The sequence below is a fragment of the Vitis vinifera genome, chromosome 16, assembly GCF_030704535.1.
Source record: "Vitis vinifera cultivar Pinot Noir 40024 chromosome 16, ASM3070453v1".
NCBI lineage: Eukaryota > Viridiplantae > Streptophyta > Magnoliopsida > Vitales > Vitaceae > Vitis > Vitis vinifera.
In genome coordinates this window covers 3,567,358-3,639,446 of record NC_081820.1, presented here as the reverse complement: position 1 = coordinate 3,639,446, position 72,089 = coordinate 3,567,358, and the positions used below count along the sequence as shown (strand labels likewise).

General features: G+C 35.0%; 6 protein-coding genes and 2 pseudogenes across 6 annotated transcripts in view; 5 read left to right on the top strand and 3 right to left on the bottom strand.

Moving 5' to 3' along the window:
* Window positions 1-944: 944 nt before the first annotated feature.
* Window positions 945-1,936, top strand: LOC100249403 (putative germin-like protein 2-1). The gene is made up of 2 exons (XM_019226031.2): window positions 945-1,152; window positions 1,244-1,936. Exons 1-2 carry the CDS (start codon window positions 1,023-1,025, stop codon window positions 1,777-1,779), a joined length of 666 nt encoding a protein of 221 aa, XP_019081576.1. The 5' UTR covers window positions 945-1,022; the 3' UTR covers window positions 1,780-1,936.
* Window positions 1,937-5,637: 3,701 nt separating this feature from the next.
* On the bottom strand, window positions 5,638-6,433 carry LOC100247597 (putative germin-like protein 2-1). The gene is made up of 2 exons (XM_002277019.3): window positions 6,304-6,433; window positions 5,638-6,194 (listed from the first exon to the last, which is right to left on the bottom strand). Exons 1-2 carry the CDS (start codon window positions 6,431-6,433, stop codon window positions 5,638-5,640), a joined length of 687 nt encoding a protein of 228 aa, XP_002277055.1.
* Window positions 6,434-25,413: 18,980 nt separating this feature from the next.
* LOC109124152 (putative germin-like protein 2-1) lies at window positions 25,414-26,304 on the top strand (annotated as a pseudogene).
* A 2,607-nt stretch (window positions 26,305-28,911) lies between these two features.
* Window positions 28,912-30,858, bottom strand: LOC100258072 (asparagine--tRNA ligase, cytoplasmic 1). Its single transcript, XM_019225923.2, has 3 exons — window positions 30,802-30,858; window positions 30,549-30,647; window positions 28,912-30,480 (listed from the first exon to the last, which is right to left on the bottom strand). Exons 1-3 carry the CDS (start codon window positions 30,856-30,858, stop codon window positions 28,975-28,977), a joined length of 1,662 nt encoding a protein of 553 aa, XP_019081468.2. The 3' UTR covers window positions 28,912-28,974.
* On the bottom strand, window positions 30,466-41,040 carry LOC109124151 (glyceraldehyde-3-phosphate dehydrogenase-like; annotated as a pseudogene).
* A 9,027-nt stretch (window positions 41,041-50,067) lies between these two features.
* Window positions 50,068-50,850, top strand: LOC100251187 (putative germin-like protein 2-1). Its single transcript, XM_019225922.1, has 2 exons — window positions 50,068-50,197; window positions 50,294-50,850. Exons 1-2 carry the CDS (start codon window positions 50,068-50,070, stop codon window positions 50,848-50,850), a joined length of 687 nt encoding a protein of 228 aa, XP_019081467.1.
* A 6,272-nt stretch (window positions 50,851-57,122) lies between these two features.
* Window positions 57,123-58,440, top strand: LOC104882055 (putative germin-like protein 2-1). The gene is made up of 3 exons (XM_059733786.1): window positions 57,123-57,217; window positions 57,306-57,472; window positions 57,884-58,440. Exons 1-3 carry the CDS (start codon window positions 57,123-57,125, stop codon window positions 58,438-58,440), a joined length of 819 nt encoding a protein of 272 aa, XP_059589769.1.
* A 13,077-nt stretch (window positions 58,441-71,517) lies between these two features.
* Window positions 71,518-72,089, top strand: part of LOC100261880 (putative germin-like protein 2-1) — a 796-nt gene continuing 224 nt past the window's right edge. The window contains exons 1-2 of the mRNA XM_002270368.3: window positions 71,518-71,647; window positions 71,739-72,089. The exon at window positions 71,739-72,089 is cut by the window's right edge and continues 224 nt beyond it. Coding sequence (XP_002270404.2) covers window positions 71,518-71,647; window positions 71,739-72,089 — 481 coding nt within the window. The remainder of the gene's footprint in view (window positions 71,648-71,738) is intronic.

Genomic DNA, 72,089 nt, shown 5'->3' with positions numbered 1-72,089 from the left:
TTTGCTATTTACATATAAATTAACCACCGTCTAGCTATATGATGAACTTATACATGAATTCATTCATATTTTGTACAACTTCTAATAAGAGAGCTGGATGAGGAAGATTTCTTTGACTACAACTGAGTAAAAGAAATAGAAGAGTTCAACATCTTATATCCCAGTGAGACATCTACCTGGTCTCCGCATATAAAAAACCCAACAAAGTTTTCTAAAAAGACAGGATCAGCTGAGGTATTTCTTTAGCTCCTCTTGGGAATATTTAAGTTTGGGCGTATACATCGTGGGTCCTTGGTTCTTGGTCTCTGTCCGGCATCCCATCATTGATATAAATTAGCTTAATTTATTCCATAGCCGCCGCAGTGAATTACTTATGAATTTGCTCATCCTCGTCCAACTTTATACATAATTCAAAACATTAAGTTGGCATGTGTGGGGCTTCCTTGGCTCGACACCAACAGCATGCATTTTATTGAAGTGCTTTAAATTGAAATGTTTTTTTTTTTTTTTTTCTTTTTTTGGAGAAATGTCTATTGACTGCTTCCCAAATATCGAAAATTTTCTCTTAGAAATGTTTTTTAAAAGCTCTGTCAAAGGGAAATCCGTTGAGCGACATGAGTTGCAAAGTTTCTTAAATAAGTAGAACGAGTCTTATATCCTTCCTTAGATCTCTTTTAATTATATATCTAAGTTCTGGCAAAATATTAACATATTCTTCACCTGAAGCAGCCTGGTAGCTGGGATGGGACGTGGTCAAAACTATTATATTAATTAATAACTGGGACGTGGTCACCTGAAGCAGACCTGTTAGCCGGCTAGAGATAACTCAAAGGTTATCCAAAATATTAATTAATTTTGGAATTTTGTGAATTTTGACTTTTGCTTAATTAATTTTATGAGACTGCTTCAGAGTTGGAACACGTCAGAGACTCTTCATCTATAAATAGACAATCGGGTAATCCACAAAATTGCAAATCAAAGAAATCCATCAGAGATTACTCGAAGAGAATTCTTTGTATAACATGAAGAAGATGGGAGCTAACACCCTTGCATACGTTGTACTCTTGGCTATGGCATTTTCTGTTGCCTCTGCCTCTGATCCCAGTCCTCTTCAGGACTTCTGTGTAGCTGTTAATGATACAAACGACACTGGTAAAATACTCATGCTCTCTCTAGTATTCTCATCTACGTATATTGATCTTTCCAAGGCTACATTAGTGCTAATATATTTGCTGCTTTGCAGTGTTTGTGAATGGAAAATTCTGCAGGGATCCAAAGCTTGCAACGCCAAATGATTTCTTCTTTTCAGGGCTTCGTCTTCCAGGGAATACATCAAACAAACTTGGCTCGATGGTCACACCAGCAAACGTGGCACAGATACCTGGACTCAATACCCTTGGCATTTCCCTGGGTCGGGTTGACTATGTGCCATACGGCCTTAACCCTCCCCACATCCACCCTCGAGCTACAGAGATCCTCACTGTCTTGGAGGGGACACTTTATGTGGGCTTTGTCACCTCTAATCCTGACAACCGCCTCATCTCCAAGGTCCTTTACAAAGGAGACGTTTTCGTCTTCCCACAAGGTCTCATTCACTTCCAGCTAAATGTGGGAACGACAAACGCAGTGGCCATTGCTTCATTGAGTAGCCAGAACCCAGGCGTGATCACCATTGCAAAGGCAGTGTTTGGATCAAAGCCAGCAATATCAGCTGATGTTCTCACAAAGGCCTTCCAAGTGGACAAGAATGTGGTTGAGTATCTTCAATCTCAGTTCTAGACTGACAACCACAACTACTAGGAGGACGCACCATGCGGATCCAGCTACTCATTATAATACCATAATAGATTGTTTAAATATGCAACCATCAAGTTTTGCATATCCCTTTGAAATAATTATTTGTAATTGTCATCATTCATATCCAATATTCAAGGTGCATTTCCTGTTTTTTATTTTTAAATATAAAAGAAAAAGTTTAAAAATCTGAGGCTAGTAAAAGAAAAAAAAAAATCAGGCTTGTAGTTCTGTGGAACCATAACTTCAAACAAAATATATATCAATTTCACAAACTGTAATTTTTTTATAGTTCTCAGAACCATAACTTCAGGGAATATATAAATAACTTTAATTGTGCATCATTGTAACTTTGAAACTGATTTACTTCTTGGTGGGGTGTAGAAGAATGAATTGAAGAAGGCCTAAGGCTTTTAGTATGCAACGATAGTACTATTAGTCCATATTGGTTTGCATGTCCAATTTTAAATATTTTGAGTTTTATCCCAAATTGACAAAACATAATTGGTATGTTTAATAGAAAGAAATCAAATTAAACTACTTTGTTAGTTATTTTTTATAAACCTATTTAAAGAGCAAGCGACTCTTGAAACACTGAATCATGTCATGCAAGAACCTGAACAAGGAAACATTACACAAAATTGAAGGGATCAAGAGGCTTACGTGGTCTGGAAGAGAAAAAAATTCTCTAACTTCTTTTACATTGCTGAGTTGTATGTAAGATGATCTCTTGATTGAGTATGAAGTATACCAAATTGCCGAAGAAATATTGTGGGAAGCTCTGAATTAAAAGTATGGTGAAATTTCTACTACAAAGTTAAGAAAACTTGTAATGAAATTTGAAAATGATAAGATGCAACCAAATCATATTATGAAACAACATCTCAAGGAGATGAAAAAAATGATAAGAGAGCTTAAGACATCTAGATATGTCATCACTAATGAGTAACAAGTTAGGTTGCGATTAGATCTTTACCAACAAGCTCAGAATACATATTGGTGAACATGACACATAATGAGAGTCGAGATTTTTTATGATATAGTTCATCACATTGAATTAGAAGTTGAACAACTTGTGGTTGCTTAGATTAATGAATAAGCTTATGTAGTTGAATCTAGTTCACAAAAAGCTTACAACTTTAAGCATAAATTTCTTTTTAAAAAAAAAGTTATTTAAAAAGAATAAGAAATTTGAATTTGATGATGCTTCAAAGAAATGAAAGGTTCGGTCATGCAAAAAGTGTGCTAAAAACAAGTTGAAATGTTATACCTGTGACAACAAGGGTCACTTCGCTCATGAGTGAACTAAGCGGAATTAGTTATGGTCTTATTTAAATAACTAATGTGCTTATGTTTCTAGTTGTGTAATGTTAATTGAATCGATTCCTTTGTGGACTATAGACTCAACCACCCTTGACATATAGCTAGAGATCGAGAAGCATATGTAAAATTTCAGTTAGCTTCGATATAAGATAGATCTATGTTGGAAACAACTCTAGAGTTGAGGTCAAGGTACTAGAACATGCAAATTGGAATTGCATAGAGGATGTACTCTATTCCTACATGATGTTCTTTATGCATTGGATATTCGACAAAACATGGTCTTAGTCCTTCTTAGTTCAGGTTACAATTAATTTTCATAATTTAATGACAATTTGAAATCAAAGGAAAGTTCATATTGTAACTCAATGTGATGACGTTAAATCTAAGTCAGATCATGAGGCTGTTACTTGTTTAGATAAGGATAAATAGAGAAAAGCAATAGAAGAGGAATTTAAATCAATACAAAATAATCAAGCCTAGAACTTGGTTGATTTGCCTTCATATTGAAAAGCTATTGGGAAGAAAGTGTTCTTATAATGAAGGAATGGTAGATGGATCCATTCAAAAATGTAAAACTACTTTAGTGACTAAAGGTTATACCCAACAAGAGGGTATAGACTATGAGAAAACCTTCTCCCAATAGTTAGATTTGCTCTAATTTGCCTTATTCTTGCTAAAGTGGTTCATATGGATTTAGAACTACACTAAATGGATGTAAAGACAACTTTCCTTCATGGAGAGTTGAATAATTAAAGAAATCTATATGGAACGACCAATAGGTTTCATTTTCCAAAGCCAAGAGCATAAAGCGTGCTACTTACATCAATTTATTGATGACCTTAAATAATCATCTAGGTAGTGGTATTTGAGATTTCATTGTGTAATCACTTTGTATGATTTCACAACAATTGATGAAGGTCATTATCTTTGTATTAGGTGACACAAAGATAAATATGTGTTATTATCTTTATATGTAGATGATATACTTATAGCTAAGCATTATTTTGAGTTTGTTCAAATCATTAATACGGGAGAAAAATCTTACATTATTAGAGTAAAGATCCATAAATATGAGTTTAAGAAACTAGTGGCTCTTTCACAAGTACATTATATTAAGAAAATACTAACAATTTAATATGGAAGATTGCAAATCCATTGACACTCCATTTACAAGAGGTGAGTATGCAAGAAAAATAATGGGCCTAAAAACTTTAAAAGAAAAGAAGAAAATGACTAATTTCATACTCAAATGTTGTTGAGAATCTAATATATGCTACAATGTGTACAAGACCATATGCTTGCTATACTATTAGGATGGTTAGTCACTACCAAGAGAATCTTGGAAGGATGCATTGGAAATTCGTAAAGAAAATTCATAGGTAGCTAAAGGGTACTATGGACTATTCCATTTGTTATAAAAGTAAAGAGTTGGGCTTAGTGGGTTATTTAGGTGCTAATTGAACAGGTGATCTTAATGAGTGCAAATCAGCATCCACATATCATTTTTGATCAATAATTATGTCATCCCATGAAGAAGCAAGAAACAAACTTATACATCTTTGTCAATCATGGAAGCCAAATTTATCACATGTTGTAGTACAAAAAGCAATAGTTAAGAAGATCTTTGCAAAGGTTAGGAATGCCCATAACTGTTTTTTTATCCAACGAAAATCTATAGTGACAATCAAGCTACAATCGCTTATGTAAAGTATTCAAAATATCATGCAAGAACAAAACTAGTATATACCAAGAATAATTTTATAAGATATATTATTGCATAAAAAGAAGTAATCTTGAATATTTATTTACACGTAACAACTAATTTACCATACTCGAAAAGGTATTCAAGTGAGCAGTTATTGAAATTCCTTCCTTTAACTCCATGTTCACTAACTTCTTCAACAAGAAAATTTTATTCCCAACAGTTTTTTGTTCAAACATTGACTCCAACTTCTTTCAGAATTCATAGACATTTATTTCATTTTCCACCTCATGGCATGAGGATGTATCATCAATACATTGCCTAATATAGACAATTTTGTTCATCTTCTTCTATTCCAAGTCAAAAACATCCTCAGGTTGGGCTTTTTCACCCTGAAGAGTATCTGATAAACCTTTGATAGTGAGAAAATCTTCTTTTATCATGGACTTCCACATAGCCTAATTCAATCGAATTGTTAAATTTGAACTCAATATTTCTATAAACTAAGTTTGCAGTACCAAATTCAATTACCAATTACTCCAAGAGCTTACACGGATGAGTAATGAGCCAATGATATACATTAAGCTGACTGAGACTTAAGAAAAAAAAAATTTTATTATAACATATGATCAATGGGCACAAGTTTGCCTATTCTGCAGTGACAGCTGTGAAGCAATCATACTTCAGGGAATTGAGACACTGCATGTGCATAACAAACGCCTTTATTCTAAGAGGATATGCAAAGTGACATCTAAGTAATCGGTACATTGAAGTGGTATCTATTCATATGAATAGGTAGATGTGCAAGGTGAATCATTCTAATAGGTGTGGTTGTCAGTCCAGAATTTGGATTGAAGATTGGCAACCACATCCTTGTCCAGTTGGAAGGCCTTTGTCAGAACATCAACTGATATTGCTGGCTTTGATCCAAACACTGCACGTGCAATAGTGATCACGCCTGGGTTCTGGCTACTCAATGAAGCAATGGCCACTGCGTTTGTTGTTCCCACATTGAGCTGGAAGTGAATGAGACCTTGTGGGAAGACGAACACGTCTCCTTTGTAAAGGACCTTGGAGATGAGGCGGTTGTCAGGATTAGAGGTGACAAAGCCCACATAAAGTGTCCCCTCCAAGACAGTGAGGATCTCTGTGGCACGAGGGTGGGTGTGGGGAGGGTTGAGACCATATGGCGCATAGTCAACCCGAGCCAGGGAAACGCCAAGGGTGTTGAGTCCAGGTATCTGTGCCACGCTTGCTGGTGTGACCATGGACCCAAGTTGGTTTGATGTATTTCCAGGAAGACGAAGCCCTGAAAAGGAGAAATCATTTGGGGTCGCAAGCTTTGGATCTTGGCAGAATTTCCCATTCACAAACACTGCAAAGCAACAAATAAATTAGGACTAACGCAGCCTTGGAAAGATCAGTGTATAGGTTAGAGAATGAATCTCAAATGGAGAAGAAGAGTAGAGAGGACATGATTATACCAGCAGCATTTGTATCGTTAACAGCTACACAGAAGTCCTGAAGAGGACTGGGATCGGAGGCATAGGCAAGAGAAAATGCCATAGCGAAGAGTGCAATGTATGCAAGGGTATTAGCTACCATCTTCTTCATATCTATGCAAAAAGTGTTATGTTGGTAGAGCTATTTCTGATATGAATTAGCATCGAGTATTGATTGTCTATTTATAGTGGAGTCTCTTAACTTTGAAGCAGTCTTATATTAACTATTCTAATCTAAATGAAAAAACAATTATCTAAATTACGAAGTCCTCGAAGTTTGTCTTAGCCTGTTAATTTCTATAACCATTTAAATATTGACTATAGCAAGTAACAACATTATTAATTCAGTCTTTCTGCATAATTAATAATTACGCAGTGCATGATGTTATGCTGGTTGATGATCATCACAAGACCATTTCCTATAACCCAGTGTATATATCATGAAGTTATATCTGGATTAGTTCATATATGGTGTAAGTTCAATAAGAAAGCTGGATGAGAGGATGATTTCTTTGACCATACCCAATAAAACATTTTATACCCAATAAAAAAAAGAAGAGTGCAGCATGTTATATCCATTGATATGATATCTCAGTGATCTGTTTGGTCTCCGCATATAAAAAAAAGAAGAGTGCAGCATGTTTTGAATTTCGTTAAAAATAAAATAAAATTAAAAGACAGGATCATCTGAGGTATTTCTTTGGAACAAGAAAACACTTTTTCTAGAGGCCCACTTGTGGAAATGGTCTCATTCCTATATGTGTAGAAGGTTAAACAGCTATACCCAGAAAATCTCTTCATCATAACTTCAAAGGTGCTTTGGAACACATCTCATACCCAGAAAGTTAGTTCCTCTCGGGACTTTTTAATCTTAAATTTGGGCGTTTACATCGTGGGTCCTTGGTGATTGGTCTCCGTCCGATACCGCATTAACACATTTCTTGGAATGCTATTTTAATGTCATTCTTCACAGACCTGGTAGATTGCGTGGGACATCGTTAAACTATTACACCAGAATAAATGAATGAAAAACATGCTTCTTATATATCAGACCTGTTAGCTGGCTAGGTAACTCGAAATATTATCCAAAATATATATTAATAAACATACAAATCCAAACATAAATTCCTTTCCACCACTTACGTTAACAACGTTGGTTCTGATCATTGGCTCAGATCATGAGCATATTGTCCTACGCCTAAATAAAAAAGATAGCAAGGTAGAAGCTAAATCTTTTAGATGTGATGAGTATTGGTTCCAAATTCTAGGTTTATTTGATGTGTTAAGGAGGCATGACAGACAAGATTTTTAGGTGTCTAATGCTTTCTAACTAGGAACAAAAATCAAGTGTTTGGACAAAAAGTAAAAGCTTCGAATAAACATAAAGTTGGGAATGTAGAAGCCAATACAAAACAAATTGATAAAAAAAAAAAAGAAAAAGAAAATTGATGTTGTATAAGGAATAATGTTGGTCTACCCCAAAAACTTAACCAAGTTTTGAAATTTGAAGAGATCAAGTGGGCCACAAAATCAAGGCAAAGTTGGACCCATTTGGGGTCCAAGTTTTGGATCTTTGCAGAATTTCCCATTCACAAACACTCCAAAGCAACAAATATATTAGGACTAATGAAGCCTTGGAAAGATCAATGTATAGGTTAGATAATGAATCTCAAATGGACAAGAAGAGTAGAGAGAGGACATGATTATCATACCACCGATGTTTGTATCGTTAACAGCTACACAAAAGTCCTGAAGAGGACTGGGATCAGGGGCAGAGGCAAGAGAAAATGCCATAGCTAAGAGTGCAATGTATGCAACAGTGTTAACTACCATCTTCTTCATGTCTATGCAATGGATTCTCAAAAAATCTGAGGAAAGAGCAACAAATTTACTACTGCAATGAAGTGCTATGTTGGCTACAACTATTTTTGCTATGGACTAGCATCAAAAGCACCTTTATACATTGCTTGATAGATAATAATGGTGTTGAGATATTAGGAATGTTTAGATATTAGGAAAGTTACGATATTAGAAATGTTGAGATATTAGGATATTAGTTGTTATTTTCTCCTTGTATCATTCTTTCCCATTCTTAGAATGGTGATTACCCTCTATATATACTCTGTACATGAACGAATGAAAAAATTAATGAAAAACTACCATTCATCAATTTGAAGATGGTATTAGAGCCATGGAACTGAAATCTTGGATATTTTGTCAATAAGGCTAGCCATCGGCCCTCCTTCGCGATAAAAAAAAAAAAAAGTGAAAAAAATACTATTGTTTTTCAATTTGAAGGTACGTTTAATCCATGAATTATTTTGACTGAATCAAACTATGACGTTTGGTCACAACTCGTGGAGATGCATATTGCCGAACTGGAAAAGCTTTCCTACATTTGAGGTAAGACAAATCTACCAAAAGAGTCAGAAGATGGATATGAAAAATGGTATGCTGAGAATTAGAAGGTGAAGAGATGGTTGTTAATGTCTATGAGTCCAAAAATTATGAAAGGTTACTTACGCTTACCCATCGCTTAAGAAATGTGGAGTGCATTACCAAAGACCTTCTATGATGGAAGTGATGAATTATAAGTTTTCACTTTGAATAAAAAAACCTTCACTGCCAAACAAAGTGGCAGGTCTCTTTCTGAATATTATGGAGAGTTAACTAAAATTTTTTGCAAATTGGATCATCGGGATAAGGTAGTCATGAAAGACCTTGAGGACATTGCAGCATACCGAAAATCCATTGAACGACAATGGGTGCACATCTTTCTTGTTGGATTGGATGGTGACTTTGAGCAAGTTCGAGGAGAGATTCTATGCAAAGATCCTCTTCTCGATTTGGAAGAATGCTATGCACTGATTTGACGAAAGGCAGTGCATCATGCTAGTATGAAAGCAGAATCTGACAACCCTGACACTTTTGTTATGGTAGTCTGATAGCGATCAACCCAGAATTGGCAGGACCAATCCAAGACCAACCATTCTCAGACAGACCCTAATATTGATAAGTCAACATTCAAATGCACTCACTACAATAAGACTAGTCATACCAAGAGTTGTTGCTTTGAAATTGTGGGATATCCAAACTGGTGGGATCATAATCGTGATCAACAAAAGAAGGATTCCAAGAAAACCTCGACTGCAGCTGTTACTGAAATAAAAATAGAGGCTAATGTTGTTGAGAAAGCCTCTGCATTGGTAGCCGCTACAGATTATGGTGGTAATTTTTTAAATACTTCTACATCAGTTATTAATAGTGCATGGATAATTGATTTTAGTGTTACAGATCATATGATTTTTGATTTTAGACAGGTCTCACCCCTTAGACCTTCCTCACAAAAAATTGTTTCCACAGCCAATGGTAACACAACCCCAGTCATTGGGGAATGATCCTTAACTCTTACTGATACTTTGAATTTGGATTCTGTTTTAGTTGTTCCATCTTTAGATTACAATCTTTTGTCAGTTTCTCAAACTGCAGCCTTATCTTGTATTGTCATTTTTTTGGCTTGAATTTTGTGTTTTTAAGGACATCCAAACAAGACAGACGATTGGTTGTGGTATTAAGCAAGGAAAACTCTATTACTTGGACTTGCAGTCAAAGGATTCAAATAAGTTGCGACAAGCCTTGATGGCAGATGGATCTGAGGGGGAGAAGAAAAAGTATGAAATTTGGTTGTGGCATCGAGTTTGGGACATGCTTCCTTTGGTTATTTAAAAAAATTGTTTCATAGTTTATTTGCAAAGAGTGATATTTCTGGTTTCTATTGTGATATTTATGAATTGGCTAAAAGTCATCGTGCTTCGTTTCCGTTAATTTTGAATAAAAGTCTATTTCCTTTTATGGTTATACATTCTGATGTTTGGGGCCCATCCAAAGTCCTAACTTTGAGTGGTTTCCCGTTGGTTTGTTACTTTTATTGATGATTGTACCAGAATGACATGGTTATGCTTGATGAAGACCAAAGATGAAGTGAACTTGTTTCAAAAATTTCATAAAATGATTGAAACTCAGTACAATGCAAAGGTTCGGGTTCTGCGTAGCCATAATAGTGGAGAATATCAGAGTTCTAATCTTCAAAAGTATTTGGAAGGACATGGCATCATTCATCAGACTACTTGTTCCAATACACCTCAGCAAAATGGAGTCGCTGAACGGAAAAATCGGCACTTGTTAGAGGTTGTTCGTGCTTCCTTGATAGCAGCAAAAATACCGATATCTTATTAGGGAGAAGCAATCACATCTGCTGCATACTTGATCAATCGGGTATCTTCCAGCTCAATTAACTTCCAAACACCTCTCCAAGTTCTTACTAATGCTGTAGTTGCCCCAACCGTCCCAAATCTACCTCTTCGTGTTTTTGGTTGCGTGGCATTTGTGCATCTACACAAACACCAATGCACCAAGTTAACTTCCCGTGTATTGCAATGTGTGTTTGTTGGATATGCATTGCACAAAAAAGGATATTGATGTTACCATCCTCCAACTCGATGAACGTTTATTATAATGGATGCAGTGTTTCATAAAGATTCAATGTATTTTTCATTTGAGTTTGAACTTCGGGAGGAGGGGAAATTTAGACTCTCGATTATGATTATCATATCTCTAAGGAGGATGAATTTGGACAATCTGAACTAGTGAACCAGGAAGCGGGTGAGTTGGATATGAGTGGTACAACTTTGGAACCAAGTAGTAATGAACCATCACCACCATCTAAACAATTTGGGTCTGAAGATGTCTTCACTGAAATACCAAACCAATCGTCGTCTGTTGAGGGTGTTCTTAATTTGGAACCTGATCCATTCATGAAACGGTTACCACACCGTCATAATATAGGTATTTGATAGCTTGTAATTAACTCTTTTAAACACTTTTGAGTAGTAGTTATCACCTTTTAACCCAATTAACATGTTAAGGACCCTTGCAATCAATTCTAATCAAATTGTGTTAAGTTTTGGTGTTTTGATAGCTTTTTGATCACCAAAGCAATTAGAGATTGAGGAGAGTTCTTTGGAATCCATGGCAAAGCAATGGAAAGCTTAGAAACATGAAGAACCGAAGCTTTGAAGTCCTTTGCCATAAGCAAATCCGGAATGCAAGGAGCAAAAGATGTCCGGACAGGGCGTCCGGACACACCATCGGATGGCAGCGGAACAATGATTCGAACAATACATCCGGATAGGATATGCTATCGTCCGGGGTATCATGAGTGTGGTGTGCTTCTCCCTGAGGGAGTCCGGATAGGGGAGTGCGCCACATGTCCTCTTGGGGAATCCGGATGGAGTTGATCCGGATAGCCTTGCGCGCTCCGTGTCATCAGGGGGAGGGGTCCCTACACCTTGCACAAGTAGACGGTCCCCCTTGCGACATAGCTCATTCCACCTGGGGGAAGAATTATGTCCGGACGACGTTTCACCTTCTCCGAACAACACATCCGAAATTCTGTCCGATTAGACATATCTGGATCCTCTGATAGCGCTTACCCGGAGAGTTTTCTCTCAGTATACAGTTCCGCGGTGTTTTCCTGAAGCTTCCTGATATTTCCGATCGACATCTTGAGATATTTTGCTTTAGATATTTGTTGTCTAAATTCCCAAAGTCTCCTTGTAACCCACCTATCATAGGATTCCTTAGTCTTTAAGTAAGAACAAAGGGTGAATAACCTCATATATATAGTTTGTAATTTTCTTTACAAAATGATGTAATCAGCGGAAGGAAGAAATATATTTTACAGAGCACTTGCTCTGTTTTTCCTTCATATTTTTATTTTCTCATTAGCTTTCTTACTAGCCAAACAAGCTCTAAGGAAGTTTCCTCAGAGAATGAGTGGCTAAACTTTTAGTTCCTTGGAGCTAAGGTTGCCGGGAAAGGTTCCAAGTGCAAGAATTTATAGCTTTGTGGTTTCAGCCATTAAAGAAGAGAAAGTGTGATCCTTTAATGATTTCTATGTTTTTAGTTAACTTAAAACACTTTCAATTCACTTGAGCCAACACTTGGTAAAGCAAGTGATCTCCGTCCATAGAGATGCACTAGTTTACCTCTTGCGAGCTTTTGGGAAGTGACTTGAAGGTAGGATTTTCTAGAATTGCCAACACTTAGTAAGCTTTTGGACTCCAAGGAGACATCCATTAGTTATCTCTTGCGAGCTTGAGAAGGGAAGTCCAAGGTTAAAGATCACCTTGAATGGCAAATGCTAGGTGAGAGGCACGAGCCATTGCAAGTTGCAGCAGTGAGAGGGAATTAGAGCTGAAATCCATTTAAAGGATACATCTGTACAACACCGGTTAGAGAATCAACTATATGTTAATTCTCTAATGCGAGGAAATGAACCAAATGATCGAAGCTCTGTTTTTGCATAAGGAACCTCCCCTGTGAACCTAAACCTCCAAGGAATGTTTTTCTTCATAAGTAATTTCCATTACTTTCTTTTTAGTTAGCTTGAAACAAAACCTCGTTTAACCAAAGTTTGTGTTTTATTTCTTAAGCTAACCTTGAAATGAAAAAGCACCAATTTAACTTTGAATTGGTATCAGTTGTGAGTTGAAAACCCTTCCCAGTGAACAATCCTAGAGCCACTATGCTATATTAGCTAAAGCTATCCTGATGCATGGTGATATAGGTTATAAATTTTGTTGATCACTTCCTCAATCAGAGAGCACCAGCTGGACAGGAATCAACTAAGACGCCAATTGGGAACGAATCAAATGGCGCCGTTGCCGGGGAAGGTGCCAACTTCATAGTGATATTATTTCAGCGTACTTGTGGTTTTCATCACAAGTTTGGTGAGTTTTCTCTCATTTTACTAACTCTTTTAGTTTTTTTTTCTTTTACTCGTATATATTCTAGCATAGCTTTTAAATTAGTTTTAGTTAATCGAACTCTTTTTGGTAGCTTTGTTTTTGTTTTCCTCTGTTTTTTATTTTTTTTTAGTTACAGTTGATACTAGTTGTGTATGCCAAAGTGGATACGAGATAGTGGAGGAAGGCTTGTTAAACTTGAAACAACTCATAACAAGGAGTTGGAATTGAGCTTGAACACCATGGAAACTACACCTGAGGATCAGCATAGTCACCATGGTCATCAGGACAATCCCAATGAATTCAGATCAATGAGGGATCGCATGCATCCACCTCGTATGAGTGCACCATCATGTATAGTGCCCTCTACAGAGCAGCTAGTGATCAAACCCCATATTGTGCCACTTCTACCAACTTTCCATGGAATGGAAAGAATCCCTATGCCCATATTAAGGAATTTGAAGATGTTTGTAATACATTCCGAGAGGGAGGAGCTTCTATCGACTTGATGAGGCTTAAATTATTTCCTTTTACTTTAAAGGATAAGGCCAAGATTTGGCTTAATTCTTTAAGGCCAAGGAGTATCCGTTCTTGGACTGATTTACAAGCTGAATTCCTCAAGAAGTTCTTTCCTATTCACAGAACAAATGGCTTGAAAAGACAAATTTCAAACTTCTTAGCTAAAGAGAATGAGAAATTCTATGAGTGTTGGGAAAGATACATGGAAGCCATTAATGCTTGTCCTCACCATGGCTTTGATACATGGCTGTTGGTGAGTTATTTCTATGATGGGATGTCTTCCTTAATGAAGCAACTCCTCGAAACAATGTGTGGAGGGGATTTCATGAGTAAGAATCCTGAGGAAGCTATGGATTTCTTGAGTTATGTAGCTGAAGTCTCAAGGGGATGGGATGAACCGCACAGAGGAGAAGTGGGAAAGATGAAGTCTCAACCAAATGCTCTTCATGCTAAGGTTGGGATGTACACCTTGAATGAAGATGTTGATATGAAAGCAAAATTTGCAGCTATGACAAGAAGAGTGGAGGAGCTAGAATTGAAAAAGATGCATGAAGTGCAAGCTGTTGCTGAAACACCAGTGCAAGTAAAGCCATGTTCTATTTGTCAATCTTATGAACACTTGGTGGAGGAGTGCCCTACAATTCCAGTAGCTAGAGAAATGTTTGGAGAACAAGTAAATGTCATTGGACAATTCAAGCCCAATAGCAATGCTTCGTATGGCAATACTTACAACTCAAGCTGGAGGAATCATCCAAAATTTTCATGGAAGCCAAGAGCCCCTCAGTACCAACAACCGGCTCAACCATCTCAACCATCTCAACCATCCTAACAAGCTTCAAGTCTTGAACAAGCAATAGTGAATCTCAGCAAAGTTGTGGAAGATTTTGTTGGAGACTAAAAATCCATCAACTCTCAACTCAGTCAAAGAATTGACAGTGTAGAGAATACTTTGAATAAAAGGATGGATGGGATGCAAAATGAATTATCTCAGAAGATAGATAATCTCCAATACTCAATCTCAAGGCTCACTAATTTGAACACAGTGCAAGAGAAGGGTAGATTTCCTTCTCAACCTTACCAAAACCCCAAGGGTACCCACGAAGTGGAAACTCATGAGGGAGAATCTTCACAGGTGAGAGATGTTAAAGCCTTGATCACTCTAAGGAGTGGTAAAAAGGTTGAGTCACCAACACCCAAGCTATATGTTGAAGAGAAGGAAGAAGAAGAGACAAAGAAGAGGGAGGAAATAAAAGGAAAGAAGAAAGATATCAGTGAAGGGAATGAGGACCGTGCTTCAACAGTGAATGCAAATCAGGAGAAAGATCTTATTAAAGAAGAATTGATGAAGAAACGCACATCTCCACCTTTTCCTCAAGCTTTGCATGGGAAAAAGGGGATAAAAAATGCATCAGAAATCCTTGAAGTATTGAGGCAAGTGAAGGTCAACATTCCATTGTTGGACATGATTAAGCAAGTTCCATCATATGCAAAGTTCTTAAAGGACCTGTGTACTATCAAAAGAGGGTTGAATGTGAATAAGAAAGCCTTCTTGACTGAGCAAGTAAGTGCCATCATACAATGCAAATCTCCTTTGAAGTACAAAGATCCGGGATGTCCTACCATTTCAGTCATGATTGGAGGAAAGGTAGTGGAAAAAGCTTTGTTAGATTTGGGAGCAAGTGTGAATTTGTTACCATACTTTGTTTATAAGCAATTGGGACTTGGTGAATTAAAGCCAACATCAATCACTCTATCTTTAGCCGATAGGTCAGTGAAAATTTCAAGGGGAATAATTGAGGATGTTTTAGTTCAAGTTGATAATTTCTACTGTCTAGTAGATTTTGTTGTTCTTGATACTGATCCTTTAGTTAATGAAGCTAATTATGTTCCTATCATCCTTGGAAGGCCATTTTTTGCTACTTCAAATGCAATCATAAATTGTAAGAATGGACTTATGCAACTCACTTTTGGCAACATGACACTTGAGCTTAATATCTTTCATATGTCAAAGAAGCTAATTACTCCGGAAGAAGAAGAAGGTCCAGAAGAGGTATGCATTATTGACACTCTAGTGGAGGAGCATTGTGATCAGAATATGCAAGACGAGTTGAATGAAAGTCTTGAGGATCTTGAAGAAGGGTTGTCTTAACCCGCTGATGTCCTTGCTACTCTACAAGGTTGGAGGAGGAAAGAAGAGATCCTACTTTTATTCAATAAAGAGGAAGGACAATATGATGTAATAGAAGAATTCCCGAAGCTCAATTTGAAACCTCTGCCCATGGAGTTAAAATATACATACCTGGAAGAAAATAACCAATGTCCTATTGTTATATCTTCATCTCTTACCGGTCATCAGGAGATTTCTCTACTTGAAGTTCTTAAGAGGTGCAAGAAAGCAATAGGATGGAAAATATCTGACTTGAAAGGAATCGGTCCTTTGGTTTGTACACATCACATATATATGGAGGAAGAAGCTAAACCAATTCGTCAACCTCAAAGAAGATTGAATCCTCATTTACAAGAAGTGGTGCGAACTGAGGTACTAAAGCTACTCCAAGTGGGTATTATTTATCCCATATCTGACTGCCCTTGGGTGAGTCCTACTCAAGTGGTACCAAAGAAGTCAGGGATTACTATGGTTCAGAATGAAAAAGGAGAAGAAATTGCAACACGCCTCACTTCAGGTTGGAGGGTGTGTATTGACTACAGGAAATTGAATGTTGTGACAAGGAAAGATCATTTTCCATTCCCGTTTATTGATCAGGTGCTGGAGAGAGTCTCTGGCCATCCTTTCTATTGTTTCTTGGACGGGTACTTAGGGTATTTCCAAATTGAAATTGATGTTGAAGATCAGGAGAAGACCACTTTCACATGTCTGTTTGGAACATACGCCTACAGAAGAATGCCTTTTGGTTTATGCAATGCACCTACAACATTCCAAAGATGTATGCTTAGTATCTTCAGTGATATGGTGGAGCGAATTATGGAGGTCTTCATGGATGATATCACCATATATGGAGGTACATTTGAAGAATGCTTAGTAAATTTAGAAGCGGTTCTTAAAAGATGCATTAAAAAAGACTTGGTGCTCAATTAGGAGAAATGCCATTTTATAGTACGTCAAGGAATTGTCCTTGGCCATATCATCTCCGAGAAAGGCATTGAAGTTGATAAAGAAAAGGTGGAACTTATTGCCAAATTGCCATCCTCAACCACTGTAGAAGGAGTAAGGCAATTTCTTGGCCATGCAGGGTTCTACAGGAGATTTATACAAGACTTCTCTGAGCTTTCAAGGCCTCTTTATGAACTTTTAGCAAAGGATGCTAAGTTTTTCTGGGATGAAAGATGTCAAAAGAGTTTTGATCAATTGAAGCAATTTTTGACAACTGCTCCAATAGTAAGGGCTCCTAACTGGCAATTACCCTTTGAAGTAATGTGTGATGCTAGTGACTTTGCTATAGGAGCTGTACTTGGCCAAAGAGAAGATGGGAAGCCCTATGTGATCTACTATGCAAGCAAAACATTGAACGAGGCTCAAAGAAACTACACAACTATAGAGAAAGAATTGTTAGCTGTGGTGTTTGCTTTAGACAAGTTTTGTGCTTATTTGGTAGGGTCTTTCATCATTGTTTTCACTGACCATTCAGCCTTGAAGTATTTATTGACGAAACAAGATGCAAAAGCAAGGTTGATTAGATGGATTCTTTTGTTACAAGAATTTGATCTCCAAATCAGAGACAAGAAAGGGGTGGAGAATGTGGTAGGTGACCACCTTTCAAGGTTGGCTATAGCACATAATTCCCATGTATTACCTATTAATGATGACTTTCCTGAGGAATCACTAATGTTGCTATAGAAAGCTCCTTGGTATGCTCATATTGCTAACTATTTGGTTACTGGTGAAGTTCCAAGTGAGTGGAAAGTGCAAGACAAGAAGCACTTCTTTGCAAAGATTCATGCTTATTATTGGGAAGAGCCCTTCCTTTTCAAGTATTGTGCAGATCAGATCATAAGGAAGTGTGTCCCTGAAGAAGAACAACAAGCGATCCTCAGCCATTGCCATGAGAATGCCTGTGAAGGCTACTTTGCCTCTCAGAAAACAGCCATGAAGGTCTTGCAATCAGGGTTTACTTGGTCATCGCTTTTCAAAGATTCCCACATCATGTGTAGGAGTTGTGATAGATGCCAAAGACTCGGGAAGCTTACAAAAAGAAACCAAATGCCCATGAACCCCATCCTTATAGTTGATCTTTTTGATGTTTAGGGTATTGACTTCATGGGACCTTTCCCAATGTCTTTTGGTAACTCTTATATATTGGTGGGGGTGGACTATGTTTCCAAATGGGTGGAGGCAATCCCCTGTAAACATAATGATCATAGGGTGGTTCTCAAATTTCTTAAGGAGAACATCTTCTCAAGATTTGGGGTGCCCAAGGCCATAATCAGTGATGGAGGTACTCATTTTTGCAACAAACCTTTTGAAACCCTATTAACCAAGTATGGAGTGAAGCATAAGGTAGCTACACCTTATCATCCTCAAACTTCCGGGAAAGTGGAGCTAGCAAACAAGGAAATAAAAAACATACTGATGAAAGTGGTGATTACAAGCAGAACAGATTGGTCTATTAAGCTACATGATTCATTATGGGCATATAGAACAACTTATAAGACTATTCTTGGCATGTCCCCCTATTGTCTCGTCTATGGCAAAGCATGCCACCTCCCTGTGGAAGTTGAATATAAGGCTTGGTGGGCAATCAAGAGGTTGAACATAGACTTGATCAGAGCTGGGGCAAAGAGGTGCTTAGACCTTAATGAGATGGAGGAATTAAGAAATGATCCTTACATCAATTCCAAAGTTGCAAAACAGAGGATGAAGAAGTGGCATGATCAACTAATCTCCAACAAAGAATTGAGGAAAGGACAAAGAGTCCTACTCTATGACTCAAGGCTCCACATCTTTCCAGGGAAGCTCAAGTCAAGGTGGATAGGTCCTTTCATTATTCACCAAGTACATCTCAATGGAGTAGTGGAATTACTAAATTCCAATGGCATAGACACCTTTAGAGTCAATGGTCATCGCCTCAAGCCATTCATTGAGCCGTTCAAGCCAGAAAAGGAGGAAATCAACCTCCTTGAGCCACAAAAAGCCTGATCAGAGAAGGGTTAGATGGACTTGGTTTCACCAAAGTCCATAATTTTGTTAAATATGTTAATTTTTAAGTTTTGTAAATTATTTGATTGTAATTTTGGTCTTAAATTATCTTAATTGTAACTTAATTTTTTGAATGATTAAAATCAGGAGGAATTGTAGGAAAATCGAAAGAAGCTGCTCCGAGTTGATGCTATTCCCAGCTCATCAGAGCCATCACAGGCCCCTCCTTTTGTTGATCAGCCTATGCCTCATCAGGAGCCTCCTACAAGAGAGGTAGTTGAGCCATTACTCCACGTCACTTAGGAGGTACCACTTCCTCCCTATTTTTCAATCGCTTTTATAACATTGAAGACAATGTTCAGCTTGGTTGGGGGGAGAGTTGAGGAAGGAAGTTTTTGTTAATAATGCTAAGTTATTTTGGTAATTTAGTTGCTTTTTGCTTAATTTTAATTTTTTTTTAAAGTTTTTTTTATTCTACTTCCATGGTTATTAAGGAAAAATTTTCAAATTGAAATGGGAGAAATTGAATTTTTGTATTTTTACTTGACTTAGAGTTTGTATTATGCTTACTAAAGTTGATGAATTATTGAAACTTCTATTGAATTTAACCTTAGTTCTTCCACTTTAAGCTATTCACACACTGTGCACAATAGGTTCCAATTATAAGATGAAAAACTATTTCCCTCTTGACTTAGGAAAATTTTAGACTTGGTACATTTGACCTCATTTAATAGTGTTGGGACACCTTGTAAAAGGCCAATGAGCCTTTGGAAAAAAAGAATAAAGAAAGAAAGAAAAAAAATGTTTGCTTGCCTTGAAACCCGAGCAAGGTCTGAGGGGTATATGGTGAAAATCTTTAAAACCTGGTGCCCTAAGCCTTCATTGGTTGGGAGTCACCGACCTCAATGCTCGTTACAAGGGTGAATAGGTGGAGTTTAACATACTGTAGGTGCTTGGGTATTAAAATTCATTCTCAAAAGTCCGGGGTAAAATCCAAGGAGTTAGTGGTTGAAAAATCCTTAAAACTTGATGCCCTAAACCTTAATTGGTTGGGAGTCATCGATGGACCCCCATTACATGGACAATTTAGAAAATAATACCTTTAAGCCTTATACTCCTATAATGAAAAAAATTTTGAAACAAGAGGTGCGATCTTAGCCTATTGGAGGTTGATCAGTTTGCTAAGCTTTGAAAAAGAACTAGGTTTGGGGGAGAGATTAGTTCAACATACTATATTCGGAAACTAATAAATAACACTTAGATTTTTGTGGAAGAGTAAGGTTTGACCCTTTGGGAGTGGAAACTCTTTTAAAGCTTAAATTTGCATAATGCCTTCTCTTTAAGAATTGTGGTTAGACAAGCTATTTGATAACTCTTATTGAAGTTTGAGTTTTATTTCTTTAATGTTCCATGTGAGAGTTAGATCATTATGCCACTTGAAAATTGTTTTTTGATCAGCATGATGTTGTAAATTATAGTACTGTTATTTTTTATTTTTCTCTCCTTCATTGCTAAGGGACTAGCAATATGTCAGTTAGGGGGAGTGATTACTACTCAAAAAGTGCTAATTGATAGCCTGTAATTAACTCTTTTAAACACTTTTGAGTAGTAGTTATCACCTTTTAACTCAATTAACATGTTAAGGACTCTTGCAATCAATTCTAATCAAATTGTGTTAAGTTTTGGTGTTTTGATAGCTTTTTGATCACCAAAGCAATCAGAGATTGAGGAGAGTTCTTTGGGATCCATGACAAAGCAATGGAAAGCTTAGAAACATGAAGAACCAAAGCTTTGAAGTCCTTTGCCATAAGCAAATCCAGAATGCAAGGAGCAAAAGATGTCCGGACAGGGCGTCCGGACACACCATCAGACGGCGGCGGAACAATGATCCGGACAACACATCCGGATAGGATATGCTATCGTCCGGGGTATCACGAGTGCCGTGTGCTTTTCCCTAAGGGAGTTCGGATAGGGGAGCGCGCCACATGTCCTCTTGGGGAATCCGGATGGAGTTGATCCGGATAGCCTTGCGCACTCCGTGTCATCAGGGGGAGGGGTCCCTACACCTTGCACATGCAGACGGTCCCCCTTGCGACATAACTCATTCCACCTGGGGGAAGAATTTTGTCCGGACGACGTTTCACCTTCTCCGGACAACACATCCAGAATTCTGTCTGATCAGACATATCCGGATCCTCTGATAGTGCTTGCCCGGAGAGTTTTCTCTCAGTATACAGTGCCGCGGTGTTCTCCTGAAGCTTCCTGATATTTCCGACCGACATTTTGAGATATTTTGCTTTAGATATTTGTTGTCTAAATTCCCAAAGTCTCCTTGTAACCCACCTATCATAGGATTCCTTAGTCTTTAAGTAAGAACAAAGGGTGAATAACCTCATATATATAGTTTGTAATTTTCTTTACAAAATGATGTAATTAACGGAAGGAAGAAATATATTTTACAGAGCACTTGCTCTGTTTTTCCTTCATATTTTTGTTTTCTCGTTAGTTTTCTTACTAGCCAAACAAGCTCTGAGGAAGTTTCCTCAGAGAATGAGTGGCTAAACTTTTAGTTCCTTGGAGCTAAGGTTGCCGGGAAAGGTTCCAAGTGCAAGAATTTATAGCTTTGTGGTTTCAGCCATTAAAGAAGAGAAAGTGTGATCCTTTAATGATTTCTATGTTTTTAGTTAACTTAAAACACTTTCAATTCACTTGAGCCAACACTTGGTAAAGCAAGTGATCTCCGTCCATAGAGATGCACTAGTTTACCTCTTGCGAGCTTTTGGGAAGTGACTTGAAGGTAGGATTTTCTAGAATTGCCAACACTTGGTAAGCTTTTGGACTCCAAGGAGACATCCATTGGTTATCTCTTGCGAGCTTGAGAAGGGAAGTCCAAGGTTAAAGATCACCTTGAATGGCAAATGCTAGGTGAGAGGCACGAGTCATTGCAAGTTGCAGCAGTGAGAGGAAATTAGAGCTGAAATCCATTTAAAGGATACATCTGTACAACACCGGTTAGAGAATCAACTATATGTTAATTCTCTAATGCGAGGAAATGAACCAAATGACCGGAGCTCTGTTTTTGCATAAGGAACCTCCCCTGTGAACCTAAACCTCCAAGGAATGTTTTTCTTCATAAGTAATTTCCATTACTTTCTTTTTAGTTAGCTTGAAACAAAACCTTGTTTAACCAAAGTTTGTGTTTTATTTCTTAAGCTAACCTTGAAATGAAAAAGCACCAATTTAACTTTGAATTGGTATCAGTTGTGAGTTGAAAACCCTTCCCAGTGAACGATCCTAGAGCCACTATGCTATATTAGCTAAAGCTATCCTAGTGCATGGTGATATAGGTTATAAATTTTGTTGATCACTTCCTCAATTAGAGAGCACCAGTTGGACAGGAATCAACTGAGACACCAATTGGGAACGAATTAAGAAGTATATATGGATCTTCCACCAGGATGCATGGTGTTAGAAAAACAATGTAAGAAGGTGTGCAAATTGAAGAAGTCATTGTATGGGTTGAAGCAATCCTCGAGAGCAAGGTTTGGAAGGTTCACAAAGTCAATGAGAGCTTTTGGCTATCGTCAAAGTAATTCAGATCACACTTTGTTCCTGAAAAAGCAACATGGTAAGATTACGACACTCATCATATATGTGGATGACATGGTAGTTACAGGAAATGATCCTGAAGAAAGAAAAGTTCTGCAAAATTATCTATCTAGAAAATTCGAAATGAAAGATCTAGGTCCTCTGAAATACTTTCTTAGGATTGAAGTTTATCGATCAAGTGAAGGAATTTTTCTATCTCAAAGAAAGTATGCCTTAGATCTTTTATAGGAGACTGGAATATCGGGATGTCAACCTGTTGATACACCAATAGAAGAAGGTCTGAAATTGTGTGTTGAGCCTAATCAAGTATCAACCGATTAGGGAAGATACCAGAGACTTGTGGGGAGATTAATGTACTTAGCTGATACAAGACCAGATCTTGTTTATGCATTGAGTGTAGTAAGTCAATACATGCATAATCTTGGAGAGCAACATATGAATGCAGTCATACGTATTTTGAGGTATTTGAAGAATGCTCCTAAGAAGGGAATTTTGTTCACTAAAAATGTTGATCATCAGAGTATAGAAGTATATACTGATGTTGATTAGGTCGGTGCAGTGGATGATATGCGATCTACATCTGGTTACTTTACCTTTGTAGGTGGTAATCTTGTGACATGGAAAAGTAAGAAGCAGAATGTCGTCGCTTGTTCAAATGCAGAAGCGGAATTTAGGGGTATGACTCTAGAAATTTGTGAGGCATTATGGCTAAGATTCCTCTTACAGGATTTAGGTTACCTATCTAGCCAACCAATCCGATTGTTTTGTGACAATAAAGCTGCATGTGATATTGCTCATAATCCAGTACAACATGATCGTACAAAGCATGTCGAGGTGGACAAATTCTTCATTACGGAGAAGTTGGATGATAAGATTGTGGAATTGCCGAAGATTCGATCAAAAGATCAATTGGTCGATATCCTCACGAAAGTTGCAATCTCAAGTCGAGTGTTCTCAAAATTTTTAGACAAGTTGGGCATGTGTGACATCTATGCACCAACTTGAAGGGGAGTGTTGAGATATTAAGAATGTTTAGATATTAGGAATGTTAAGATATTAGGATATTAGTTGTTCTTTTCTCCTTGTATCATTCTTTCCCATTCTTAGAATGGTGATTACCCTCTATATATACTCTGTACATGAACAAATGAAAAAATCAATGAAAAACTATCATTCATCAATTTGAAGAAATGGAAGCTTTCTTGTCTCTTTTCATTATATTTTTTTAAAAAAATCCCTTTGATTTGGGGACAAAGTGGTTTCATCCTGTGGTTCTTTGTGGTATTTCCCTACAACCTTCCATGCGTCTTAATTACGAATCGAAGTCTTTATCTTGATACTCCAATTGTTTTAATTATCTTTGTTGAGTTACGAACCTTGAAACAGATATATCCCACTTGCCATATTTTTCACATGGCTCTGATACAAATTTGTTGGGCATGCAAAAACTTTGATCCTAATTTGTTGGAGTATATGGTTAATAGAGAAATACAAACAATTACAAAGGAAAATAAAATTAGGGAGAATTAAAAACTTTTATTGTACCACCACTCTTTTATTCAAATATTACAAAATCTCTTATTTATAGTTATTCACACTTAACAAAATAGAAACTCCTAATAATAACATATGAAACCTTCCATGATTTAACAAGTCAAAAATAGAAACTAAAATAACCAATCAAAAATAAAATATTCTCTTGATTTTTAGAAACTAAATCTGATTCCATTATTTAGAAAGTTTCTAAATCAAGTTTAACTTTTCAACGATACTAACTATTCTAATCCAAATGAAAAACAAATTATGTAAATTACCAAGTCATCAAAGTTTGTCTTAGCTTGTTGATTTCTACGACCATTTAAATATTGTACGTATACAACAAGTAACAACTTAATTAATTCAGTCTTACTACATAATTAATTATTACACTGCATGATGTTATGTTGGTTGATGTTCGCAAGATCCTTTCAATTTGTAAAATCTTTGTTTAATAAACCAGTGTCTATATGATGAACTTATATATGAATTAATTCATATTTTGTGTAAGTTCTAACAAGAGAACTCAAAATGGAAGATTTCGCTGACTACAACTAATAAATTTTTTCAATATTCCAATACAATTGAGTAGAAGAAATAGAAGAGTTCAAAATATAGTTGTTTGAAGTCAGCTCCTTGGTGGGTCCTTGGTGCTTGGTCTGTGTCCGGCATCCCATCCTTGAGATAAATGAAAAGTCAGTGAACAAATCAAAGCAGAGGGAATCAGTTAAATGAAAAGTCAAATTGAACAATTACTTATGATCTTGCCCATCCTGGTCCAACTTAATTCCATTAACATACTCTTAATTGAAATGATTTCTTTAAAAAGTGTTTTTGGGAGATATACTAGCAAGTGCTTCTCAAGAAAGCACTGAAAGTCATTTTTCAAATTTTTAAAAATATTTTCTAGTATTAGAAATGATTTCTAAAAGTAATGTCAAAGGGAAGTCCCTTGAGCAACTTGAGTTGCAAAGTTTCTTAAATAAGTAGAACTAGTCTTATAACCTTCCTTGGATCTCTTCTAATTACATATCTAAGTTCTGGCAAAATATTAACATATTCTTCACCTCAAGAAACCTGGTAGATGGCATGGGACGTGGTCAAAACTGCTACAGCAGAATAAATAAACCAAAAATACAGATCTTATATATCACAGATTCACAGACCTGTTAGCCGGCTAGAGGTAACTCAAAGGTTATCCAAAAGATTAATTAATCCGCAAAGTACCTGATCAATTAAGTAGATTCGTTGTGAATTTTGACTTTTGCTTAATGAATCTTATGAGACTGCTTCAAAGTTGGAACATGTCTGAGACTCTTCATCTATAAATAGACAATTGGGTAATCCTCAAAATTGCAAATCAAAGAAACTCTAGCTACCATTGTATTAGTAAAATTCATTGCTCTTCCATCAGAGATTACTCAAAAAGAATTCACTGTATAACATGAAGAAGATGGGAGCTAACACCTTGCGTACATTGTACTCTTGGCCACAGCATTTTCTGTTGCCTCTGCCTCTGATCCCAGTCCTCTTCAGGACTTCTGTGTAGCTGTTAACGATACAAAGGACACTGGTAAAATACTCATACTCTCTCTAGTATTCTCATCTATGTATATTGATCTTTCTAAGGCTACATAAGTCCTAATATATTTGTTGCTTTGCGGTGTTTGTGAATGGGAAATTCTGCAAGGATCCAAAGCTTGCAACGCCAAATGATTTCTTCTTTTCGGGGCTTCGTCTTCCAGGAAATACATCAAACAAACTTGGGTCGATGGTCACACCAGCAAACGTGGCACAGATACCTGGACTCAACACCCTTGGCGTTTCCCTGGCTCGGGTTGACTATGCGCCATACGGTCTCAACCCTCCCCACATCCACCCTCGAGCCACAGAGATCCTCACTGTCTTGGAGGGGGCACTTTATGTGGGCTTTGTCACCTCTAATCCTGACAACCGCCTCATCTCCAAGGTCCTTTACAAAGGAGACGTTTTCGTCTTCCCACAAGGTCTCATTCACTTCCAGCTCAATGTGGGAACAACAAACGCAGTGGCCATTGCTTCATTGAGTAGCCAGAACCCAGGCGTGATCACCATTGCAAATGCAGTGTTTGGATCAAAGCCAGCAATATCAGCTGATGTTCTCACAAAGGCCTTCCAAGTGGACAAGAATGTGGTTGAGTATCTTCAATCTCAGTTCTGAGGAAGGACTCACCATGCAGATCCAGTTACGCAGTATAATACCATAAATAGATTGTATAAATATGGAACCATCAAGCTTTGCATATCCCTATGAAAAGAATTATATATAATTTTCATCATTAACCTATCCAATAAATTTCATTTTTTTTCTCATCGAAGCAAAACTCTTATACTGAATAATTCAAAAGATTGTTTAGGCCGTTTTCCGTAAATAGTAATAATTTCTCTATGAAAAGAAGAAACGTGCATAAAAAAAAGTATAGACTTATTTTTGTATCTAAAAGTTACTTTAAAATATGTTTAAATATGAGGTAGTGAATGTATTTTAATATCTTATTTTTTTAATTAGTTTTTAAAAAAAATCATCATTTTAATTTTTTAAGTGTGTTTTGCATTTTATATAGAAGGTTTGGTGTTTGGATGCACTTTCTATTTTTTTTTTAAATACAAAATATAAAACTTTTAATATAAAACAATGAAATTTATCTTCTTATTCTTTAAAAATGTTTTAAAATTTTTAAAATTTTAGATACATGGGATGCATGCTAGGGGTCCTTTGATGCATAGGGATTGTGATTAATGGCTGACTTGGTATGGTCCTATGTGATTGATAATTGAGGAGAATATACCAAATGAATTTGGGGTTTTAAATATCTTAAATGTTAAAACATTACTTGTTAGAAGACTATTAAAGAATGGATTTCAAATATTAAAACATGGTTCCAGACTTGGATGGCCTATGTTAGTGATTCAATTTTGGAATACCAAAATTCTTTAACCAATACTTGTTATCCCTTAATCCTTGGTAAAAAAACCTGGACTGGTGAAAATCTCCAGATTTGTTTATCATTGTTTTCTCAATTAAAAATTCAGTTTACCAATCTAATCAATTTTCCATTGAAGGGTCATTGTACTTGATTTGATTTAGACAAGATTAGTTAAATTTCTTGGTTCCTTAAGGACGACAACCTAGAATACTATAAGTTTTGGTGATATTTTCTCCAGTTTTTCTTGACCAAGATTACTATGTATATAGGATTTAGTATTTTATTTGCAACAAAGATTTTCTGTCACTCTTTTTTTTATCTTCACAATCAGATGGTTTACATGGGTTCCTCCTCATGTCAAAAGGCTTGTGTTTAGTTTATTAAATCTTAGCAGTAAAGCCTATGTATGTTGGTAAGTTTGCTTAACTTGCAACCCTCATAACCAAAGTAGCATAACCTTTTCTCTTCAATGTTACTCTTCTAAGTCATCACAACCGTTACTCTAAGTTAGCGCAACTCCTATGTGTAATCATACGCATTAATACACTCACCATGAGAAAATCATCCCGATTTCTAAGACTAGTCATCCATCTAATTATGATGTAGTGCACTACAACATAAAATAGATGGTCTAAGTCCATAAACCAATTATGAACAAATCATCTACTTGCAAGGAACTTATGACTTTGATCTTTTGTACAACACTTAATGCACCCAAGTTATATGCAATGCAAGATATGTGAAGCCTATATAATGCATAAATAGGATAGAGAAAGAAGAACTAGAATCATAATATAAATAATAATGAATTCTATTTATTATTACATCATGTCATGCTTTTAAGGACTCCACCTAGAAGTATTCTTTCTAGTCTCTGTATCACATTCCTAGTGATTATTTGTGTAACCCACTAAACTGAACTTTCTTGAGTAGGATTAGAAAATTCCATAATCATAAGTACAATTTATATACCTCAAAATTCAATATATTGCTTGCAAGTGTGACTAATATGGTTTTTTTTTCCATAAATCGACAGATAGTCCCTACTCTATAAACAATAGTTGATATGGCAAAAGTAAAATAATGAAGACTTTTTACTATCTCCTTGAAATATATGGGATTGAATAGTTATCCATTGCCTTCTTTTTTCCTTTCTAGTCGCTCTGCAATAGGAGTACAATTTGTTGAAGATGACTCCATCTTGAATTGCTTTAGAATGTTTATGAAATACTTCTTTTATGAGATGAATGTGGACCCCGCATTTCGGCTCATGCGTTTCCCACTCGATGGCGAGCTCGATTTTTATTTGAAAAATTGATTTTTATTGATTATTTGAAAATGACTTGGAGTCGCCACTTATTTTTGTTTTATTTTTAAAGGGTAAACAAAATAAGAAAGAAAACCCTAAGTGTGACTCCTTATTTTGGAAAAGGTGATCTACGAAAATCGGATCGGGTTCGGGGGTCAGGTTACTTATCGGGAAGGTACGGTAAAGACCGTAGCACCCCTCTAAGTCCCTAAGTCGGGTCTCTACTAATGAGGTGAAGCTGACATGGCAATCAATGAGAAAATCAATAAATACTCGAATCAATCATGCACATATGAGTATCAGAATATGCAATAGAGGATAACTGAAGTGGAAGTGGACGCGTACCTGATCAGCAAACGGCAACGCGCTATCACAAAATGAGATTAGTGCATAGTAATGAACATAAAGTATGTCACTCATGTCACCAAAACAGATAAAGAAGCACCAATAGCACGCATGATATTTCATTCAAAATTCATTTTTATTTTAAAGCAAATTTATTTGATGTAGGGCCCCCACCAAAGCCCGTTTATTTTGCATGAACCAAATCCGTAAATTCCATCATTAGGAATTACAAATTTTGATTCTTGCTTATTTTAAAACATTTAAAAAAAAAACAAAAGAGATGTGAAAATGGCTTGCCAAGAAGAGTGGCAGCAAAATTCTATTGGAAAAATGGATTTTTGGAACCTAAGAAAAAAACTAAGGATGAAAAATGGATGAGTTTGAAATTATTTTAAAACAAACTAAGATCTAGAAAATTATTTGAAGAAAGGGATTTAAAAGAATATTTTTCAAAATTAGAGAAGGTGAAATGGGAAATGGCACTATGGCCCAAAAATGGCCATGCCAAGCTTTCACCAATGAGGCTTGATTAAGGAGGATGGGCTCCAAGCTTTCATGGAGGTCAAAGTCTGTGGGGCTGGAGCTCTCCTCTGTGCTATTATTGCCACTGTCGTTGCCACTGTTGCTATTGTAATGTATATTCACTTCCTGCCTCAGTGGCTTATCAGCTGCTACAGTCTTCATGTCATCATTAAGCCTCATGTAGAATGCTTTAATTCCTCTTGGGTAATCATGAACAATAACAAGCTTCTTAAATAATACCTCTGCCGAGAATCTTTCATGCTCAGATGCTAAATCAATCCCCCATTCCACTTTATTCTCAAATTTCTTATCTTTCTTGACTGCTTCCTCCAGAAGTTTGATTGCCTCTGCGTATGAAATTCGCTCAAAGGGCATTGATGCAACCATTCTTAGATGATCAATGGAGCCTTTATCAAAATTTTTAGCCATGAATTCCATATCATCAATGCAATTGTCAGGTAACCACTGGCAAAGAAATTTCACATAGGCCTCCGCACAATTCATATCATCCTTAAGATCTGCAAATGCTATTTCAGGCTCCACCATCCAGAATTCTGCCAAATGCCTTGATGTGTGAGAGTGTTCAGCTCGGAAAGTTGGCCCAAATGTATAAACACTGCCAATAGCACATGCATGAGTCTCAACTTGCAGTTGGCCAGAAACAGTCAAAAATGCTTGACGGGCAAAGAAATCCTGGGAATAATCAATCTTCCCATCTTTTTGAGGGATACCAGGCTTAAGCTTAGATCGCTCTTCCAGCCTTGAGAGATTCTCCTTAGCCTTGTTAAGTTCAGCCACAGATGCGGTGATTTCCCCCATACTGGCTTTAGCAGATTTTAGTTGGGCAACAGCCTCTCCTTTCTCCTTAACAAGTGCCTTGGCAGCTTCGATGTCAGCTTCTGATGGAGAAGGATTCTTAATAAGCTCCTTTTTCACCTTTTCCGCATCACTAATCAAGGTTGTAACTTGAAACATTTCACCAGCACCCTCACAATCACTGGTGGTGATAATTGGAGTGTGCGCATGGAGAAAGCCATGATTTAGGAAGAATGTGTGGGTAGCATAAGCCAATGCATTACATATTCTGGCAACCGCGGGAATCATGTTGGTTCTTGACCGAAAGTGAACAAAAACTCTTAGAAACTCGAGGGTTAGCCTGGTCTTAGGCAACGGATACTTGGCTGGATCCACAGGACCAACGTGATGGACCTTCTCAACCCTAAACTCCACCCTCTGCTTCGTCCCCTCAGGAGGAACCTTGAGCGAGCTCTCCACGTGCACGCACGTGCTGATCTGCACGAGCTGGCCCAGAGGCGCTACGGCGGCGTCAACGATGACCTGAAGGTTCGCCGGATAGGACCCGTCATTGAGTTCAAGGGAAACAAGCAAACCCTTGCCTTGCGACAAGATTTAAGTGGATGGGACTGCACCAGATTTCCTGCAACTCCAGATTTTCTCACTGGCCTGGGTTTAGCTGTTCTTGCAGGCAACTCCTCAGGCTTCTCAGAAGTGATAAACAAAGCAGCTAAAACTTCCTTCTGCAGATTTCGCCTCTCTTTCTTTGATGATGAGGATAAAAAAAGAAAAAAAAGAAAATGGGTATAGTGAAGTATAGGGGTGAGGGAGTGGGCTGTGGGCATGTAAAGCATAGTGATATGGGGGGAGTGAAGATGGAAAAAAATGATGGAAAGGTTTGCATGGGTCCATACACACGGGTAGATGAATTTGGGACGTTGTCAATGGTGATTGGAAGGATTTTGGGGCAGTCATGCATGCGCAGGGATAGACTACGGGTTGGTGGGATGCGTAGGGTTGTTTATTCCAATGGCAGTAAGCATGAGCATGAGCATGGAAGATAGTGATGATTTGTAGGACGGCATGCGGGCACTCAAATTGATCACACGGGAGCTGTAACCCCATTCATTGTCACACCAGGCGACAATCTTCAAGAACTTCTCATTGAGTGCTATTCCAGCCTTGGCATAAAAAATGTTGGACCCATTGTCACCAATGAAATCTATGGAAACAACATCATTTTCAGTATAACCCAAAGTCCCCTTCATTTTCCTCTTTGACTCCTCCTTAATGGCAGCTTTAATTTGCTCTTAGGCAGCAACTTTCTCTAGTCTGAAAGTGAGGTCAACAACCGACACATCAACAATTGGAACACGAGAAGCCATTCCAATCAATCCCCCACTTAATGAAGGCAACACTTTGCCAGCAGCCTTGGCAGCTTCAATGCTGCTAAGAATGATGTTGAATGAAATAGCTCTCCCACATCTCCAGTCCTCCATTAAGGGGCCATCAACAGTCTTTTAGGTGGCTTCTTGGCACCACCCTTCAAGTGGACAGCGACCTTGTCCTTGTCAGTGAACACATCAATGGACTCAACAACAAATTCGTTTCTAGGTTCCCAATACCAAAGACGGTGACTGGCATCTCACCCACAGCTTGTCCCATAAACTAAACTCCCATACCTTTGCAGCTTTTCCTTCTCTATCGGAGCACATGGCCATGCCCTGAATTGTTCATACTAGCAAATTAATAATGAAGGTCACCAAACCACTTGCACATCCAGCCATCCAAAAGTAAGGACTGTTCCGACATTGACTAAACTGGGATTCTTTCTCGGATATTAAATACCATCCATTATCGCTGCTTATATTATTCTTTATTCATATCTGAATGTGGGTGACACTCCTCGTCACAGAGATGATGAAAGCGTGAAGAGACAACCCCATTTCACCAGATTCTCCTTAGCTGCATTACTGAGAAAGAGCCAAACTGACACCAAAGACCACCATCTTCTTCATTTGAGTTCTCCTCAAAACATTTTCGAGGGAAAAATTGCTAGGTATATAGCCAAACTCAAACAAAAAGCCCAACACTAAAACAAACAGAAACAGAGGAAAGAGGGTGAAGAAAAACAGGGCATACATAGGAGTGAACGATGCCGCTAAATCTAAACTCCACCTTAATGAAGATTTAGGGAGCCTTAAAAAAAAAGAACCGGTGGGTGAAATTCGAACGATATTAACGCGCAAACAAATGGCAGAATGAACACGCAATGCACACAGAGGGAAACAGAGATTCAGCACATAATCATGAAAAACCAGTTTAACACATTAGATGATCAAAGCAAATATCCAGATATCAGCAGAATGCATAGCAAGACAGTAATAATGGAGAACTCAGAGTATGGGAATGCTAAACCTGTGCGATTCCTTTCAAACGTAAGCTACTTGGTTCTTAACATGCTACAACCCTTCTCCTCTCTTCTCAGCCTTCTCTGTAAACGTCAGCCTCCAAAATGTCTCCCTCCAGGAAAATCACTGTCTAAACTCTCCAGAACAAAATCCCTCCCACGGCGGAGACCTCTCTCTCTCTTGCTTAAGCCACTTCCCTCTTTCTCTCTTGCAGCCCAAACCTGCCTACCCCTCAGCTCCAGGGATCTCCTCTCTGTTTTCTCTCTCTAGTCTTTCTCCCTCAAAATATCTCCTGGCAGCCAAGGCACCCTTCTCTCAAGCTTTTCTCTCACGCCTCCCTCCAATGCCAACAAAACTGACGGGCTTACCTCTCTCTAGCTCTCTCACCAGCAGCCTGGAAATCACCTCTCTCTCTAAAAATATCTCCAACGGCAGCACACCGGACCACCTCTCCTATTCTCTCCCGGATTTGCCCCTCCCAAGAAAATCTCCACCATGGCAATGGAAGCTCTCTCTCTGTAAAGATTTCCCTGACGCCCCCAAAAATATCTCTAACCGTCCCCCCTGCCCAAAAATCACCTGCAGCTACCTAAAATCCCCTCTCCACTACCATGCAGCTGGCAGCAAAAAAGCATCCTCTCCTCATACGCTCCTCCCAGCTTGCACTAACGGCCAGCAGATTTTCTCAGAATCACCTTTACAGGTGTCAACCCCTGATTGCTCCTCCAACTCCACTATTGTGATTCTCTAGCAGCTAGTCAAAATGTGACACGTGGCTTCCCCCAGATGGTGACACCTGGCTAAAAGCAAGCTATAGAAAATGAGCCCCAAATGGGGGTCTACAATGAAATATTGTATGTTTGTTAGATTTCAATTAGAAGAAAATAGGATATTAATCCCAAATCTATCATCTAAAATTTTTGTGTATGCCTTCTTAAAATATTCAAACAGCTATTAATATTTATTAATTTTTTTTTTGTAAAAGTTAAATCATCCATATAAGGGCATACAACAACCGTATCACCATTAGAATTTGATTTGATGTAAAGTGTGCTCTCAAAAGGACATGTTTGAAAACTATGCTATAATAAATAATTATAGATCAACATGAACCAAGCACATATTGCCTACTTTCACCCCTACAATGCCTTTTTAGCTTTATAAACTTATTTCTCTTTCCATTCCTTAATATATCTTAGTGGTTGTTCAACAAAAACTTCTTGTTGAATTACACCATTGAGAAAAGTTAACTTAACATCCATTTGGTGAGTTTTCCATACTTTTAGATGTGTAAGTAAAATTATCATGTGAATGGTATCTAGTTAGGCAACTAATCTAGAAACTTGAAAATAATCAATACATAGCTTATGTTTGTAGCTTTTTACCACCAACCTTACCTTAAATCAATCAACTTTACCATCAAGTTTATACTTTGCGTTATAAACCTATTTAACACTTATGAGCTTCTTTCCAACTGGTAGAGTAGTTAGCTCCCATATATTGTTTTTCTATACTGATTGAATTTCTTCATTTATTGCTTGAATCTACCTCTCATCATTTGTTGCTTCTTCATATGAAATCATATCACAATTTACAAACAGACAAAAGTTAACTAAACCTTCATTAGTAATTTAACTATTTTTCACAACTTTATAATCCTTTAGACATGTAGAAATAATATGAGAAGGTGTGTTTAAAATAGAATTATCTGTTGTAGAATCCTTCTAATACTCATTGTCTTCAATAAAGTCTTCTTCAATTAAAACTCCTTTTCCTCATTTTGTTTTTGAGTCCATGTCCAACTTTCATTTTCTAGGAATAGAATATTTCTATTCACAATCAACTTCCATGTTTTTAGATTAAACAATTTGTAACCTTTAGTTACATCACCATTGCCAACAAAAATACACTTCTTGTTTTTTATCATCAAACTTTTTTATATGCTCTTTTGGTATAAGGAAATATGCATGTAATACACCCAAAAACTCGCAAAAAAAAAAACTTATGACTTTTGACCACTCAAGGCTTCCTAAGGTGTTCTTTCAAAAATTGTTTTAATAAGATACCTATCCAATAACAACACTACACAAGTAACAGATTCTACCACAAAAGTTATGGAAGTGACTTGGCCTTTAACATTCTTCTTGCCATGTCTACAATTGTTCTGTTTTATTGAAGTGTATAACTAGTTTCAACTATTGTTGAATACCTTCACTTTTTCAATAATTATAAAATTTATTAAAGGTTAATCTCAATATTTTAATATTGCAACTACTTTTTCTATCAACAAGAATTGCGAATTCTTTAAACTTGTTAAAAGCCTTAAACTTTTCCCCTAACAAATAAATCCAATTTTTTCTTGTAAAATCATCTATAAAGGTTAAAATATATTTGTTGTGACTAAGATTTTACCTCATAGGATCACATATATTTGTATATACTAACTCTAAAGATTGTTTAGCTATTCTAGATCTTCCAACTAGAAAACAATCCCTATGTTGTTTTCTAAGAAAACATCCTTAACAGACCCAATCTGGAACATTAATAAGTGGTAATCCTATTACCACAATCTTCTGAACCAAAAGCTTTGTCATGCAAAAATTGAGATGACCAAATCGAAGACGTCAAAGCTCATTGCTATCTTCTATTGTTTGCCTTTAAACAAAATGAAATTTCTTTTGAAGAAACATTGGAAACATCATATTTTTTTGTCATTTTCATTTTTGCAATCATCTTCTTATTTTTACCACGAAGAGTGCAAACTCCATTAGAGATATTAGTGATATGCAATTTTTATTTTTATTTTTTTTTCAATTGTTTCATGGTCAACAAATTTGAAAAAAAAAAAAAGATCTAGAATAAAAAATATATTTGCTATAGTAACATTAGTACTATCTTTAGAACATACTTTAATATTACCTTTTCCTATGACTGAGATTTTGAATTTATTTCCAAAATTAACTTCTCCTCTAATTGATTAATTCATTTATGACAACACATTTGATTATCACATCCTATATCAAGGTACCAAATATCTTTGTGGTCTAAGTTTAATGTTATTATATTATAGGCTAATGCAAAATTCTCCTCTACATCAACGGTGTTTTCCTACTCTATTTCTTCATTTTGTAATTTCATTTGACATTCTAACTTATAGTGTACACACCTCTTACATTTGAGACACTATATGTATGACTTGTCTTTAGAGCCAATACTGTTGTCGTTTCCTTTAGAATAATTTTTGTCACATCTCCATCTCTATTGTTGGAGTTGTTGTATCTTCCTCTACCTCGAGCATGACCATGACTTGTACGACCTTGTTGGCCACCATGACCACCTATAGATGCTCTACTCTATAAAACTTGCTCTAAATTAGTAGATTATTTTATTCATTTTTTGTTCATGCGAACACAATAAACTCATCAACCCTTCAACTATGAGAGTGAATATATCATTTCCTTCTTCAACCATTACAACAACATATTTGAATTTCACACTTAAAGATCACATAACTTTCTCTACTATTATTTGGTTATCAAGCTTCTCACATTAACCTACATTTGGTTTATAATAGTCTGTACTTGGTTAAAATAATCTAAGATTGATTTAGAGACATTTAGACAGAGAATAAGTTTGACAAAAAATTGAAACATTAAGAATAGACTACAATAGAGAAAATCTATTAGAGCAATTCAAAGATTTATGTGATGAAAATGGTATTAGTAGACAACTGACTATTCTAAGGACTCCATAACAAAACTATGTTGTTGAAAGGAGAAATAGAACACTGTTAAACATGGTTAGGTCAATGATGGCCTAAACAAATCTTCCAATTTAATATTAGGGAGATGCATTGTTGAACTCATGTACTTAATTGAGTACCCTCAATTTTGTAGTACTTACTCCATATAAGCAATTGACTAATTGAAAACCCGATCTTAGTAATTTGTAACCTTAGGGATTGATGATTTATGTTGACAATCCTTCTCATAAATATGGAAAATTAGGTCTTAGAGGAAGGAAGTATATCTTTATATGATATGATAAATAGTTTAAAGGATATGTGTTCATAGGTAAGCATGAAGATGGTATGGTAGCTTAATTAAAATAATGAGATGTCACGTCCTTAAAAGATGATTTCCTATGTTTAGGCAAAATTGATAGTGATTTATGTTTTTATGAAATAATGGATCCCAACACAAGATCTGCACCTAAACAACAATTGATGCTTAAACTGAGTAAGAGTGAACTAGTACTTGTAGCAAATATACTAAGGGAGCCAATCTTGAGAAAACATTCTCAATAAATTATTCCTTAATGACAATTTGAAATCAAAGGAGAAGTTTATATTATAACTCAATGTGATGATATTGAATCTAAGTCAGATCAAGAGGCTCTTACTTGTTTATATAAGGATGAATAGAGAGAAGTAATGGAAGAGGAATTGGAATCAATACAAAATAATCAAGCCTTAAACTTGGTTGATTTGTCTTCAGATTGAAAAGTTGTTGGGAAGAAAGTGTTCTTATAATGAAGGAAGGGTAAATGGATCCATTGAAAAATGCAGAACTCTTTTAGTGACTAAAAGTTATACCCAACAAGAGAGCATGGACTATGAGAAAACCTTCTCCCAATAGTCAAATTTGCTTCAATTTGCCTCATTCCGGCTAAAGTGGTTCATATGGATTTAGAACTACACTAAATGGATGCGAAGACAACTTTCCTTCATGGAGAGTTGAATAATTAAGGAAATCTATATGGAACAACCAATAGGTTTCATTATACACATCCAAGAGCATAAAGTGTGCTACTTACATCAATTTATTGATGACCTTAAATAATCATCTAGGTAGTGGTACTTGAGATTTCATTGTGTAATCACTTTGTATGATTTCGCAACAATTGATGAAGGTCATTATCTTTGTATTAGGTGACACAAAGATAAATATGTGTTATTATCTTTATATGTGGATGATATACTTATAGTTAAACATGATTTCAAGTTTGTTCAAATCATTAATACAAGAGAAAAATCTTACATTATTAAAGTAAAGATCCATAAATATGAGTTTAATAAACTAGTGGCTTTTTCACATGTACGTTATATTAAGAAAATACTAACAATTTAATATGCAAGATTGCAAATCCATTGACACTCCATTTACAAGAGGTGAGTATGCAAGCAAAACAAAGGGCCTAAAAACTCCAAAAGAAAAGAAGAAATGACTAATTCCATACTCAAATGCTTTTGAGAGTCTAATATATACTACAATGGGTACAAGACCAAATGCCTGCTATACTATTAGGATGGTTAGTCCCTACAAAGAGAATCTTGGAAGGATGTATTGGAGATTCGTAAAGAAAATTCCTAGGTAGCTGAAGGTTACTTTGGACTATTCCCTTTGTTATCAAAGTAAAGAGTTGGGCTTATTGGTTATTCATATGCTGATTGGACAAGTGATCTTAATGAGTGCAAATCAATATCCACATGTCATTAATTTTTTCTCAATAATTGTATCATCCCATGAAGAATCAAGAAACAAACTTGTACATCTTTGTCAATCATGGAACCCAAATTTATCGTATGTGAGTTGCAATACAAAAAACAATATGGTTAAGAAGATTTTTGCAAAGCTTAGGAATGATCATAGCTGTTTTTTTAGTCAATGACAATCGATAGCAACAATCAAGCTGCTATCACTTTTGTAAAGCATTCAATCGTGGAATAACTAAACATTTATATACCAAGAATAATTTTATAAGAGATGTTATTGCATAAAAAGTAAGTAATCTTGAAATATTTACTTACATGTAAAATGGTTGCTAATCCATTCACAACTAATTTACCATACTCTAAAAGGCATTCAAGTGATCAATCATTGAAATTCCTTCCTTTGAATCCAAGTTCACTAACTTATTCAATAAGAAAATTTTATTCCCAACAGTTTTTTGTTCAAACATTGACTCCAATTTCTTCCAAAGTTCATAAACATCTATTTCATTTGCCACATGATGGAATGAGGACATATCAATACATTGCCTAATATAGACTATTGCCTTTTTGTTCATCTTCTTCTATTCCAAGTCAGAACATCCTTGGGTTGGGTTTTTTCACCCTCAAGAAACAAGAGGTGTGGGCAGTCTATTGCGTAGGAAAGCAGAGGCTCTAAATGCCTCATCCCAATACTTTAAAGGCTTGGATGATTAAGCTAAAAGAGTTAGGCCATTTTCAATAATGTGCATATGTTTTCTCTCAGCTACGCCATTATGTTGGTGTGTATGAGGGCAAGAAGTGTGATGAACAATTCCACAACATAGAAGATAATCGGTAAATGCTCTATACTCCCCCCACCCCAATCAATTTGGATTGTCTTGATCTTATAACCAAAGTTGCAATCCAACTTAAGTTTTAAAATGAATGAAGGTTTGCAAGGCATCAGATTTGTTCCTTAGCATATAGATCCAAGTGAATCTAGAGAATTCATCAATGAAGTGAATGTAGTATTTATAATCACTAGATGACTGATGTGGTGTAGGACCCCATAGATCAGAATGTACAACTTTTAGTGGGTTAGTATAGATTATTTCAGAAGATGAAAAAGGAAATTTATGAATCTTCCCAAAACAGCAAGCTGAACAGAAAGAAGTATCAGTTTTATGTATATGATAGAGGTTACATTTGGACAAAACAAACCGTACAATATTATCATAAGGGTGGCCTATTATGCCATACACTGTAATCAGAAACTGAAGAATAAGCTGTAGGTTGTACAAAAAAAGAACAAGCTGTAAGTTGTGGCATAGAAGAAAGAAGGTCTGAATGACTAGTAGAAATGTTGGAAGAAGGATGAGATTGTCACTTGTTCTGAAGATTCAGTTGTGTCTGATCAAAAGCATGTAGGCCATCTTTAAATCTTCCTTTTAGTAGAATGGATTTGGTATCCTAATCCTTCACAAAGCAAAAATGAGGATGAAATTCCAAGAAGACATGATTATCAAAAGCAAATTTTGAGACACTAAGCAAGATCTTGGTAATTGCAGGAACATGTAAAAGATGTTGAAGGGACAATAGTTTGGAATTGTAAGGCAAAAAGAAACTGGATTAACCAACATGTTTAATAGCTAGACCTTTACCATCACCCATGTGAACCTTATTGTTGCCAAGAAAATCAGTTTTTGTTATCAAGTTCCTTGCATCTGTTGTAACATGATTGGAAACTTCAGAATCAGGATACCAATTGGTGTCACAGACTGTTTCAGGTGTGGCAAGAATGGTTGTCATAGGTGAGTGTGAATTTGATGTGTTCTAAAAATGGCCTTAAAACTGAGATGAACCAATGAACGTTTGATCAAACCTATAAAAACATTGTTGCACTATATGACTAAACCTCCCACAGCTGACATTGAGGTTTATTGTTATTCTAAGAGCCACGACCACCATATTGAATACCATGTCTTCCTCGACCACCAAATTGACCATTACCTCTTCCTCTATTAAAGTTGTGACTATTCTTATTGAAAGCGAAGTTGGCATTTCCACGAAAACTGCTAGGACTAGAAAAGAAACCTTGGCCTTGGCCATATTGAGAGTCATAACCTCCAAATGGATTATTGCTGAAATCACCAAACTTCTTCTTTCCAGTGTTCCAAGACTACCAGAATTAATATTCATATGTACAACATTAACTATCACTGAGTCCAACCTCTGTTAATTCTTTTTAATCCGGGCTTCTTGTGAAAGAAGTAAAGATTCAACCTCATCTATTGTATATGAATCTATGTGTGAATTAATTGCTGTAATGAATGTGTCATCTTCTGAGGGTAAAGCCTCAAATATAGCTTCAATGGGATCTTTTGGTGAGAGTTCATGACCAACAAGAGTTGGATGATCTACTAAGCTATGAATCTTTAACAGAAAATCATTCATTCCTAAAGAATCGTTCTTAATTTTCTGAAGTTGAGTCTTGTATCGATTTACCTTGGCTTGATTTTGTGCCGCAAAGTATTGTTGTAGAGTTCTCCAAATCTGAGTTGTTGTATCACAATTAACCATTCTAGAAAGAATTCCTTCAGTCATTGATGACAAAAATCCAGGATACAAGAAGTTGATCTTGTTGTTTCCAATCCAGAAAATCTGGATTTATCTTATCATGAGTTTGATCTTCTTGAATAAGATACTTCAATGGCTGTGAGTTCGTGTCTGAAATGAAGCCTTGTAATTTGTAGTCCTTGATTGCAACCATAGCTTGTTTCCTTCAAAGAATGACGTTGTTGTTATCAAGCTTAACTGAGATTGAATGATTGAAGGTTATAGGAATGAACTTTGAAGAGGATGGTGAAGCATCCATGGTGGAGATTGATGATGAATCCATTACTGGAGAAGAGAATCTCTGATACCATGTCAGAGAAATCCGTAGAATGAAAGAACTTTCTGAAGAATGGTTTGCAGTTACTACTCTACCAGTATTATTACAAATGGTCTCTTAAATACAGTTTCAGTAGTCAAGATCTAGCACTAACTACTCAGTTGTAACAGCAAGCTAACTTCTCTCAACAGGATCATCGTGGCACTGCACCTACCATCTAAGCACATCAATAGTCTACGGCGATTCTGAGTCTTCCCTTTGCGCTGTCCTTGCTGGGCTGGGTGGCTGGAGTTTTCTTCCTCACCATGACAGCGCTAGTGACGTTCTATTCCTACAACCTTCTCTCGCTGATCTTGGAGCACCACGCTCAGCGAGGCCATCGCCAGCTTCGTTTCCAGGACATGGCTACAGATATTTTAGGTGGGTGATAGCTTGTCTCTTATGGTCATATAATGTTGAATCAAATGGACTCTTTATCCATCATCTAGTGTATTAAAGGATCCCCAGTTTGTATTATTGAAATACTCCTTGAAATTGATATTATGGTTCATGTAACTAGAAAAAGCATTAATACTTCATATTGGTTTTTCTAAATAGAAAAAACCAAAATATGTAATTTTTTCTAAATAGAAAAAAATAATATATTGGTTTTTCTTTACTTTTTAATATTTCATAGAAATAAAATACTATAAAAACAAACGACTTAATATTTAACACTATTAAGCCTTAAGGTCCTATTTAGAATTAAGTAAAAAAAAAAACACCACTTTAGCCTTTTTTTACTTGGAACTTTGGATAATCACCACGTGGAGGACTAGATTAGACTCAAAATCTCTTTAATAATCTTTTTTAAAAAAAAAATTTTAAAATTGTAAGACCTTTTTTCTAATAAAATTGTAATTTTTTTTAATAAAAACTATAAAATGTTTATTAAATAAAAAAAATTTCAAAAATTCTTTTTAAATTAAAACTGCAAAATATTTCTTTATATAAAAACAATAAAATCACTTTTTCAAACAAAAAATACAAAATAATTTCTTTGAATAAAAAATATAAAATCTTTTTTTTTTCAATAAATACTATAAAAACTTTTTTTTTTCAAATAAAACTACTAAATTACTTTTAAAATTATTTTTTTTAATGAAAATTGAAAAATCGTATTTGAAAAAAACATTACAAAACTCTTTTTTTGAATAAAAATTGAAAAAATCACTTTTCAAATAAAAACTGCAAATTTTTTTAATAAAAAAAAAACTATGAAATCACTTTTTTAAATAAAATTATAAAATCACATTTTAGATAAAAATTTCAAAAATATTTCCTTCTAATAAAAATTCATTTTTTTTCAAAAATATAAGTTGTAAAAATCTTTAAATTGAATTGCAACATTCCTTTTGTAAAAACCCATTTTTTAATAATTCTTTTTAAAAAAAATCACTGTTTCTAAATAAAAGTTAGGTAGATGATAAAATTTATAGTCGGGTTTTTATCTACCCATGCCTTAATTTATTACTTAAATTTTCTTAAGTGACATTAATCTTAAAATATAACCAAGTATCAAATAATTTTTTATTAAAAAAATGAAAAAAATCAACTATATTATATAAAAATTCATGTTAATATTAATATATTTGTCACATGGGTTTCTCTATCCATTTTCAAAAAAATTCTAATAGAATGTCTTATTTGTTATTTAGATAATTTAGTTTTAACATTATTGAAAAAATTGGGGTGTAATTTAACATGGTGGAAGTATGAATTGATCTTCAAGAATTAGTTTCATTGAACTTATCAAGAAACAATTTGAGTCGATTGAACTCTATAATAATTGGTCAATTGAAATCATTAGACATTCTTGATTTATTATAAAATCAATTTATTGGTGAAATTTCAGTTACCCTTTCTAAAATAGATTGTTTGAGTAACTTAGACCTCTTTCACAACAACTTGTAAGGTAAAATTCCATGAGGTACTCAACTTCAAAGCTTCAATACTTCTACTTATGAGGGAAATCCTACACTTTGTGGACTGCCCTTTTGAAAAAATACCTAAGAGATATAGTAGGGGAAGCTCTCAATACTATTGGTAGTGAAGACAACGTTCAACAAAAGGAAAATAGCATGTGGTTTTATGTTAGCATTGCTCTCGGATTCCTTGTTGGATTTTGGGGAGTTTGTGGAACTCAACTACTGAAACGTTCATGGAGACACTTCTACTTCTAATTTTTGAATAAAATAAAAGATTAGCTCTACATGACCAGAACAATAAATATGACTAGATTACAGAAAAGTCTTCAAAGTTAAATGGTAAAACTCTCCTTCTACCTCTCTTTCTCATTTGTAAGAAAATTTTAACTTAATATTCTTGGCCAACGGTTGTGAAAGAAAAGTAGGTCCTCACTAGTATTTTTCAAATACTTCTTTTATTTATCTAATAGTATATTTTGATAAGCTAAGATTTGTGAATGAATAAAATTACATAATGTTTGATTGAGAGGATTGTCTTTATTCCTAATTGGGCAAACCTATAAGATTTTAATATGCTAATTGGTTATAACATTGACTTTTTCTATTATTTTACATTTTCTCACAAAATATTTTCCCCCCTTTTTCAGAGGTTGAACTCGGTTGCTTTAAGCAACAGACAAAAGACTTGCCCACTATATAAACCAGAAATGTTAATGTAAATTTTCTTTCCATGCAAATAATTGAATTTTTTTTTCTCAAATTGATGAATATTGTCTTTTACTCTGCATCTCAGGAATTCAAGTTACTTTCATCTCATATTTTATCCTGTTTTGGAGTATTATTGACTATAAGATAGATGCATGCTTGAATGCAAATAGCTCTCTCCTCTCACCTTCTCATCCTATGATTGAATTTAAAATGTAATAAGTTTCTTGCTTTATTTTGATGATTGTCTATATGCTAAAGATGAGATTTGTGGACATATAATCCCTATTTTTCCTTATATATCATGTTTTGTGATGCTTTATAACTTACTGTCATCATTGTTTTCTTCATTGAAACAATATTATAGAAAGATAATAAGACATATTCGTGTTAGATTTTTTAATTTAAAAATATTTTCTTTCACTCCAAAACCAATTTATTCTCTTCATCAAAATTAAAACAAAATAAAAAACAATGTTATAAGCACAAAGCTCATTCTTTTTGGTCTTCAGAGCTTTCTCAGATGAAATTGTCTCTTAGATGCTCGGATGAATCTCTACTTCTCATCACTACTGTTGATTATAGGTTAGCAACTCTTCTTCACACTTGTTGCTTTTATAAGATCTCAAGTCTAGCTTCTTTCTAGATGGATTTTTCAAAACAGTTCATATTTTGTACTTTATAAAGAATATCAAATGTTTAATCCACATATTAGATAAGACCTATAAATATTCAAAATATTGTTAATCTTCATTATTCAGATCTTATTATCTTAATTCACTTGTTTTATTTGTTGGAAATTCTTATCCATCAAGTATGCATTAATCACTTTTTGTACTTTTTGTACCGAATGAAATTTTGTTACTTTCTAATTTTTCCACTTTCTTAACCTAAAGCGCTTGAAAAAGCAAGAAAATAGGGGGCTAGAACTTGCTAATCAAGGGACAAATATTATGAGAAAATGATTTAATTGTTTATAATTACATTCTAATAGTACCAATTTAATATCCATAAACAATGAGAGATTACGATCTTGATCTGCTTGCAATAGTTGTTGTATATTTACAATGATTCAGTTACTATAAATAAAGCTAGTAATGTATAGATAAATACGAGTATCCGTTGTTCTAACCCAATTTTTTTTTTAAAAAAATAATGTTAAAATAAGCATATAAATGTTACTTTTTTTATTTGTGTTTTCTAAATTATTTACAATGGGCCTTTGATAAGGAAAATTTTCATTTTGTAATTTTAAAATTATTTGCAATTTTATTTTATTTTATTTGAAAAAAAAAAAAAGAAACAAAGATATGTCTTTTAAATCATTGACTTTTGCTTTTCCTTTTTTTCCAAGAAAGAAAAAAAATGAAAGTTTCATTTTCACTACTAGTGCCAAAAAATTGGCAAAACTTGCATGGCCAAAAAGAAAATTAAAAATTAAAGACATATAAGGAAAATTAAGGAATAATATACTCTTATTGGGAGCCTAGACTATTCAAATAAAACAATAAGATAATTTCCTTTCAATGTTTATTTTTCTTATTTTATTTCAAAAAACAATTCGACTAAATTAAATTATATCCTAAGGCAAAGTTTTTTCTTTCTTTTTTTTTTTCTTTTTGGCTTTCAAATAGCTTTTTGAGTGAAAGAAACTATTTTGAAGATGAAATTTTGATGAATAAAAAACTTTCCAATATAAATGTTAAATAAAAATATTTTGATGAATTTTTTTCTTTTTTCTTTTTTGTACTTTGGTTTGAACATGAGCTCAAATTTAGATAGAATTAACTTTGAAGTAAAATTTCTCAAATACTTTCGAAATATTATAACTACCATTTTGATTATTGATTTCACAAAGATATTTATAAGGCTATTTATGATTTTCACATGCAATTGTGAAGTGTGACAATTTTGAATTTGGAGAATAAATGTTTTTTCTTTTATTTTATCTTTATTATTTATTATTTTTATTTATTTTGTATTTGAGTCTTATTTTTTCACTTAGGAAACTGTTCACCAACATTTTAATGAGTTTGGGGAAGCAAAGTGTCGTCTTTTAATAAGTTTGGAAGGTTAAGTGTTGAGTTTTGATTGTGAAAGAGTGAAATATAAATCATACCCAAGGTTGAGAGGGTAAAGCGTATTTAACCCTATAAAAAAAGATCTCCACTTAAAAGTCAATGTATTTTTATTATTTTTTCAAATTAATTGTATCACTCAAAATAATTTTTTTAAAAAAAATTCAAATCTTAGTAGGTGTTTGGTAAATCAACTTAATAAATTAATTTAAGTCATTAAGTAAGTTAATTATATTTGGTAAAATAACTTAATGTATGATTTAAAGTCAAAAACAACTTTAAGTAACAAGCAAAAACAATTAACTTATTCTTAAGTTTGTATCTTTATTTTACATTTTTATTCTATTTGCCCTAATTACCTCTACAATCTTTTTCGTAATTCCACACCTCCTTTGTTACTCAACCTCTTTTGCTTAATTATAATTTATGAGGATAAATATGTGAATTTGATGATTTAGAATAAGTTTTAAATTAATTTTATCAAACAACCTTAATACTCGAAGTAAAAATTAAGTTATTGGTTTTAAGCCGAGAACTTCAATATAATTTAACTTAAAATCAACTTCACCCATTAAGTAATAAGTATTAAGTTTTACCAAACACTCCTTTAGTCATATAGAGCTTGACAATCATTTTGTTGGAGAAATTAAAAGGTTACTGTTAAAGCCTTAGTCACTTATTTCCTTCCATCAAAATTGCAAATTGCATGTGGATGTTTACCAGCGGCCTTCCAGGATTAATTTGTTCCTAACATTTTGTTACAAGCTGGGTGTGCACAAAATTCCCCACACAAGCTAGAAGGGGGATGAAAACGAATCAAATTTAAAAGAATTAAAGAAAACCTACTACATTAAGCAGACTTAAACTCAACAAAACCTTGGCTTATAGCATATGAGTGGACGAAAGTTCGCCTCATATCCAAGAATATAACAAAAATCTTTATTCTTTTAGGATATACAAAGAAATGAGTTACATATCCAAGAAATCAATACATAGAAGTAATGTGTAATCTTATAAGTAGGTAGATGTGCAAAGGTGAACCATTCTAGTAGGTATGGTTGTCAATCCAGAATTGAGATTGAAGATATGTTTTAATTCGAAATGCTTTTAATGGACTTGTTTTTATCAAGTGCTTTAAAAAAATTTATAATTGATTTTTCAACTTTTTAAAAATATTAATTTTTATTTTTATTTTTTTTAAAAAAAACCTTTTTTTATGCTAGCTAAAAACACTGTCAAACGCTTCTTAGAGAAACCACTTCAATTAAAATCACTTTCATGAAATGCATGTCATGAATTAATTATAAAGTTAGACCAGGATGGATAAAATCATAAGTAATCATTTATTTTGACTCTTTCATTTCACTGATTCCCACGCTTTGAATTGTTCACTGCAGCGACTATAGCACAACTTGAGTTAATTTATCTCAATAATGTGATGCCGGACTTAAAAAGTTAGTTGCTCTTGGATCCCACCACACCCACAAGGGTGTACACTTGCCTGTCTCAATCTGCCATCTTTTCAAGGGCCAGTTATTAATCGGCAAGGTCAATGGCTAGGGCTATCTCATGTAGCCGCAGAGATTCTTTTTAATGAGCTAATAAGATCCAGGCCATGGCATCATATTCATGTGGAACAATCAAAGAAGCCAGTAAATTTAGAGATTCAATACAGTTATCTTTTTTAGGATAGTTAATTAATATTAATAATATTCTATACTCTCCCTTCCCTAAAGAAAGAGGATCCCCTCTTAAATAGCTAGGCTCTTGTAATAGTCCTTTTAGTTGCTAGTGGGATTGATTCCATTTCTAATCTCTTTCAGTAGGCAAAAGCTAGCCAGCTTTATAAGTTATAAATTTCCAGTTTGAGTTGCTTTTTTAGGGGGAGGCCTAGGAGAATATCTTGTCTTGCAGCTCTTGTTAATCCCTCCTTGTATAAGGATAAGGAGGAAATCTCCCTTTCAGCTATTGGTAGTTAATATTAATCTGTACAATGAAGAGTCAGTGTTTGGATTTCCACCTGCACTAACATCTTCTATGTATTCTGACTTTCCAGCTATTACATTGCCTTCCAATGCTTCTGCCTTCCTTGCTCCATAGGTCGTAAGGGGTAAGGGTGGGTTTGGTAAACATATCCAGTTTCATTTCCAATTCCATTTTTTTCTAGTTGACTTCTCTAGGGTTTTGTTGCTGCCATCTGTCTTGAGTTGCAGAAGTTAGAATATAATGACTTTAAATGCTAAACCCTTACTCTTCAATTGAAAATGCCTTACTGGCTAATCTCCCCGTCATGCCTTCCACTTTCGAGCGAGTTCGAGCAAGTTAGTAGAAGTCCCATAGCAGGAAAGGACAGTATGAGAAAAATGAGTAAAATGCCTGTGGAAAGCAGGAGGAGTTGCTTATTTTCTTGGGAAAGCTATAGAAGGAGTGCTACTTCCAAGCATTTCTGCTTACCTTTGCCCATCCTTTTGGTGGGGGACCAGTTTTAAAACATTAGATGACTTAAAGAAGTCATCAATCCTATGAGAACGCCTGAGTCTTTTTAACCGCTTTCTTGCCATCTCCATCTAGTCTTAAGATAAGCCTATAGATTTGGAGTTACATTGGATAATGTGCTTTCATTCCCTTCGGTCTTCCGCAGTTTATAAGTCTTTTCCTGATTTGTATGAAGATAGTTTATGTTCATATCCTGCAGTCTATGCTAATGCAGTTTGTGATAAAGGTTGTATTATCTAGCCCGTAGTCTTTCTAGCCAGCCTATGGTCTAGGGCCTCTTATCTTACCCTAAAAGCAGGATCTAGGTCAAGCAAAAAAATAAATAAATAAGTCACGGGATAGCCAACAAGTAAGCAGGGGAAGAAGGGGAAGGCACAAGGAAAAGCCATTTTTTCAAGCATGCTAGCTAGTTCAGTTATATCTGACTTAAGGAAGTGGGCCCTATTCGCTTAGAATCTATCTTTCTCCTTCTCTACAGAGGTAGGTATAAGGAAGACAAGCCTACCTTGATTTTCCTCTTAGTCTTGCTTCTGTCTAGTTGTGAGGGGTATATAGTGTCAGTCCTAGGGACATTCCTAATCCAATATATTTTATGCCTTTATAGTTAATGCATATCCTATTTTAAATAGCGTATTTCCCTTATATACTTTTATATTTCCAATTGTGGGTCCCACTGCTCCTCTTCTTGCTAAGCCCCTTGTAATGCAGTCTTCTTACTTACTCCCTGACGAGCATCAAGATGGAGTTGAAACCATCTAATAGCAGGCCTAAGTCTAATGAGTGCATATGCACACGGGCCTCAAGTCGTCCCTCTCCTTTTAGGCGAGCTACTTCGTTCCTCTCAAAGTTCTTTTCATTCCTTTTCGCTCTTAACTTAAGTGGATTACGCCAGAGATGGATTATCCTTGGGGGAAAGTAAGAAAAGAGGGATCAGGCTAGAAATAGGTAGGGCTTTCTTTCATAGAAGAGTATCCAGACGCGTCTAGCAGTCTCAGTAGTCTTATTCCCCATAGTGGAAGTCCTCTTTTCAACAAGAGTTGCATGCAAGCAAGCTGTGGATATATTTTTCTGGGGCAGAATATAGTTTAGTTTCAAGGCAATGGCGGACCAGCCGAGCCAATTAAGTTCCATTTTTTCCTTTAGCCAGTTGCAGTTTCAGTTTGAGTTCTTTACAAGACATAATTCGAATTTCTTAAATATTAGCAGTTATCCTTCCTTTCAGGCAAAAGCAATCCTTCATTCCCAAGTCCTATTTCTGATAGGGTTGGCTAATGATAAGAGAGACTTTTCTTCAAGCAGTATAAAAAGAGTCAGCGCTATCTTTTCTTGCCTGCCAGGCGTATCGGTACCCATAGTAGTACCTTTTAGAGCAGTACTAGTTTCTATCTTGAAAGATCGAAGTTATTTACCACTAAGAGTCCCGGTCTTTCTTAACAGTTGTAAGAGTAATATAAGTCCGGGTCTGACTAGGGGAACTAATACTTTCTAGTCAAAAGTCTCAATCTATATAGGCTATATAACCTATATAGAATTGGTAATTTCTTGATATCTTTGGCAAGGGCTATATTTAGAATACCATATAGCGGCGGGATAAGGCAAGTGTTTTGATCAAGCCTGTATCAAGTTCCTTCCGGATTAGAGGTCAAACCCTACTTTTTGTATTATTATTATTTACTTCATTTTGCCTGCCAGTGCTCAGTATAAAAATAACATATTTTCCCGCCTTATAATTATATATAATATATATAATTATATATATTATTATATATATTTATTCTTTTGACTTATCTGGCTGGTCTTATTCAGAGACAGCAATAACTAGTCTTTCCTCTCCTTTCAAATATCATTCTTTTCCTTTCGTCCCTTCTATGTCGGGCTAGTAATACGGAGAGCTCTAGTATTAATATTAAGGTTTAAGATTAAGGGCCCACGATGTATACGCCCAAACTTAAAAAGTCCCAAGAGCAACTAACTTCAAACAATTAAGAATTCAAGTAATGGTTGATAGCAGCTTTGATTTATCAAAACAGAAGTTACATGAAAGAAAGAAAAAAGAACTTCATAGAAAAAAAAAATAGCTCCAGCCAACACAGCACTTCATTGCAGTTGTAAATTTGTTGCTCCTTCCTCAAAGTGATTTTTGAGAATCCATTGCATAGACATGAAGAAGATGGTAGTTAACACCCTTGCATACATTGCACTCTTAGCTATGGCATTTTCTCTCGCCTCTGCCTCCGATCCCAGTCCTCTTCAGGACTTCTGTGTAGCTGTTAATGATTCAAACGCAGCTGGTACAATATTCGTGCTCTCTCTAGTATTCTTGTCCATTTGTGATATATTGATCTTTCCTTGACTGCATTAGTGCTAATATATTTGCTGCTTTGCAGTGTTTGTGAAGGGAAAATTCTGCAGGGATCCAAAGCTTGCAACGCCAAATGATTTCTTCTTTTCGGGGCTTCGTCTTCCAGGGAATACATCAAACAAACTTGGCTCGATGGTCACACCAGCAAACGTGGCACAGATACCTGGACTCAATACCCTTGGCGTTTCCCTGGCTCGGGTTGACTATGCGCCATACGGCCTTAACCCTCCCCACATCCACCCTCGAGCCACAGAGATCCTCACTGTCTTGGAGGGAACACTTTATGTGGCCTTTGTCACCTCTAATCCTGACAACCACCTCATCTCCAAGGTCCTTTACAAAGGAGACGTTTTCGTCTTCCCACAAGGTCTCATTCACTTCCAGCTCAATGTGGGAACAACAAACGCAGTGGCCATTGCTTCATTGAGTAGCCAGAACCCAGGCGTGATCACCATTGCAAATGCAGTGTTTGGATCAAAGCCAGCAATATCAGCTGATGTTCTCACAAAGGCCTTCCAAGTGGACAAGAATGTGGTTGAGTGTCTTCAATCTCAGTTCTGGACTGACAACCACACCTACTAGGAGGACTCACCATGCAGATCCAGCTACTCATTATATACCATAAATAGATTGTTTAAATATGCAACCATCAAGTTTTGCATCTCTTTGAAATAATTATTTGTAATTTTAATTTCATCATTCAGCTATCCAATAAATAATTAGTTAATTAATTCAAAATTGTTTAGGTGCATTTCCTGTTTCTTATTTTTAAATATATATAAAAAAAAGTTTAAAATCTGAGGCTAGTAAAAGAAAAAAAAAACCAGCCTTGTAGTTATGTGGAACCATAACTTCAAACAAAATATATATCAATTTCACAAACTGTAATTTTTTTCTAGTTCTCAGAACCATAATAGCAATTTCTAGGTAAATTTCTCCCTCTACTTTTAAAAATATTGGGTTAGGTTGGGTCATCCCACTTAGACACTCAAACTTATGTCTAACACAAATGAATACATGTGTCATATTTAGTGATTTCTTTATAAATATAATTTTTATGATTTTTGATATTAATTTGCATGATTTTTCGTTCTTTTGAACACACTAGGTTGATGTGGTTAATAATATTATGGATTTAGTTGTGCATCATCGTAACTTTGAAATTGATTTACTTCTTGGTGGGGACAAGAAGAATGAATTGAAGAGGGCCTAAGAGTTTTACCATGCAACGATAGAACTATTACTCCATATTGGTTTGCATGTCCAATTTTAAATATTGAGTTTTATCCCAAATTGACAAAACATAATTAGTATGTTTAATAGAATGAAATCACATTAAACTACTTGGTTAGTTAATTTTTATAAACCTATTTAAAGAGCAAGTGGCTCTTTAAACACTGAATCATATCATGCAAGAACTTAAACAAGGAAACATTGCTGAACATAGAAGGGATCAAGAGGCTTATGTGGTCTGGAAGAGAAAATTTCTCTAGCTTCTATTACATTGTTGAGTTGTATGTAAGATGATCTATTGATTGAGTATGAAGTATACCAATTTTTCCATGAAATATTGTGGGAATCTCTGAATTAAAAAGTATGGTGAAATTTCTACAACAAAGTTGAGAGAACTTATAATGAAATTTGAAAATGATAAGATGTGAGCAAATCATATTATGAAACAACATCTCAAGGAGATAAAAAAAAAATGATAAGAAAGCTTGAGTCATCTAGATATGTCATCATTGATGAGTAACAAGTTAGTTTGTGATTTGATCTTTACCAACAAGCTTGGAACACATAGTGGTGAACATGACACATAATGAGAGTCCAGATTTTTTTATGATATAGTCCGTCACATTGAATTAGAAGTTGAACAACTTATGGTTGCTTAGCCTAATGAAGAAGCTTATGTAATTGAATCTAGTTCACAGAAAGCTTTGGGCTTTAAGCATTAAAAAAGAAAAAAGAAAAAAAAAGTTCTTTAAGAAGAATAAGAAATTTGAATTTGATGATGCTTCCAAGAAATGAAAGGTTTGGTCATGTAAAAAGTGTGCTAAAGACAAGCTAAAATGCTATAACTATGACAACAAGGGTCACTCCGCTCATGAGTGAACTGAGTGTAAGCGGTTATGGTCTTATTTAAATAACTTATGTGCTTATGTTTCTAGCTGTGTAATGTTAATTGAATCTATTCCTTTGTGGGCTATAGGCTCAACCGCCCTTGACAATATAGCTAAGGAGCAAGAAGCATATGTAAAATTTCAGTTAGTTTTGATATAAGATCTATGTTGGAAATGACTCTAGAGTTGAGGTCAAGGTACTAGAACATGCAGATTGGAATTGCATAGAGGATGTACCCTATTCCTACATTATGTTCTTTATGCATCGGATATTCGATGTAACATGATCTTAGTCCTTCTTAGTTTAGGTTACAATTTGAATTTTCATGATTTAGTAATGGAGTTATACTTGGGAAAAACATATTTTGGTTTAGGTTTTATTTTAGATGGTTTTATGGTTCTTGACATTGATAACTATGTGTTATCTAATACTATTAACAATTATTATTCATTGATGACTACTTCTATAAATATATATGATAATGTTGTCATATGACATGCTAGAGTTGGGCATATTGGACAAGAAAAGATGAATAGACTAGCTAGAGAAAATCTTTTAGGTCAATTCACTAAAATTGATAGGCTAACTTTTGAATATTATCTAGCAAGTAAAAGAACAAGAAAATTTTTTTGGAAAGGGAACTAGAACTAAAAATCCATCACAAATAATCAATTTTGACATCTATGGTTCTATAAGAGTTACAACAAATCATGAAGCCTTTTACTTCATAACATTTATAGATAACTTCATTTGTTACGATTATGTTTACCTAATTTCTCATATACTAGAAGCATTAGGTTTTTTTTTTTTTTAAACACTAATAGAATAAGTGTGAAAAAATAAATTGAAACATTAAGAACAGACTAGATTAGAGAATATCTATTAGAGCAATTTAAAGATTTATGTGATGAAACAGGTATTAATAGACAATTGACTATTCTAAGGACTCCATAAGAAAACTATGTTGTTGAAAGGAGAAATAGAATAATGTTAGACATGGTTTGGTCAATGATGGTCCAAACAAATCTTCCAATTTAATATTGGGGAGATGCATTGTTGAACTCATGTACTTAATTGAGTACCCTCACAATTTGTTGTACTTACTCCATACGAGCAATTTACTAATTGAAAACCTGATCTTAGTACTTTGTAACCTTAGGGATCAATGATTTATGTTGGCAATCCTTCTCATAAATAAGGAAAATTAGGTCTCAAAGGAAGGAAATATATCTTTATATGATATGATAAATACTCTAAAGGATATGTGTTCATAGGTAAGCATGAAGATGGTATGGTAGCTGAATTAAAATAATGAGATGTCACATCCTTAAAAGACGATTTCCTATGTTTGGGCAAAATTGATAGTGATTTATGTCTTTATGAAATAATGGATCCCAACACAAGATTTGCACCTAAACAAAAATTGATGCTTAAATTGAGTAAGAGTGAACTAGTACTTGTAGCAAGTATACTAAGGGAGTCAATCTTGAGATAACATTCTCAATAAATTATTCCTTAATGACAATTTGAAATCAAAGGAGAAGTTTATATTATAACTCAATGTGATGATATTGAATCTAAGTCAGTTCATGAGGCTCTTACTTGTTTATATAAGGATGAATAGAGAAAAGTAATGGAAGAGGAATTGGAATCAATACAAAATAATCAAGCCTGGAAGTTGGTTGATTTGCCATTCGATTGAAAAATTGTTGGGAAGAAAGTGTTCTTATAATGAAGGAAGGGTAGATGGATCTATTGAAAAATGTAGAACTCCTTTAGTGACTAAAGGTTATACCCAACAAGAGAGTATAGACTATGAGAAAACCTTCTCCCAATAGTCAAATTTGCTTCAATTTGCTTCAATTTGCCTCATTCTGGCTAAAGTGGTTCATATAGATTTAGAACTACACTAAATGGATGCGAAGACAACGTTCCTTCATGGAGAGTTGAATAATTAAAGATATCTTTATGGAACAACTAATAGGTTTCATTATCCACATCCAAGAGCATAAAGTGTGCTACTTACATCAATTTATTGATGACCTTAAATAATCATCTAGGTAGTGGTACTTGAGATTTCATTGTGTAATCACTTTGTATGATTTCACAACAATTGATTATGGTCATTATCTTTGTATAACATGACACAAAGATAAATATGTGTTATTATCTTTATATGTGGATGATGTACTTATAGTTAAACACGATTTCGAGTTTGTTCAAATCATTAATGCGGGAGAAGAATCTTACATTATTAGAGTAAAGATCCATAAATATGAGTTTAAGAAACTAGTGGCTTTTTCACAAGTACGTTATATTAAGAAAATAATAACAATTTAATATGAAATATTGCAAATCCATTGACACTCCATTTACAAGAGGTGAGTATGCAAGCAAAAAAATGGGCCTAAAAACTCCAAAAAAAAAAGAAGAAAATGACTAATTCCCTACTCAAATGCTTTTGAGACTCTAATATATGCTACAATGTGTACAAGACCAAATGCCTGCTATACTATTAGGATGGTTAGTCGTTACCAAGAGAATCTTGGAAAGATGCATTGGAAATTTGTAAAGAAAATTCCTAGGTAGCTGAAGGGTACTTTGGACCGTTCCCTTTGTTATCGAAGTAATGAGTTGGGCTTAGTGGGTTATTCATATGCTGATTGGACAAGTGATCTTAATGAGTGCAAATCAATATCCACATATCATTTTTTTCTCAATAATTGTGTCATCCCATGAAGAAGCAAGAAACAAACTTGTACATCTTTGTCAATCATGGAAGCCAAATTTATCACATGTCAATTGCAGTACAAAAAACAATATGGTTAAGAAGATTTTTTCAAAGCTTAGGAATGATCGTAGTTGTTTTTTTAGTCAACGACAATCGATAGCGACAATCAAGCTGCTATCACTTTTGTAAAGGATTCGATCATGGAAGAATTAAACATTTATATACCAAGAATAATTTTATAAGAGATGTTATTGCATAAAAAGTAAGTAATCTTGAAATATTTACTTACATGTAAAATGGTTGCTAATCCATTCACAACTAATTTACCATACTCTAAAAGGCATTCAAGTGATCAATCATTGAAATTCCTTCCTTTGACTCCAAGTTCACTAACTTATTCAATAAGAAAATTTTATTCCCAATAGTTTTTTATTCAAACATTGACTCCAATTTCTTCCAAAGTTCATAGACATCTATTTCATTTGCCAAATGATGGAATGAGGACATATCAATACATTGCCTAATATCGACTATTGCCTTTTTGTTCATCTTCTTCTATTCCAAGTCATAACATCCTTGGGTTGGGTTTTTTCACCATCAAGAGTATCTGATAAACCTCTGATGGTGAGAAAATCTTGTATCATGGACTTCCACATAGCTTAATTCAATCAAATTGTTAAATTTTACCATGAAGGTTGAGTTCCTATCTATTTCCATCCCTCTCAAGAATATGTATTCCCATAACAAGGCCCTGATACCACTTGTTAGAAGTTAATAGGAATTATATATAAAGAGTATTCACATGCATGGGTTCAAAGATTCCTCTATAATAAGAACAACCTATCAACAAATGAAAATAATAATCTAAAAACATCCAAGTAAAATGACAGTGAATATAATGTGGGAAAACCCTCATAATATATGGAGATAAAATACCACAAAGAAAATTCCTTCCATATTAATAAAAATGGGAATACAAATAATCGTTTCTAGATTCCTTACCTTAATAACTAGTGGAAACAAATATTAATGCTTGAGATAGGAATTCATCACTTTAGAAAAACAATGAATAAGAAGAGAATAAACAATCATACCACATGGGCTTTCTCAAAAGGTTAATAAAAGAACATGTACCTTCCTCCTTAAGCCTTGGAACAATGCCCCAAAAACAATCTTATTTTTCTCTTTCCTTTTTCTCTGCCACTTTTTTTGCATCCCAAAAGGAACCTCTGATGCTATTTATATTTGGGCTTAGAGAATACCCAAAAAGAATAGCCCAATACATCCGCTAAGAAACTTTTCATGGGTTGGATAACCTAGTCCAACATTTAGTTCATCCTACAATAACCAAATAAGAAGCAACTAAGTATTGAATTTACAATGATACATAATGAAATTCGTATGATAATCATGCACATCAACCTAGTGTTTTCAAAAGCATGAAAAATCAAGCCACTTAATATTACAAATCAAAAAAATTCACAACATAGAGCAAATAAATATAAGACATGTATTTATATGTAAATATATAAATAATTATCTGTTCGGTTTGATTTATTTTTTATTTTTGGAATGGGACAGTAGATCGAACAATATTCATGTTTCATTTGGCTTTAAACTTATAAAACAAAAATTATGATAAAAACAACATTACACTAACTGGTTCAGTTTCGTTCAACAAATTAGACGTCAAAATCTCTATAAACTAAGTTTGAAGTACCAAATTCAATTACCAATTACTCCAACAGCTTACACGGTTGAGTAATGAGCCAATGATATACATTAAGCTGACTGAGACTTTAGAAAAAAAAAACTTTTGTTATAACATATGATCAATGGGCACAAGTTTGCCGATTCTGCAGTGACAGCTGTGAAGCAATCATACTTCAGGGAATTGAGACACTGCATATGCATAACAAACACCTTTATTCTAAGAGGATATGCAAAGTGACATCTAAGTAATCGGTACATTGAAGTGGTATCTATTCATATGAATAGGTAGATGTGCAAGGTGAACCATTCTAATAGGTGTGGTTGTCAGTCCAGAATTGAGATTGAAGATTGGCAACCACATTCTTGTCCAGTTGGAAGGCCTTTGTAAGAACATCAACTGATATTGCTGGCTTTGATCCAAACACTGCACTTGCAATAGTGATCACGCCTGGGTTCTGGCTACTCAATGAAGCAATGGCCACTGCGTTTGTTGTTCCCACATTGAGCTGGAAGTGAATGAGACCTTGTGGGAAGACGAACAGGTCTCCTTTGTAAAGGACCTTGGAGATGAGGCGGTTGTCAGGATTAGAGGTGACAAAGCCCACATAAAGTGTCCCCTCCAAGACAGTGAGGATCTCTGTGGCACGAGGGTGGGTGTGGGGAGGGTTGAGACCATATGGCGCATAGTCAACCCGAGCCAGGGAAACGCCAAGGGTGTTGAGTCCAGGTATCTGTGCCACATTTGCTGGTGTGACCATGGACCCAAGTTGGTTTGATGTATTTCCTGGAAGACGAAGCCCTGAAAAGGAGAAATCATTTGGGGTCGCAAGCTTTGGATCTTGGCAGAATTTCCCATTCACAAACACTGCAAAGCAACAAATATATTAGGACTAACGCAGCCTTGGAAAGATCAATGTATAGGTTAGAGAATGAATCTTAAATGGACAAATATATTAGGACTAACGCAGCCAGCGGCGTTGATTCATTCTCTAACCTATACATTGATCTTTCCAAGGCTGCGTTAGTCCTAATATATTTGTTGCTTTGCAGTGTTTGTGAATGGGAAATTCTGCAAGGATCCAAAGCTTGCAACGCCAAATGATTTCTTCTCTTTGGGGCTTCGTCTTCCAGGGAATACATCAAACAAACTTGGCTCGATGGTCACACCAGCAAACGTGGCACAGATACCTGGACTCAACACCCTTGGCGTTTCCCTGGCTCGGGTTGACTATGCGCCATATGGTCTCAACCCTCCCCACACCCACCCTCGTGCCACAGAGATCCTGACCGTCTTGGAAGGCACACTTTATGTGGGCTTTGTCACCTCTAATCCTGACAACCGCCTCATTTCCAAGGTCCTTCACAAAGGAGACATTTTCGTCTTCCCACAAGGTCTCATTCACTTCCAGCTCAATGTGGGAACAACAAACGCAGTGGCCATTGCTTCATTGAGTAGCCAGAACCCAGGCGTGATCACTATTGCAAATGCAGTGTTTGGATCAAAGCCAGCAATATCAGCTGATGTTCTCACAAAGGCCTTTCAAGTGGACAAGAATGTGGTTGAGTATCTTCAATCTCAGTTCTGGACGGACAACCACACCTACTAGGATGACTGGCCTTGCGGATCCAGCAACTCTTAATAATACCATAAATAGATTGTTTAAATATGCAGCCATCAAGCTTTGCATATCCCTATGAAAATAATTATATATAATTTTCATCAATCAGCTATCCAATAAATTTCATTTTTTTTTCTCATAAATGAAAAGCTCTTGTAAATAGTAATAACCTATGTATGAAAAGAAGAAACTTGCATGAAAAAGGTATAGACTTATCTTTTGTATCTAAAAGTAACTTTAAAATATTAAAAGATTATAATTTAAAACTTTTTAAGAATTTTGTATTTTATATAGAAGTTTTTGGTGTTTGGATGCACTTCTTACTTTTTATTATTAAAATTGAAAATATAAAACTCTTAATATGAGAAGAAGAGGCTTAGGGCCTATTTGGTAACTATTTAAAAAAAAAATAGTTCTTAAAAATAGTTTTTCAGAATAATTTTTAATAACTGTTTTCTAATGTTTTATAGAATAAAAATATGTTTGGAAACTTGAAATATTTTTAACATGTTTTTAATATTTTAAAATATATTTTAGAAATAAATTTTATGTTTAATACTTTATTTTTAATCATTCTGCATGTTTGTATAATTATTTTTTAAAATAGTCATCATAAAACAAGTGAAAACAACTACACCATATTTTATATTTTTAAGAACAGAAAACAAAAAATAGTTTTTGATTGTCAAACGTATTTTCCTTGTTTTTTGTTCTAAAGAACCAAAAACTGTTCTCGAAAACAATTGTCAAATAAACTCTTACCTTTTCTTTTCTTTTTTTTCCAAAATTTTAAAATTTGAGAAAATAAAAAAAAAAATTGCTTTTTAAAATTTTAAAATCTATTTATATATACTTAAATGGCAATAAAATAGTGAAACAAATGGCTGTAAGAAGGGAAGTCAGATTTCAAAGCTGGGGAGATAAGATATCTAGGAAACTGATATGTAATGGGATCGTAATTGTCTTTGTTGTATTGTGGAACTTGAAACAAGTATATCCCACTTGTCATCTTTTTCGTAAGGCTCTTATTCCAATTTGTTGGATATGCAGAAGCTTCAATACCAATTTGTTGGAGTAATATGGTTGAAAGAGAAAACACAAACAATTACAACAGAACATAAAATTAGGGAGAATTTAAAACTTGGGATATTTGGACAATATTGAAAGAATGACCTTCTTTATTTATCTATTTATTTATTTTTAAAATGACTCATTTAGGACAATATTACCTGTGGACCCCGTATTTCGGCTCATGCGCTTCTACTCGTTGGCGAACTCGCTTTTTATTTGAAAAATGATTTATTGTTTAAAAAATGACTTGGAGTTGCCACTTATTTTTGTTTTATTTTTAAAGGGTAAACAAAATAATAAAGAAAACCTTAAGTGTGACTCCTTATTTGGAAAATATGGTATGTGAGAAACCAAATATGGGTTTGGGGGTCAGGTTACTTATCGGGAAGGTACGGTAAAGACCATAGCACCCCTCTAAGTCCCTAAAAACGGGTCTCTACTAAATAAGATGAGGCAGATGTGACAATTGATGAGGAAATCAATGGATACCAATGAAATAATCAAATAATAAAGTGAATCATGCATCAAAATAAGCGAAGTGGGAATGAGATCGTACCTTAACAGCAATTAATAGTACACTATCATAGAAATAGAAACAAGGTTAGCTCAAGTATAAAGTCATCACATGCATATCAAAGAGCAAGACAAAGATCAAGCAATATTCATTAAGCATAATAACTGACAATCAAAGGAGAAAACTCATGTGTAGGGTCCCCACCAAAGCCCAATTTATCTTGCATGAATTAGTCTCACAAATTCCATTATTTTGGAATTATGAAAAATTCATTCTTGCTTATTTAAAAATCAAGAGAAACAAAAAAAAAAATTATTTTAAGATCAAAGAAAAATTTATGAAGGTGTTTGCTTGAAAGAAAAACGCAACAAGCTTATTAAAAACAGGATTTTTGGTGACCCTGAACCTTAAGAAAAGATGAAGAGTGGTAGAATTAAATAAATATTTGAAAATTGGAGTGAAATTAAAATTATTTGAAAGAAAACTAAAGTTTTGAAATTTATTCGAAAATTGAAAGCTCGAAAATTATTTGAAAATTGGTGTTTTCAAAATTAAACTTAAGAATTGGAATTTTGGGAATTAAATTTGAAATAAATTTCAATTTTGAAAATTATTTGAGAATTGGAGTTTTGAGAATTAAATCATGAATTGGAGTTTACGAAATTATTTGAAGATGGTATTTAAAAATAAATAAATAAATAAAATAATAATAATAAACAAATGTGACAATTGGAATTTCGGAAATTGGAAATTAAATTAGGAAATTGGAATTTTGAAGAATTATTTAAAGATGGAATTTTAAAAATAAATAAATAAATAGAATACTAATAATAACAAAAATAATAATGATTAAATAAATAAATGTGAAAATTGAAATTTTGGAAATTGGGAATCAAATTGGAAATCAGAATTTTGAAGAATTATTTAAAGATGGAATTTTAAAAAATAATAATAAAATAATAATAACGAAAATAATAATGATTGAATAAATAAATGTAAAAATTGGAATTTTGGAAATTGGAAATTAAATTTGGAAATTGGAATTTTGAAGAACTTATTTGAGGATCGGAATTTCGAAAAATTATTTGAAAATGGAAATTTAAAAATTAAATTTAAGAAAAGGGAATTTTAAGGAATTATTTGAGAATGAAATTTTTTGAAAATTAGATTTGAAATAAATTGGAGTTTCGAGAATTTATTTGAAGGTGGCATTTTGAAAAATTAAATTTGGAATGTTGGAATTTTCGGAAAATTAAATTTAAAGATTTTGAATATTCGAAAATTAGATTTAAAATTAGAACCTTAGAAAATTATTTCGAGAATTGAACTTTGAAGAATTAAATTTAAAAATTGGAGTTTTGAAAATTAGTTGAAAATCGTAATTTTGGATAATTATTCGGGAATGGAATTTTTATAAAAATTAAATATTTAACATCAAAAGATGAAGAATTAAAAGGACCGAATACTTGGCCCCTTTTGGGTGGTGCATTGAAGGATGCCCATGCATAGCCATGAAACAGAAAACAGAGGAATGCGTAAAAGGGGCAGCCATGCAAGCCGAACAAACTGGGAGCTGAGGAATAATGCAGTCTAGGACCATGCACCGAAGATGGCCCTTCCTGGAGATGGTCTTCCTTTGTTGGCACTGTAGGATGATTTCCAGCTCCTTTACTCTTCTTCTTCCCGGACCGAGGCTGTGACAGGCTCTCTTGGTACTCCTTTCCGGCGTCCTCAGGCTGTGTCGGAACTGGCGCCGGAGAGGATTCATACATCTGTCCGGCCAAGATGTTTGCCTCATTCGCTCAAGAGCTCTTCTCCTTCAGCGTCTTCCTGCTGGTCCTTGCCTTCTTTATCGGAACAGCCATGGGGATTTCAACAACAGTCTCAGCCATGGTTAAAAGAGAGATAGAGAGAGAAAAAAAAAATCCAAAGGGATGGGAAGGACGATGGGTATGGTGGGTATGAAACGAGTGAGGTGAGGTTTGGTGAGATGAGGGTAGCCATGCGCTTATAGTGCTGTGTTATCCATTCTTTCAATGTTGTAAAAGTGCAATATTTTCAAAAGGGCCCCAACAGCACCACTATCCCCACTAAGAGCTGTTGAGCAGGATATGGAAAGAATGGATGATTCCTTCCCATGTCTAGATCTTTTAACATTCCATGAAAAACCAACTGCATCTACAGAATTCCTGATGATATAAACCAATGGCTGAGAAGATCCGGGTGACAAAGATGGGCGAGGAACTATACCAAGCCTAAGAGATCTAGATAACACACTTATGAAACATTGAACAAGTAGCTGCAGTGTAGCATAGGCTTTGCGTATCTAGCATAGAAAATACCTGGACCAAAACGACAAGCTCCTCCTCTGCTCAGCTCGAAATCACCTCCCTATAGCTCCTCTTGCTTACAGCTTCTCCATGGCTTTCAAACTCTTCTTCTCAGTTCTCTCTCACTCTCCCTCATGCTCTCAAAATTTCCCAGAACCCTGAATCTCAGGAAACTAACCCCCCTATCCTTACTCTGTTTTTTTATTTCCTCTGTTTTTTTTTTTTTTTTTTTCTGTTTTTTTGCTCTGTTTTCTCCTTCTCCAGAAATCCTTTCTTCTCACTAAAAAAAAAAATGCATCCGTTCACTCCCTCGTTTCTCTCAAGGCTTCCCCCATTTTCTTCTGTTTTCCTTCCTCTCCAAACTTCTACTAACCCCACCCGTTCCACTGCTCCTTACTCAGGAGAAGTCCCGTCTCGGTGGTCCCAGCCACACGTCCATGCATGGACCCCATCCGTTCCACTGCTTCTTACTCAGGAGAAGTCCCGTCTCAACCACCATGGCAAGGTGGTGGTCCCAGCCACACGTCCATGCATGGACCTTCATGGAAGCTGTCCCCACTTCGAATGAAATGCTCTCCAACTCCTCCTGGTGGTAAAAAATAAAAAGAGAAGAAAGAAGAGAAAAAAAAAAAACTTTCATTTCCTCACAATGACCTTTCTCCCTCATTTCCAAGTCATTTCTTTCTCATTCTTCCAATAAATTTTTCAGGTCTTCTTCAGGGTTTTTGATAATTGTACAGTGAATTTAAAATTAATTTTTTAAAATACAATACAATGAAAACTAATTTCAAATCTACGTCATTTTTTGTCACTTTTAAAGGTGTCTCTTTAAAAGACACCTTACATCATTTTTATATAAATGATACACATTCAAAAAAATTGAATTTACATTGAAGGTGTCTCTTCAAGAGACACCTTCCACAATTTTTATATCAATAACATAAGTTAAAAAAATTTGAATTTATATTAAAAGTATCTCTTTAAGAGACACCTTTTATAATTCTACAAAATCGAATTTATGTTAAAAGTGTATTTTAAATAGACATTTTTCACAGTTTTCATATCAGTTGCATAATAAAAAAATTGAATTTATACTAAAGATGTCTTCTTAAGACACACTTTCTATAATTTCACAAAATTAAATATATATTAAAGATGTCTCTTGAAGAGAGACCTTCAACAATTCTTGCATCAGTCATCCATTAAAATAATTGAATTTATACTAAAAATGTATTTTCAAAAGACACATTTCACAATTCCATAAAATTAAATTTATATTGAAAGGTTTTCCTTCAAGAGACACTTTTAGTATAAATTTAATTTTTTTGATAGATGACTAATATAAAAATTGTGGAAAGTGTTTCTTCAAAAGACACATTTAATATAAATTCAATTTTGTGGAATTGTATAGACTCCTTCAATGTAAATTCATTTTTTTTTTCACTGTGTGACTGATATGAAAATTATCAAAGATGTCTCTTCTAGAGACGCCTTTAGTATTAATTTGATTTTATGGTACTGTGGAAATGATATTTCTTTAGTATAAATTCAAAATTTTTTTAACGTGTATGACTAATAAAAAAATTATGAAAAAGTGTCTTTTGAAGAGACGCCTTTAACATATATTCAATTTTATGGAATTATGAAAGGTGTCTCTTCAAGAGACACCTTTAGTGTAAATTCAATTTTTTTTTTTTAACATTTATGGTTGATATGAAAAATATAGAAGGCGTCTCTTCAAAAAACACCTTTCAAAGTGGCAAAAAGTGCCGTAGATTTGGAATTATTTTTCAAAGTACCATTTTTTAAGAATTATTTTTTAAAACAGCCGTACAAGTAAAAAAAAAGCCCGTCTTCTTCATGCTCTCCCATTGAATTTTTTGATCATTGTTGTTCTTCTTATTTAATATCTTGTCTTTTTTTTTTTTTTTTTTTTTTGGGGGGGGGGGGGGGGGTGATTTTGGAGTTGTTTTTGTTAATATTTTATGTAGTTGTTTTTTGCTGTTATTTTTTGCAATCCTCCTCAAGATTATTTATCATTTTTTTGTATGTTTGGTTAGGGTTTTTTATTTTTTATTTTTTTTATTGTTATTGCAATGTTTTTTTTTTTTTTTAAAGTTGTTTTTGTTGAGATTTTTTGTAGTTGTATTTTGTTGGAGTTTTTCCATTGATTTTTTTTTAATTCCAATATTTCATGGTTATTTTTTGTTTGGTATTTATTTGTAATTGTATTATTGGCCTTTTGTTAGGGTTTTTTCCAAATGTTTACCATTGAGATTTTGGTTGAGCTGTTTTTGCGATGGAATTGTGATTGATGTTTTTTGTGGTGGGATTTAGGTTAGGGTCTTTTATTGAGATTTTTTGCAGTTTCTTTATTAGGTTTTTTTTTTCCATTTAAACTTAACTTCTAAAATGTGAAGATGATGTCATGGATTCTTGCCATCTAATATTTAAGTTCACACATTTAAGTCTGTATGAACATTTTTATCAAATGAAAACTCTACTCTAGTTAAGTTTTTTTTTTAAATAAAACTTAACAACAGTTGAGGTTATTTGTAAATGAAATTGAAAACTTAACCTTAATTAAATTATTTGTAAATGAAATATAGTTTTGGTTACCAATATTGTAATTGAGAACTTAACACTAGTTAAGTTTTTTATAAACCAAACATAACTCCTATGTAGTTCAAGTGAACATGAAATTAATATTTTTTAAATTTGTAAAAAATAAAATATAATCTAAATAAACATCTAAACTAAAAATAATTTCCCTTGAAATTATAAAAATAAAAATAATTTAATCCAAATTAATATTTTTCATATGTGTCTATTAACTCTTCTTTGCTTCTCTTAGCTCATTTTTAACGGTGGGTTGCAATAATGATGTAAAGGTATTACTGGTGAGAGAGACTGAGTGTTGAGCTTTAGGAGGGATCTTATGTCTCTTTGGAGGGAAATAAATAAGGGTAGAAATGTCTAAACAAAGTCATATCTCAAAACAAATTAGAAGATGGGGATAGGTTTTCAATTTCACTTTCATTTTGAGTTACCGGTCCTATTATGGGAAAAGAATTAAGGATCCCGTAATTTGAGGATGATATTTGATTGTATATAGAAGATTATTTTTGATTGATTGTAACTGATACATTTGCACATAGATTCCTAGAATAGGCTAACCAATGCTTTGTATATATGCATCTTCTTCCCTTAAGTTGAATCATCGAATACACACCAGATTTCCAGATTTCCAAAACACTATGTTCTGCTCTGTTTTCTTACATGGTATTAGAGCACCAAACCTGGTGACTCTAAATTCTTCCAAGCGCTTCCGCAACCTATTTCCTCGTTACAGCTGCTGCCATGGACATCAACAAAACGGGATTAACATCATCTAAGGCTACCACAGAAGCTTTAGATCCCTTCTCTCTACACCACTCGGACCACTCGGGTATGGTACTTGTCTCCAAAGTACTTGAAGGAGATAACTACAGCACATGGAGTCGGGCTATGAGGATCAGTTTGAGTGCTAAAGACAAAATTGGATTCGTCACAGGTTCCATTAGGCCAACCTCTTCGACTGATGATAGTTTTTCTTCTTGGCAACGTTGCAATGATATGGTGATCTCATGGTTATTGAATTCCATTCATCCAGACATAGCCAGTAGTGTGATTTATGCCGAAACAACATCAGAAATCTGGGTAGATCTGCGAGAACGTTTTTCATAAGGAAACGATTCAAGAATTCATCAGATCAAGCGAGACATTGTGGAACATAGGCAGGGGCAGCAATCAATTTCGGTTTATTACACAAAGCTTAAAGCTTTTTGGGATGAACTTTCATCCTATCATGAAGTGTTATCCTGCTTTTGTGGAGGATTAGAGAAACTTAAGGAAATGGATGAAAAAGAGAGAGTTATGCAATTTCTCATGGGATTGAATGATAGTTATGCTGCCATTCGTGGACAAATCTTATTGATGCAACCTTTACTCGATACATGCTGAGTTTACTCACTTGTCCTTCAACAAGAAAAACAGGTTGAAGTTTCTCTCAATAATGGGAACAAGAAGCATTATGACATGCTTGCAGATCGGGACAATAAGGCGACTTCAGCACACCAGGTTCAAAAGCAAAAGACTCCACTGAACTGCTCTTATTGTGACCATGATTATCACAGCATTGAGAAGTGTTACTACCTACATGGCTTTCCAATTGGCCACAAGCTTCATGGGAAGAACGTGAAGCCTCCAAATCAACGTCACTCAAATGCAAAACAATGTGAAAGTGGAAACAAATAAGGCTGTGGAGACAGAAGCAAAACTTCTTCCAACAAATGATGGACCAAGGCTCATAGTTGAGGAATATAACCAATTAATGGCTATGATTCGGAAAAACAATGGTGGTAATTCACAACATTTTGCAAATGCCACAGGTATAAATATGCCATCATCCAAAATTATTCTGGATTGCCCACACTCAAATATGTGTTGGATTATTGATAGTAGAGCCACGGATCATGTGACTTCCTCAGCTGAATTATTAAATCCGAAAAATTTGCCCAGAACCACTACCATTAGTTTGCCAGATGGTGGTCAAGCACATATTGAGTCAATTGGTTCATTGCATGTTACCCCCCACATTAAACTTGATGATGTACTCAAAGTTCCACAATTTCAAGTTAATTTACTATCAGTTAGTAAACTAACGCGGGCATTACAATGTATAGTGATGTTCTTTTCCGATTTTTGTGTTGTGCAAGACGCTACTACGAGGAAGACGATTGGCCTGGGCAAGCAACATAATGGCCTCTACTACCTCGCACAAGACCAAAATCCAACCTTGGCTTACGCCATTCACAAACATTATGATCTTTGGCATCAACGTCTTGGGCACCCATCATCCGGTCCTCTTCAAGTTCTTGCTAAAATTAATCCTGAAATTTATTTTGATTCCAAGCATGTTTGTGAAATTTGCCCTTTAGCCAAACAAACTCGTTTGTCCTTTCCATCTAGTTTCATTTCTTCTCACGCATCTTTTGATTTGATACATTATGACATCAGGGGACCACATCGAATAAATTCTCACTCTGGGGCTTGTTATTTCCTAACAATTGTTGATGATCATACTCGATATACTTGGATACATCTCATGAGTTTTAAATTTGAAGCACAAGGGAGATTGCAATCATTCATTTCTTGGGTGGAAACCTAATTTAATCGTTGCATTAAAACTCTTCGAACCGATAATAGGACTGAAATTTCCTCTATGAAACAGTATTTGGATACTAAGGGGATCAATTACCATCATTCATGTGCTTACACCCCCCAACAAAATGGGGTGGTTGAGAGGAAACATCGTCACCTTTTAAATGTGGGAAGAGCTCTTTGTTTTCAAGCAAACTTGCCGTTAAAATTTTGGGGGGAAAGTATTCAAACGGCTTGCTATTTAATCAATCGCTTACCTACACCCCTTCTTTCTCACAAATCGCCATACAAACTTCTCTATAACAAGCTACCTTCATATCATCATCTACGAACTTTTGGATGTCTTTGTTATGCCACCAATCTCTTACCCACACATAAATTTGATCAAAGAGCTCGTCGTTACATATTTGTTGGTTATCCTCTTGGTCAACAGGGTTATCGGGTTTATGATCTTGGAACTAATAAATTCTTTTCTTCCCGAGATGTTGTCTTTCATGAACATATATTTCCGTTCCACACTAATCCACAAGAAGAACAACATGATGTGGTCGTTCTTCCTTTACCACAAACCTCATATGAACCCATAACCACAGAGACAACCAAACCCCAAGCCGATGATCAGCCACCACCCTTGCTTTCATCTCTTGAGTCTACCTCTAATGAACGTACACTTGATCTTGACACCATTGTGTCACCTCCACCTCCTGCTACTCGTCATTCTAACCGCATCAAGCAACTAAATGTCCAACTCCGGAATTTTCATCTCTACCACACCGCCAAGGTTGCTTCCAGCCAATCTTCTTTCTTGTCAAGTACGCGTCACCCTTTGACTCGGTATATTTCCTATGCACAACTCTCACCAAAATATCGGAATTTTGTTTGTACCATCACCACTCTTGTGGAACCTACAACTTATGAACAGGCAGTATTGGATCCAAAATGGCAAGAAGCTATGGCTGCAGAACTCCATGCTCTTGAACAAAATCACACTTGGACACTCGCACCTCTCCCTTCTGGTCATCGTCCAATTGGGTGCAAATGGGTGTATAAGATCAAATATAACTCTGATGGCACAGTTAAGCGATACAAAGCTCGGTTGGTGGCGAAAGGCTTCACTCAACATGAAGGGATTGACTATAAGGAGACCTTTTCTCCTGTGGCTAAGTTAACTACAGTTCGATGTTTACTTGCTATAGCTGCTGTCCAACACTGGTCACTACACCAAATGGATGTTCAAAATGCCTTTCTCCATGGTGATTTGCTTGAAGAAGTCTATATGCAATTGCTGCCCGGTTTTCGTCGATAGGGGGAGACACCTATGGTATGTCGACTCAACAAGTCATTATATGGACTTAAACAAGCCTCCCGTAGCTGGTTTCAAAAATTTTCTCCCACCATTCAGTAAGATGGTTTCCATCAATCAAGGGCTGATTATTCACTTTTCACAAAGATCTCTGGTAATTCTTTCACAACTGTGCTCATCTATGTAGACGACATGATCATCACCGACAATGATGAGAATGTAATTGCAGCTCTTAAGGAGTCTCTCCACACCAAATTTCGCATCAAGGACCTCAGTCAATTACGATATTTCCTTGGTATTGAAGTTGCTCGTTCTATTGATGGTATTTCGATATCCCACCGAAAATACACTCTTGATATTTTAAATGAAGCAGGCTTGCTTGGGGCCAAACCATTGTCGACACCTATGGAAGAAAATAATAAACTCCTGCCCACAGTAGGAGATTTATTGAAGAATCCATCCACTTACAGAAGATTGGTCGGACAACTCATTTATCTTACCATTACAAGGCCAGAGATAAGTTATTCAGTTCACATTTTAAGCCAGTTTATGCAAGAACCAAGAAAGCCTCATTTGGATGTTGTTCATCATCTTTTGCGATATCTTAAAGGTGCACCTGGACAAGGATTATATTTTCCTGCAAAAGGAAATTTGCTACTAAGAGGATTTTGTGATGCAAATTAGGCTCGATGTTCGATCACAAGACGATCTATGACTAGATATTGCATTTTTCTTGGAGGAGCTCTTATTTCATGGAAACCCAAGAAACAGACAACAGTGTCAAAGTCATCAGCTGAATCAGAATATCGGGCAATGACTTCCATTACATGTGAACTTACATGGCTCAAGTATTTGTTGGATGACTTGAAGGTAGAGCACTCGCAACCTGCCAAACTATTCTGTGATAGTAAAGTAGCACTCCATATTGCTGCTAATCCAGTTTACCATGAACGTACCAAGCATATAGAAATCGATTGTCATGTTGTTCGAGAACGAATTCAATCAGGTGCCATAGTAACTGCTCATGTTCCATCGTCTTGCCAGCTTGCTGATTTGTTCACTAAGCCACTCAATTCATCAATTTTTCATTCCCTTCTCAACAAGTTTGGCGTTCTTGACATACACACTCCAACTTGAGGGGGAGTATTATGGGAAAAGAATCATGGATCCCGTAATTTGAGGATGATATTTGATTGTATATAGAAGATTATTTTTGATTGATTGTAACTGATACGTTTGCACATAGATTCCTAGAATAGGCTAACCAATGCTTTGTATATATGCATCTTCTTCCCTTAAGTTGAATCATCGAATACACACCAGATTTCCAGATTTCCAAAACACTCTGTTCTGCTCTATTTTCTTACAGGTCCAAAGAACCCTAAACACTTTTATTGTATTCCACCACTCTCTCTTATAGAAATATTGCATAATCTCTTATTTATTTTTACTTTCACTTAATAAAATTGAAACTCCTAATAATAATGTATGAAACCTTTTAGGATTTAACAGCTCAAAAATAGAAACTAAAATAATCAATAAAAAAAAAAACATATATATATTCTCCCTTCACTTTTAGAAACTAAATATAATTCTATTATTAAGTTGAGGTTATTTGTATAAATTAACCAGTGTCTAGATATATGATGAAATTATATATGAATTAATTCACATTTTGTATAAATTCTAATAAGAGAGCTGGATGAGGAAGATTTCTTTGACTACAACTGAGTAAAAAAACCCAACAAAGTTTTTCAAAAAGACAGGATCAGCTGAGGTATTTCTTTAGCTCCTCTTGGGACTATTTAAGTTTGGGCGTATACATCGTGGGTCCTTGGTGCTTGGTCTCTGTCCGGCATCCCATCATTGATATAAATTAGCTTAATTTGTGCCATAGCCGCCGCAGTGAACAAATCAAAGCAGTGGGAATGTGTTAGATGAACAACTACTTATGATTTTGCCCATTCTGGTCCAACTTTATACGTAATTTAAAACATTAAGTTGGCATGCATTTTATTGAAGTGCTTTTAATTGAAATGGTTTATTTTTTATTTATTTATTAATTTATTTATTATTATTATTATTATTAGTTTGGAGAAATGTATATCGACTGCTTCCGTAGAAAACACCATAAGTCATTTTTCAAAATTTTTAAAAATATTTTCTAACATTACCAAATATCTACTTAATTTTTCTCTAAAAGTACTTTTGTATTAGAAATTATTTCTAATACAAAGGGAAATCTGTTGAGCGACTTGAGTCGCAAAGTTTCTTAAATAAGTAGAACTAGTCTTATATCCTTCCTTAGATCTCTTCTAATTATATATCTAAGTTCTGGCAAAATATTAACATATTCTTCACCTGAAGCAGCCTGGTAGATTGCATGGGACGTGGTCAAAACTATTATATTATAGCAGAATAAAAGAACGAAAAACACACATCTTATATGTCACAGACCTGTTAGCCGGATAGAGATAACATATTCTTTGTGAGTTTTGACTTTTGTTTAATTAATTTTATGAGACTGCTTCAGAGTTGGAACATGTCAGAGACTCTTCATCTATAAATTGACAATCGGGTAATCCACAAAATTGCAAATCAAAGAAATCCGTCAGAGATTACTCGGAGAGAATTCTTTGTATAACATGAAGAAGATGGGAGCTAACACCCTTGCATACGTTGTACTCTTGGCTATGGCATTTTCTTTTGCCTCTGCCTCTGATCCCAGTCCTCTTCAGGACTTCTGTGTAGCTGTTAATGATACAAACGACACTGGTAAAATACTCATGCTCTCTCTAGTATTCTCGTCTATGTATATTGATCTTTCCAAGGCTACATTAGTGCTAATATATTTGCTGCTTTGCAGTGTTTGTGAATGGAAAATTCTGCAGGGATCCAAAGCTTGCAACGCCAAATGATTTCTTCTTTTCAGGGCTTCGTCTTCCAGGGAATACATCAAACAAACTTGGCTCGATGGTCACACCAGCAAACGTGGCACAGATACCTGGACTCAATACCCTTGGCATTTCCCTGGCTCGGGTTGACTATGCGCCATACGGCCTTAACCCTCCCCACATCCACCCTCGAGCTACAGAGATCCTCACTGTCTTGGAGGGGACACTTTATGTGGGCTTTGTCACCTCTAATCCTGAGAACCGCCTCATCTCCAAGGTCCTTTACAAAGGAGACGTGTTCGTCTTCCCACAAGGTCTCATTC

Coding starts and splice junctions, on each gene's coding strand:
- LOC100247597 (XM_002277019.3), bottom strand. CDS start 6,433: ATGAAGAAGATGGTAGCTAATACCCTTGCATACATTGCACTCTTCGCT. Junction 6,195..6,303: donor TAACGATACAAATGCTGCTG/GTATAATCATGT, acceptor GTTGCTTTGCAG/TGTTTGTGAATGGGAAATTC.
- LOC104882055 (XM_059733786.1), top strand. CDS start 57,123: ATGTGCAAGGTGAACCATTCTAATAGGTGTGGTTGTCAGTCCAGAATT. Junction 57,218..57,305: donor TGTCCAGTTGGAAGGCCTTT/GTAAGAACATCA, acceptor TACTCAATGAAG/CAATGGCCACTGCGTTTGTT. Junction 57,473..57,883: donor CCAAGACAGTGAGGATCTCT/GTGGCACGAGGG, acceptor GTTGCTTTGCAG/TGTTTGTGAATGGGAAATTC.
- LOC100249403 (XM_019226031.2), top strand. CDS start 1,023: ATGAAGAAGATGGGAGCTAACACCCTTGCATACGTTGTACTCTTGGCT. Junction 1,153..1,243: donor TAATGATACAAACGACACTG/GTAAAATACTCA, acceptor GCTGCTTTGCAG/TGTTTGTGAATGGAAAATTC.
- LOC100258072 (XM_019225923.2), bottom strand. CDS start 30,858: ATGACTGCCCCAAAATCCTTCCAATCACCATTGACAACGTCCCAAATT. Junction 30,648..30,801: donor CGTCCCAAATTCATCTACCC/GTGTGTATGGAC, acceptor TCATCATCAAAG/AAAGAGAGGCGAAATCTGCA. Junction 30,481..30,548: donor GAACAGCTAAACCCAGGCCA/GTGAGAAAATCT, acceptor TCGCAAGGCAAG/GGTTTGCTTGTTTCCCTTGA.
- LOC100251187 (XM_019225922.1), top strand. CDS start 50,068: ATGAAGAAGATGGTAGTTAACACCCTTGCATACATTGCACTCTTAGCT. Junction 50,198..50,293: donor TAATGATTCAAACGCAGCTG/GTACAATATTCG, acceptor GCTGCTTTGCAG/TGTTTGTGAAGGGAAAATTC.